The sequence below is a fragment of the Chenopodium album genome, chromosome 6 (genome assembly GCF_948465745.1).
Source record: "Chenopodium album chromosome 6, dcCheAlbu1.1, whole genome shotgun sequence".
Classification (NCBI taxonomy): Eukaryota; Viridiplantae; Streptophyta; class Magnoliopsida; order Caryophyllales; family Amaranthaceae; genus Chenopodium; species Chenopodium album.
Window position 1 is genome coordinate 28,861,110 of NC_137839.1, and position 72,089 is coordinate 28,933,198.

At 38.1% G+C, this 72,089-nt stretch overlaps 1 protein-coding gene and 1 long non-coding RNA gene across 3 annotated transcripts; one reads left to right on the forward strand and one right to left on the reverse strand.

Moving 5' to 3' along the window:
• The first annotated feature begins 32,288 nt into the window (after positions 1 to 32,288).
• Positions 32,289 to 58,755, forward strand: LOC145635992 (putative zinc finger CCHC domain-containing protein At4g19190). Of its 2 annotated transcripts, XM_081687421.1 has the most exons (6): positions 32,289 to 32,706; positions 33,293 to 33,432; positions 33,528 to 33,641; positions 43,430 to 43,631; positions 57,210 to 57,327; positions 57,421 to 58,751. In XM_081687421.1, exons 1-6 carry the CDS (start codon positions 32,425 to 32,427, stop codon positions 57,984 to 57,986), a joined length of 1,422 nt encoding a protein of 473 aa, XP_081543547.1. In that variant the 5' UTR covers positions 32,289 to 32,424; the 3' UTR covers positions 57,987 to 58,751. The 2 variants fall into 2 exon arrangements, with proteins under 2 accessions (XP_081543547.1, XP_081543548.1); XM_081687422.1 differs by lacking the exon at positions 33,293 to 33,432 and having other exon boundaries at positions 32,312 to 32,706; positions 57,421 to 58,755.
• Positions 58,756 to 70,228: 11,473 nt separating this feature from the next.
• LOC145634786 (uncharacterized) lies at positions 70,229 to 70,634 on the reverse strand. The gene is made up of 3 exons (XR_014113559.1): positions 70,516 to 70,634; positions 70,373 to 70,430; positions 70,229 to 70,273 (listed from the first exon to the last, which is right to left on the reverse strand). It is a non-coding gene; the product is annotated as an uncharacterized LOC145634786 (long non-coding RNA).
• Between the last annotated feature and the right edge of the window lie 1,455 nt (positions 70,635 to 72,089).

Here is a 72,089-nt window from a genome sequence, read left to right on the forward strand (position 1 = left end):
TGTATGGAAATTAAATCCACCAACAAAAATCTGCCTCCAAGTTCGAACACGCTTGAAAGGACGCATGCACAATGCTTGCAGGACATCTGAATTTGGTTTCTCTTCAACCACCTATTTATGTAACAATTCAATAATTAATTAAAGTGAATTGCAAGATCTAAAAAGCATATTTAAAGAGCTAGAACATTTCTATCACCTTATGGTGAAACCAGTCAGAGAATTCGGTGTCACATTTCTCCATAACTTCTTCTCTACGCAAAAACGGTCGGGAACTAAGAACGTAGTCCTCAAAATTCCTATTAGGTCAATGATACAAGAGAAATAAGTAATTCAACCATTTTAATTCTTCAGAACTATGAATAAAATTCATTCTTTAACACATATACCTTTCGTATTCACCAAGAATGCCGCAGTTTTGTAAAATGAACAAATGAGCACACTCGAGTTCTTTTTCATCTAAATACCGAGTTTTACCCTCAGTTGAGACACGACTGGTATCCACCAAGAACAACTCTGGTAAGTCAGCGTTGTCCATTGTTGATTCCACGTCTACATTTACATTTCGACCGAGATGCCGAGTTTTTGTGTCAACTGACGGCTGAAAGTAATTTGAGCAAAAGTTTGCTATCTCTTCGGTGAGATAAGCATTACATATGGAACCTTCAACTCGAGCCTTGTTCCCAATTTTACGTTTCAAGTGATTAAGGAACCTGCAATTAAATTAGTATAAATAATTGTGTAAATAGGTCATGACTATGAAGGTTTTGTATGAAAGAGGAAGTGAAGGGGACTTTGATTTACCTTTCGAAGGGATACATCCATCTATATTGAACAGGACCACATAACTTGCCCTCATATGGCAAATGAATAGGTAAATGCTCCATGGAGTTGAAGAATGCCGGAGGGAACACCTTCTCAAGCTTGCAAAGGATTTCAGCTATGTTTTTCTCTAATCGCTCCATGTCACTAACGGTGATTGTGTAACAACACAAATCACGGAAGAATTGACTGATCTCTGTAACCGCATTCCAAATATGGGTAGGGAGCAATTCCCTCAAAGCAGTAGGCAACAACCTCTCCATGAACACATGGCAGTCGTGGCTTTTCATACCATGAAGCTTACAACCTTGTAAATCTACGCATCTGCTCAAATTAGAGGCATATCCATCTGGAAAACGCAACTGTTTAACCCAGTCACACAACACTTTTCTTTGAGCCTTATCAAGAGCAAATGGGGCTTTCGGCATGTACTCTTTTCCCCTACCGTCCTCCTGCAGATGAAGTTGTGGCCTTTTACAATATTTAGCTATGTCATTTCAAGCCGATGGCGTGTCACATGTCTGTTTTTTCACATCCATAATGGTGTGGATTAACTGATCAAAGAAGTTCTTTTCAATGTGCATGACATCCAAGTTATGACGGATGAGCAGATGCTTCCAATAAGAAAGCTCCCACAACGAGGATTGCTTGAACCACCCTTTTTTTGCTCTTTTGAGATGTTCCAATGCCTCCGGCCCATCAGTTGCCTTTGGAAGGTGTCTCACAAATTCCCACAATTCCTCACCTGACATGATGTGTGGCGGTGAACCTTTTTCGACTTTGTTTTTACAAAATGCAGTTTTACTATTTCGAAAAGGGTGATTTGTTGGAAGGAATTGGCGATGGCAATCAAACCAAGAAACTTTGCCACCGTGTTCAAGCCAGAATGTTTTGCTTTTATCCATACAATAAGGACAAGCCTTCTTACCCGCTGTGGTCTAACCAGACAACATACCGTAAGTTGGGAAGTCACTAACAGTCCAAAGGATGGCTGCTCGAAGATTGAAATTTTGTTTCCTCAAAATGTCATAAGTATTTGCGCCTACTTCCCATAATTGTTTCAACTCTTGTACCAACGGTTGCATATACACATCCAAATTGCCCTTAGGGTTCTTAGGACCAGGAACGAGCAACGAAAGGAACATGAATTGTCTTTTCATACACATTGAAGGAGGCAAGTTATAAGGGGTCAAAATGACAGGCCAACAGGAATATTGTCCCCCAAACTTACCACGAGGAGCAAAACCATCTGTACACAAGCCAAGTCGAACATTACGAGGCTCATTGGAAAATTCTGGAAAGCATCTATCGAGGTGTTTCCAAGCTTCACTATCACTAGGTGCGCCATTGTGCCTTGAACTCGAGGATTTTTCGAATGCCATGTCATTTCCTCCGATATGTTCTTGGTTGCATAGAGCCTTTGCAATCTCGGTGTGATCGGAAAATAAATTAAAACATTCAAAGGCACTAAACTACCTTTAGAAGTCTTTTTGTATCGGTCGCTACCACACACCCTACATGTAGATAGCTGAACATCATCCTTCCAAAACAGCATACATCCTTTCGGGCATGCATGAATCTTTTCATGAGGCAACTCCAACCCCTTCACAATCTTCTTCACCTCATAGAATGTGTCGGCCATATTGTTATTGTTAGGAATCGCCTCATTGACCAAAGAAGCAAACCCGTCAACCCATCTATGGGGCAAATTATACTCACACTTAAGACTAGTAATTCGAGCAGCCATCTCTAACACAGACAATGAACTTCCTTTGTATAATGGTCTTTCGGAAGCCTTTAACAAATCTAGGAAATGCTTAGCTTGTGCATTAGGCTCCTCCTCTGCCTCTTCTGAATGCCCTTGATCTTCATTATGACCAAAAGCATCGAAAACCATTTCACGGTATTCATTTGACGGTCCTTCAGGAGCTCCCGGAAAGCCTTCCCCATGACACATCCACTCATAGTAATTAGGTATGAAACCCTTGCGGTACAAATGAATTTTAACAATTTCCGCATCCCAAAGTCGTTTGTTCTTACATTTAAAACATGGACACCTAACTTCATTCGGGTTGCTACTCTCGGGATGGTCTTCCACGTATTTAAGGAATTCATCTACCCCTTTCACAAATTCCGGATTAATAGAATGCCCAACCTTCCTTTCATACATCCAGCTACGTTCTGTTCGTTTCATGATTACAACTTCTACACAAACTCATGAATATGTATAATCACATTAGTCACAACGCGTATTGAATATTCATTAACCATCTAAATGTTAAAAATATGATAATAAGATTGTACATGATGTCCAAAGGTCCTTATCACTCCAACCTAACACATCCTTGGACATTTAATCTCACTAGGGAATGTATGTCAGGTTATCAATTCTATGGAAAATCCGGCAGCATTTCCCTTATGTTCTCCAAGTACACGATGTAGGCTATTAGATAACCCGTCATATGTACCCAGAGAACATTGTAGAAATATGATAAGCCAGGATATTCCCTAGAACAATAACAAGGCATACATTCACCACCTAAGTGAGAATAAACGTCCAAGGACAGTCCCAACCGGGGACTATCCAAGACATACTCCTAATGAGTATGCCTTGAACGGGTATCTAGGAAAATGATGATGCAAATGATTCATTCATAAATATATCAAGTAAATATAACACGCTCATTTAAAAATATGCCAAGAAAATTACATAACACAATCATTATAAATAAACCAAATATATCATAATCATAATTAAATTGATATAAACAATCATATATAAACAACTAATATTCGTAATTAAATTAATATAAACAATTATATAGTAATCATTACATTTAAAATTATATAAAACAAATATTTTTTACTAAATTAACTAACATGCATTAAATTAAACTAACATACATTATATTAAACTAAACAAAACTAACATAATTATTAAATAATAATAAATTAAACTAAACTAACATACATTATTATAATAAACTAAATCAATGTAAACTAACATATCATGCGGTACATTTTTATAATAAAATATCAACCTAAACTAACATATCATGTCATACATTATAATACTAAACCAAACAAAATTTACATGTCATGTCTTACATTATTATAAAAATGCCAAACCAAATTAAACTTAACTAACATATCAACCATTATTATTTATTATAATAAAACCAAAGCAAACCAAACTAACATTTATCTAAGTCACTAACATGCCAAGTATAAACTAAAATAACAATTTTAGAAATTAGAATGTCACGAACCTATAGATCTGCACTTTTTATTGAGATTCAAAGCAAGGCAAAGATACAAATCCTACAAATAATAACAATTAAACATTATTTAAGGTGTAAAATGTCAATTTTTATTTAAAAAAAAAGAAAAAAAAAAAGGTAAAATTATGTTCAATAATTTACCAGCGGGAGGATGAAGGTGGTGGTGGTTCTGGTAGGAGGCGGAACGGTGGAGGAACCTGAAACAAAAGGGGTGTTAGGGTTAAATAAAAAAAATTAAAATATAAAAAAAAATTATAAAAATACCTCACCGGCGCTGCAGCCGGAATTCTTGGAATGTCGCCGGCCGGGTAGGTGTGACGGCGGCTGCTACAAGCCGGTGGTGGCTGTTCACAAGCCCCGGTGGTTAGTGCGGCCTTTTGCGAATTTAAAAAAAAATACAAAAACCTAACAGCGGCTTACCGTCGGGGTGAACAGCGGCAGCGGGATCCGGTGGTCGCTCAGGCGGAGGCGCGCTCAGGCGGAGGCGGCGGCGACGGCGCGTCCTCTCCTCTTTCTCTTTCTTTCTCTCTCTTTCTCCCTTTCTTTCTTTCTTTCTTTCTTTCTCTCTCTTCCCCCGTGTTTTTTTCCTTGGTTCTTTCTGGTTTACAACCTAATATCTAGTTCAAATATTTGCGACGGAATTTATTTCTGTCGGTAAATATTTTCTGACGGAAAATTCCGTCGCAATTAATTTTGCTACGGAATTTTCCGTCGCAAAATTAATTTTCCGACAGAAATAAATTCCGTCGCAAATTTTGCGAGGGAATTTCCGTCGCAATTCACATTTTCCGACGCATTTTAGCAACAAACTTAATTCCGTCGCTGAAATTAGGGTTTGCGACGGAAAAATAGGTCCGTCGTAAAAATTCCGTCGGTATTAAGCCATTTTCTAGTAGTGCATAACCTCAAATGAGTCCAAAGACTCATGGATAGAAGGGTCACCAACATGCAAGGTGGACTTATCAAGATGGGGAAGGGGGTTGGAATCCTCAAAATCGACATTTTCTTCATTCACAACTCTTCCACCATCACTCAAGGGACTCTCAATCTCTCTTGATTTCTCAAACTCACCATAATCATCCTCATGAACTCCCTCATTCAAGCATGAAGGTGGCTCACTCACATCCTCACCAAGGGAAGCTCTCAAAGGGGGTGAATAAGGGGAAGGATGACATTCAAGCTCAAATGGGGAATGTAAAGGATCAAAATCCTCAAAAATCCTCTCATCACAAGAAAATCTCCCCTCACTTTCACACCCTTGGCCTACATCATCCTCAACAACACTCTCACACTCCCAGTGAGGTGCCTCACGTCCATCTAAATCAAACATAGCACTCATCACTTGGGCAATCCTCACTTCTCTCAATTTTTGTTCCTCTTGAAGCTCTTGGAGTTGTTGGGTGAGATATTGCATTTGAGAGAGAATTTGGGCATCAATGTTATTGGGTTGAGGTTCATGATCGAAGTCAAATTGCACATCATCAAAATTAGCATAAACCTCATCAAAATGAGCATAAGGGGGAAAGGTGTCAATTTGCATACTTGGATCATCACAAGGCACATAAGAAGTATCAAGAGAATTCATGCAAAAATTAAAAGAATCTTGGCATTGAGAATCAAAACATGAAACATGAGATTCTCTATCTAAAGAATCCCTAGCAAGCCATGTGAAGAAATCCCAAGCATCATGCATAGACAAATGACAAAATCTACCATTATTCATGTCCTCAACCATTCCTCTAGTATACTCATTCATGCCCCAATAAGCTATGCCACAAGCATCACTAAGAGAACACCCATGGTAACTAAGAAAACCATCTAGTCTTTCAAAGTAAGCATAGAAGGGTTCACCATCAAATTGAGGAAAAGATAAGCATGCCATTTTTATACAAAGAACAAAGAAAAGCAAACAAAATCAAATAATATACAAGAACCTAGCTAATCTAATCAACACAAACTAATGAACGCCTTAGTCCCCGGCAACGACGCCAAAATTTGATCGAGGGTGGAAGTAGGTCTTTGGGACTACTAACCCTAACCAAATTAATCATTTATAATACCTAAACCTACACTAAACTAGTTAGTGGCAAGTAAAGGGTCGAACCCAAAAGGACTAAGTGTATTAATTTGTGCCAACTAGACTACTAGGAAAGGTTGTGAGATATAGAGAGATTAAACCAAATACTACTAAGAGCAAATAACTAAAACTAGGGAAAGTGGAATCCAATTACATCAATGCATTCAACAACATCATACAATTAGATGAAAATGACCTCGATTAGGAACATCAACACATTTAACTCACTCTCGCACAATTAAGCATGTTAATTATCCTACTAAACTAATTCACTCTCGTGCAACTAGCCTAGCAAAGGTATGGAAGAATTTAGGGCTCTCAACCAACTCACTCTCGCACAATTGATCGAAAGCACAATTAAGAGCATAGAATCGATTAGCTAGAAAGATTCTAATCCATAAAGGCATCACCATACACAATAATCAAGAAACAATTTCATACTAATCACAATTAATCATTCAATTCATTAATATAACCTTCATCCAATCCCTAGAACAAAACCTAAGCAAACATAATGAAGAAAGACAGAGAAAACAAGGTAAAATAAGAATAAAAACAAGATTAAACAAACAAACTAATTAATCTACTCAAATCAACAAACAAAAAGCAAAAACTAAGAATTAAGCAAAGAAATAAAGATGAGAGAAAGTTAGAAAATGCTCATTGAATAGATGAGAAGAAGTTCCACAAAGTTGCTTCTTCAACCTCTCAAAAACTCCATGGAAATCCAAGTTTTCTCTCTCTACACTACTCCTAAACTAACCCTAAGAGAGAGAAAATAAAGGCTAAACTAATCTAATCTATCTAAAATAAAATGTTAATTGAAAGTTTTTAGAAAATAACCCCAAAGGGGTATTTATAATACAAGTTAAATAAAAAATAATATAAAAGAAAGAAACTAAAAAGAAATAAAACTAAATAAAACAACTAAAAAAACTAAACTAAAAAACCAATAAAAACAAAACTACCATAAAATAAAATAAAAGAAAATGAAAAGAAAAAAGAAAACCCCAAAACCCCCAAAATTCCCCCCAAAACCACGAAAACCAACAGACCCCAAATCCCCTTCTCTTCGTGGCTGCTCTGAACTTTCATCACCATTACGCATCATCTTCACCCTTCATCGAAAATCATCATCAAGCATCATCACATCGCAGCCGTTCGGTTTTCATTAAAAGTCACGCGCGAAGCTCGTGAAATGGTTCGGTCGAACCATGGGTTGGTGCGGCCGAACTACGGGGTTGGTTCGGTCGAACCATGGGTGTGTTTGACCACACCTCTCAAAATTACAAAACCTCAAAAGTTTCTGACTCGAACTTCGACCGAACTCCTTTGGTTTGCTCGAACCATGATAATTCGTAATTTGCTCTGATTTTGCTCTATTTCTTGCGCAAATTGGTATGATGGTGGCCGGAATTTGCTGTTGTGTTGGCCGATTTTGGTGTAGCGGAGATTGCAGGGTGATGGAGGAGTGGAGGAGCTGCGGTTGATTGCGGATTTGAGGCGTATTGCGTGATGATGCAGGTGTTGCTGCTTTGGTTGGTGTAGCTGTTGCGTCTGCTAGGTATGGGGGTCTGGTTGTGGTCGTGTGAGGTGCGGCTGGGTTGGTAGTTCAGGTGGTTTGGTGAATTGAGGTTGGTGGTTGATTGGTGGCTGACGGAGGTGTTTTGGTGGTGTATTGGTTGTTGGATAAGCGTGGGTGAGTTGGTCGATGTGGGCTGGTAACGGGGCTGATTGGAGTTGCGTGGTGGAGCAGGGGAGTTGTTAGGTGGGTGCGTGGCTGGAGATTGGTGTGATTCGAGGTGGTTTGGTGGTGATTGATGGCGGTTTTGGCGGTGGCTGCTGTGGCAGTTGGTGTTGGTGGGCAGCAGTGGTGGAGCTTGGTTCAATTTTGTGCCTCGAACCTCGGACCTTGAACCCGATCGACCAAGGACCCGAAAACACCTACAACCAAAAACAACACGAGGGATTTTTAAAAGATAAAATAAAATAAAATAAAATAAAATAAGATAAATAAAGTAAAATAAGATAAATAAAGTAAAATAAAATGCTAAAATTAAATAAATAATAAAATTAAATGAAAAAAAAACATAAAATAAAGAAAACAAACTAGAAACTAAAAGAAAAATAAATAAAAGGAGAGAAACTAGGAATTATTAACTAAAAATACGAAAATAAACAAAAAACTATTAAAAACTACTAAAATACTCAAAATAAAGATAAAAGGCGAGAATAAGCAAATAATAGAAATAAAGGATAAAAAAGGGTTAAATTATTGGAAAATAAGCCGGAAAACGACTCAATAAACACCCTAAAAGTGACATAAAAGTCACTTATCAGCTCTCCAATTTTATTACATGTAGAAAAATAGTATTTTTAATTACAAAAATCAAAAACATATATTTTTGTATAGTAATACTAATTATTTGCATTGAATTTTTGCAGATGTGGCTAATGGAGAGATTAGAATTAATTAGTCCTCCTGAGAACATTGACAAATATACTACAAGCTTCTTTGTGAGGCGAAAGAAGCGCTTTTCCATAAAGATGGGTCGCCGGGAGTGGAGAAAAATATTCGCCTCTCGTGATTTTTCTATCAAATGGATCATCCCATGGTGGAAAATTGAGAAGATGGTTGGTGTCAACAAGCAACCCTTCTGCCGTCTTCCAAGCCTATCCAAGTTAACTCTTTATTACCCATTCAGGGTAAAAAGATAGTATGGCCTTGCTCAAACCATTTCTTCTGGAGATCTTCGTCGTCCTTATGAATTCCCCGTTTCACAAGAAGTAGAGAGATTTGATACTTATTGGAGTGCTAGGCCTTTATGGGAAGTTGTTACCCAAAAGTTTCTTCCTTCTTTGTCCAAGGATGTGAAGCATTGGCTACTTGATAAGCCTAAAAAGGACAAGAAGAAAGACCAAAGTAGAACCAATCTGAAGAATCGTCTGGGAGACAAGATAGCTCCTGTTAAGGAACGCTTAGGTGAAAGAGTTGAGTTCAAAACACCTATGATGCCTAAGAAGAAAGACGCTACTAAAGGCAAAGAAAAAAGGGAAACTGACTCTACAGATTAGAAAATATGGGTAGAGAAGAAACATGGTGTACTGACTAAAGAAGAAACTATTAACACCAAAATTGAATGCTGATACACTAAAGGATGCTTACTAGCAAAAGTAATGGGCGATGAAGAAGACGCTGACGAGAATTGGAAGAGAGCAAAGAAGGAGAAGAAAGATTAACACATTGTTTAACTTTCAACTTATTAGACAAATTTAATTTTTAAGTCAATTTATTTTATTTTAAGCTTTTATTTAAATTCCATCAATAATGTAATTTTTTCTTATTTTATTAATGCAATTTCCAACTTTTAAAATTAAATCAACATTTACATTACACTCTTTATTAAAGCAATGAAAATACTTAATTATTTTTTTGAAAATATTCGAGCACGAAAGTCAAAAATTTCCGAAATACACCGAAATTTGCCCAGTTTAATTCGGAAAAATTGGCGTCGAAATTTAAGTCCATTGCTAGACGCTGGTCTCCGTCTCCTGGCGCTGTCCTTGTTGCCAGACGCTGCTGCTCGTCGCCCGGTGTTGCCTTCGTCGCCAGACGCTACTGTTGTCGACCGACGCTGACTTCTGTCGTCAGGCGACAACTTTTTTGGGATGCGTTTGCAGATTTTCGCGCTAATTTCTCTGAGTTAATTTGCTGGAATGCGAGGTTTATAAAAATTGAAGTGGTCGCACCCTATAAGGGTTGCCTACGTATCCTTTCCTAAGGAATCAGGCCAAACATAGCTTTCTTGAGTGTCCTACTCAAGTAATTATGGGTAGTACTTCTTAAGTTAGTCAAGATTTGTCATGTTCGAGAATTCATTGCCATCCATATCAGTTAGTTTTGCAACACCTCCTGATAGGATAGTCTTGACAATATACGGCCCAGACCAATTTGGTCTAAACTTGCCTCTTGGTTCTAAAACATTTTTCCTTAATGCTTTTAACACCAAGTCTCCAACTTTTATATTCCTTGTCTTGACTTTCTTGTTGAAGTGTCTAGACATACGAGTTTGATAACATTGAGTATGATGTAGAGCCTCTAGTCGTTTTTCATTAAGTAGAATTAGCTCTTCATATCTCGCTCTAGTTTATTCTACTTCACCCTCACAAAAATGACGGTGGTGAAATAGCAAAAATCACCTTTAAAGCTTCAATTAGCTAGAGAGCGCCAACCATCTTACCAAAAACCAAGTGAGCTAAGTTATCATAGCCCTTAAGTTTTACTACCTTGGCAATGTTATATGTGTGAACCAACCCCAACATCCAAGTGCACGAAAACCTCTAACAACTAGGAAAGAGAGTATTCTAGGTGCTAAAGCCCAATTATGTCTAAGTTTGGAACCAAACATTTTGAAACTTTGCCTTGAATGCCATGGAAAGACACTATACACAAAAATATTCACAAAAACAACAATACTCATGAATGCATATACAATTGTGCAAGATGAAAGCATGATCAATCAAAACTACAAATACCAAAAGTCAACTCAATAAGGCGCTCATGGCCATCCAAACATAGAAAACCAATCTCCATAATAGACTTTGGCAAGTATGGGAGAAATAAATCAAGCAATCAAGAGACTATGGATTAAGAAACCACCAGGAGATATAGACAATACTCAATCAACGCCGCTCATTATCATCAAGAATCGGCATCAAGCAAACACCACCTTTCGATCTTCATTAACAACCACGTGAGAAGCTCGTGATTCGATTCAAATTGAACCCCAATTTGCGCGCCCGCGAGGACATCGCGCAGAGGTCGCGCAAATCTTACTGTCTCGACTCTGATTTTGGACTCCAATGTGTGCGCCTTCTGACAGGGATGTGCGCTCGCAAACAGCCTTAATCAAATTGAGGCTGAATTAAGGTTCAATTGTGGTTGCTCGGAGAGGGAATTGATGAAGAGTGGTGGTCGGTATTCGCTACTGTGTTGGTTGAGCTGGTATAGAGGCCGGTGAAGTGCGACTAGGATTAATGGTGGAAAGTGGAGTTTGTTCGGCTATTTTTGGTGCGGGTTGACGGTGGTGCATGTGGCGTGTTTGGGTGGCTGGAGATTGAGGGTGGCTGTGGTGAAGAATGTTGTAGAGTTTCTGTGTAGTGGAGCGGGTGCTGAGACGCTAGTGGTTATTGCGGTGGTGGTAAGGTGGTTCATGATTGATGCGGAGTGTGGGTTGGTGTTAACTATGGTCAGGTGGCTATTTTCGGGGGGGGGGGGCTGAAATGGTGGTCTGGCTTGCAATTGTGGGCTAAGATGCAATGGGTTCGTGTTGTGAGGATGGCGTAGTAGCTCGGTGAATAGGAGCAGGGGGTTAAGCAGATGGTCGTTTGGTTTGAGAGAGGGAGCAGGGGTGTTTTGTGAGGAGAATCTAGTGGGGTGTAGGATAAGTTGGCATCGGAGGCATTGTTTCCTTGCTTAAATTTTGTGCCTCAAGCTAGGGGCTTCGGACACGACCTCAAATTAAAACACTTGCCTCAGCCCGAACACTCTTTGTGATGCTCTTATCTCGAACCCAATCACAGGACGCAAACCTACACAAGCAACCAAACTGAGGGAGAACTAAAATAAAATAAAATGAAAATAAATAAAGCAAAATGGAAAAAGGATAAATAAAACTAAAAATAAAAATAAAATAAAACAACAAAATAAACTAAAAACTAATAAAAACTAAGAATTAAACAAAAGCACACTTAAAGTACCAAATAAACTAAAAACATTATTTAAAAGAAAACAAGATAATAAAGGGAAAATAAGATAAAATAAACATGAAAAAGGACCTAAACACTATCACTAAGAGTGACATAAATGTCACTCATCATCCGCTATGATATGGAATCGTCACACGACTTACTTGCTTAGAGCATGTGAAGTATGTATATAGTACCAATCAACCTGAATCTATAAAATAGATTGTTAGATTATGGCCAAGAACATCCAAAGTACTTGGATAAGTATGAGGATGAGTTCTTGACACATAGAAACAAATATGATTTGAGTATTGATGTTGCAAGAACAAATCTTAACATGGATCAGATCCTTAACAAGGATGTCATTTGTAAGCACGAGCTAAGAAGCGTCGTGGCTTTAGAATGGTAACATGGATGTGCATCCATGTGTAATGTGCGAAATTTAAGGTAAATTTCCACGATCACAAGTGATTAGGGTATCCCAAAAGCATCATCGAGATGTCTACTAAAATATATGTTGAGACTATTGTTCCTTTAAAGGCAATAATAAGGAAGATGTTAAATGGAAAGTTCGTTGTTGAACATTAATGATTGTAGGTTGTCAAGTAGAAGATCACAATCATGAAGATGAGTGGGAGCCATCACTTGGGCAATAAATCCTAAATCATGTATAATCCAAGACATTCTCAAATTGTATCATCTTATTACGAAAGTAATCAATAATGAAGATGCTAAGATTAGCAAAGTAATAATAACTAAACCTATGCAATAAGTGAACGACAACATTCACAATTGCACGAAAGAAATCAAGCATATTAAATATGGGTGTGATTTCTATAAATGTTTTATAAAGAGTGTTACTCTTAAAACATTTGGAAAAAACCATTTATCATTCAGGTTTTAGAGTAATTTAATTTCATGCAATTTTATCACTCCAGTTCTATTTAATTGTGGTTTAGAATTAAAATATGAGTCCATTAGATTTTGAGAATATTCAAAATAGGGTTTCAAGACCAGTATTGGATAAAGAAACACATATTAAGTGAACATTGAATATTTTAATCAAAAAGTATCCCTAATCAAGGTCATTTAAATGATGGACGATTAATGACCACTTGAGATTAGTGTGTAGTTGTAGGGAATATTTCAAGCATTATCCCTAGCTTGAACCCCACTGTGATCATACACTAAAGTACGGTGGCGTCCAAAGGGAAAGAAGATAAAGCAAAAGAGTCGCCAACAAGTTTTAGGAACTTGTAAATCGTTCACAGGGTGAAGGTTATACCCCTTAACGATCCAGGAGATCGTTAACTCCAATAGGTCTTGAACCATTACTGGTAGTTTGGGGATGAAGGTACAAATCAAACCTAAAAGAGATTGAACCTGCCCTAATAATAGGCCTCTACTTTATTCTGATCGTATTCATGTGCGCTTTCTGACTAACATACAATCAATAGGATTAACCCTAAACAAGATTATTAATGTTGGTTGAATATTAATGTACAAATAAACTATTATTGGCGATCACTTGAATTATAATCAAATTAACCCTAAACAAGATTATTAATTATCTTATTAAGCGTGATTACAAGTACCAATTCCCTATAAACATGTATAAAAGGTGAGATCAAGCAATAACAATAAATATCAAGCAACATAATAATCATAATAATTATAACAACTATAAAAATCATCATAAATTATAACAATTATAATTATAATCATATTCATGTTAATATTAAAGCATAATAATAGTAAGATCCTAGGCATGATACTAACAAGATTAGTAACAAACCTTAGCATGTCACCAAACAATAAAAATCAAATCTTTAACCCTAACATGATACTAACATGATATTAAGAAATAAAATAAAAGGCATACTTTTAATCATACTTGATATTAGGAATTTTTAGTTGTTACCCTAAACATGATACTAGGAAGATCAAAACACCCTAACATGACATTAGGAATCAAATAACAACTTAGACATGATTTCTAAATCATAATATCAATAAAACAATTAAAGCACTTACTTGTATGCCTCGTACCTCTTTCTAATAACAAAATACACACGTTAGTAGCTTCAAGGAAAATAATAAACAACAATTAAATTAAATAATTGAAATAAAGATTTGGGACCAAACCCTCAGAAATTAAAACCTTTCACGTCTAGAGCGAAGGCAACTTCGAACAATGCTAGGTGTGTCTAGTGCTAATGTATGAGGAATTGTGTTTGTAAAAAGCTAGGCTTAGAAAAGAGGGAGAGAATAAAGAAATTCTTAATGAGAGTTGGTTATCGTAGATAATTGAAAATGGAGTTTTGAGGAAACTATTTATATAGAAAATCAGCCAAAAAGATAGAAAAACAAATCAGAGTTCTGACGTTTAAAAAAAAAAGTTAGCGCCAGGCGCTAATGACTGGCGTTAGGCGCTAACCTATTTTTTTACGCGTTTTCTAAATTCAGATAAAATTTGGCCATACAGGAGGATAAAATCGTATTTTCCTTAAAAACACTCTTTTATTCTGACTAAAACTCTAAAAAAAAGTCAACAAAAGTCAATTTATCAATGCTAATTGAATTAGGAATGAAAAGAACCTTCTAGAAGAATCTAGAAGACTAAAACCATTCCTAATTGCATTAGGAATGATAAATCCATATTAGGCCCTCCTCTAGATCATTGGGCCGCATATAAGGCTCAAACCGGGCCCAGTTTAGTAATTTGGCCATAACTTCCTCAATATTTCATCGGAATTGGGCTTATAATATATCGTTGGAAAGGTTTTTTTCAAGGCCCATCCAACTTCACCATTATTGGACCTATATCATGGACCAAACTAAATTGAATTGGCTGCTTTCTTAAAATAGATTTTCAAAATCAGAGAGAAGAGAAAAAAAATTAAAACTATCCGCAACACTAGACTTTCCACACTTTCACTTTCATTCGATTATGATTCGACGTGAAAAGTACTCATCACCGGGTTTGGTTTTGGGGAGACACAAATGGGTGTCTACAGTAGTTTGATTTCTAGCACCGTTTCTTGTACTACAAGGACATGATTATCATAAATCATTTGCACATGTATTGGTTTAAAACCATACTGGATCGACCTATGAGAATACTTTAAGAGGTTTAAAAATAGTCATAAGAATACTTTAAGAACCACTTTCCTCGACCATGAGTAATATGAGTTCTCTTGTTTGATTACTAGTCCGTTTTGATGTTAGTTTAACGTCTGTCGTACATGGAGATTATAACGGCAACACTCAGGCGGCTAGGTCCTCTGAGTAAGAGAAGCTACATTACAAGACTAGGAATGTCCCCATACTAAAAATAGGGAAGTTGTCTTTCCGGAAGGACAAGTGGGAGATTGATAGGAATAGCATCCTTCGAACAAGTGTATTATTCCGGTAGAGGGTTCGGAATTATTAGAAAGCTAATTATTCAGTAAGGTCAAGTGATCGGAATGCCTAGGTGGATGCCACTTCCGATCGGTAATATTAATGCATAATTAATATTACATCTTTATCTTGACTGAACCCTTCGAGTCACACTCAAGCAACTAACAATTCGACGCGACGAATTAATCCGAAAGGAATTAATAAGTCAATCGAGTATTGTGAATAAAGACGTCGAATTCCGAGCTTAGAGTGTTGGAACCGAATCTTAAAAGTCAAGCAAAATTTAGGAATTGGCGAGACTGGAAAATGCTTCAAGTAACAAGTAAAAACCCTAGCTAGGCGAAGTCTAGGGAAGCGCGCTAGATAGAAGTGTGCCACGTGGCAGCGCCATGTGGCAGAACATCGTGGCAGCGCGCCACATGGCAGCCACCAAGTGTAAGCGCCATGAGGCAGCGCCATGAGGCAATGCCATGTGGCAAGGGGGCGCGGGCGCGGGCCCGAATGACGGGTCATGGACCCGGACCAAAAGGTGGAGGGCCAATCGAGCCCAACTTGGGGCTCAAGGTTAGGTGCCACATGGTTAGCTCTAAGTTGCCTTGGGGAGCAAGTGAGGAAGGGGTCCTCACCTAACCATGTAACACTTGTTACTTTGTTATTCCTTGGTTTATTTAACTATGGATTTAATTCAACATTCCTTCTATGTGAAATGTTTTTGTGAAAAAGTCCCACATTGAAAGATGAGTGGAATTCACAAGGAAGCACTCTTTATAAATAGCCAAGATATACCTTGGGATTGCTCACTTGAGTAAGAGTTAGAAAAGACATCTCCACTTGAGAGAAAATCTTTAAACTCATAATTAATCGAGTAGCTTGGTCGGACTTGGATAACCTCCAAGTAATAGACCTAGTCGGGGTTGAGTTGCGGGTGGATACCGTAGGAGGTTATCGCCCGTTGCGAGACTTAACCTTCAAGTAATAGAATTTTCCAGTTTTTGCATTATTTTTTCGATTCTAGTTGTGAAAGATATTTTCCAAATATCATATGTGTAAAAAGGCCTATGTTTTTTACGCATTACGGATGGTTTATTCAATGCGGACCTTTTTTATGCTTATGTCAATAATGTCAATCAAAATTACGCACATGAATAATTAGAACTTTTCGAGTCTCATCCACTCATTCTAAATTATTGCCAAAATAAATTTTAGGAATTAAAATAGAAATCCTCCCCAATGGAGTCACCAAAAACCATAGGGAATATTTCGAGCATCCCATACTACAGCCCCACTATGCTCATAAACTTAAGCATGGTGGCGTCCAAAGGGAAGGAAGCTAAAGCAAAAGAGTCGCCAACAAGTTTTAGGAACTTGTAAACTGTTACAGGGTGAAGGTTACACCCCTTCACGATCCATGAGATCGCTATAATGGTCCGAAACCATGACTAGATATTCGGGGATGAAGGTACAAATCCAGCCTAAAAGAGATCGAACCTACCCTAAAAATAGGCTTCTACTTTATTCTTCTTATATTCATATGCGCTTTCTGACTAACGTACAATCATTAAGTTAACCCTAAACCTGTTTAATCTATGTTAGTTGAATATTAATGCACAAACAAGTTTATTATTGACGATCACTTGAATTAAAATTATATTAGCCAAATAAAATTATTAATTATCTTATTAAGCGCGCGTGATTTCAAGTATAAATTTCCTTTAAACCTACAAGAGAGGACGTAATCTAGCAATAACAATAATATCAAGCAACATATAATTATTATTAAACTGTATATAAACTATTTGTAAATTAACAAATAATATGAAAATATTCGTAAATTAACAAATTACATAAAACACTTCATTATTTAACAAAATGTAAAACGATTCATTACCAACAAATAACGTTAAATTATATTTATAATTTGACACAACAAATAATCATCATAATATCAATCTCATCAAAACATAATAATGTTAGCAAAATCCTAGGCATGATATTAATATGATTAATAACAAAACCTAGCATGTCACTAATCAATAAAGATCAAAACTTTAGTCCTAATATGAAACTAACATGATATAAGAAAATAGGAAGCAACCTAAGCATGATATTAGAAAGCAATAAATAACATCTTAATATGATATTAGGAATTAATATAATCTAAACATGCTTTTTAAAGAAATAGAGCAATAAAATTACTCACTTTTTTGCCTCGTATTTCTTTCGATTAAAACAATACACACGTTAATAATTTCAAGGGAAATATTAAATCAAACAATTAATTTAAATAATTAAAATAGGGATTTGAGGCCAAACCCTTAGAAATTATCAACCTTTTATGTTTAAGACGAAGATAACTTCGAGCTTGACTATGTTTAAGACGAAGATAACCATCCCTTTGAATTATGCTTATTGATTTGCAAATGTCATCCACCTACTTAACATCTTTGCTGATCTCATAAGAAATCTTGATGTAGAAAGGACATGCATTGGCTTTGGTTTTAGTGTCCTTATATATCGCGTTTACCAAATCCCTCGCTTTGCTCTATCGAGCGGAGTCACATTTCAAATATAAATACGGCCGACCATCACTGATTTTATTGTTTGTTGTAAGAATAATTAACTAAAATAAATCCAAGTGATTTGAAAATATCATCCGCCCATTGAACAACATCATTAAATATTGGAAATTTAGTGTTCGTTGCAAAATTAACACTATAATTCACGCCATCTTCTGATTTCGATTCTTATAAAAAAAAAAACCACACATACACACACACACACTCACACTCACACTCACATACACACACAAAACATTAAAACCAATAAAAAATTTACAATGACAACAACAACAACAACAGTAGTAATACAAAAATAAAATCATGAAAAAATGACAAATGTGTGAAATGCCTGGAAATTTTGGAACTCCAAGGGAAAAACGCATAAATTTTCTAAATCCCCTTGGAAGATCCGAAAAAACCAGGCGTCGCTTGGAATTTTCGGAGCTTCCAAGAGGATACAGAAAATCTAGGCATTTCCCCCTTGGATTTCAAAATTTCCAAGTATTTCTAAAAAATAATAAAAATAAAATTACACCGTTATGTTCGTTCAATATGCTCCGACGAATTTTCATGTGGTGTTGCAAATTCGTTGTCATTCATTGTGGTGTTTGTGGTGGGGTCAGGACAGTATGATCTTAATCTTGACTGAACCCATCGGGTCACACCCAAGCAAACAGACGATCCCTCACGACGAATTAATCCGAAAGGAATTAATGAGTCACTCGAGTATTATGAGCGCTGACGTCGGATATCGAGCTAGAAGCGTCAAGACCGAGCGTCACGTACAAGTCGAGTCGGATTAATAAGACGACGAGACAATAAATCAAGCAATCAACAAGTCAAGTTGATCGAGCATGCCTAACAAGTATCGCAACGTTAGGCGGGATGGCCAAGGATGCTAGGCAAGCCACGGAACTAGCTGCACCATTGCAAGGCCAGCAACACACATGTGCGTGCTGAGCCTTGCGTATGGCAGTGCAGGCTTGCTAGCAATGCTAGCAGCACCAGCCGCAGCAGCCCGCATTGTGTGTGTGGCTTGATGCGCGCATGTGCGGGCTGGTGCATGGACAGCACGCCTTTGTTGGCGCACTAAGAAAGCAGTGCCCAACAGTAGCCCGCTAGCAAGCGTGGCATGCTTGCGCCCAACCAAGAGGCCAGGTGCCAGCAAGGCAGCCTAGGCGCCCAAGGCTAAGCGCGCCAGTTTGCGCGAGTTGATTGGGGCCGAGAGATGTAATCCCCCATATTTTCAACCTAATTAAAGTATATTTATTTATTATTTATATAAATATTTTAATTTATATTTTATAGTATGAATTATTTAAATGTAAAAGAAATAAGATGTTATTACTAGTAAGCTAAATTATTAAGTTTTAGTCTAAATTATAATCCCCTTTTAAGTTTATATTAGTCCAATATTTATATCTTACTCAAGCCAAAACTAATCCTACCTACTTGGATTAGGAAAGTGAAGCCCACAAATATATAAAACCTCAGAAACCCTTATTTCCCCCTCACTTCTCTTCCTCCTCTTCACGTATTCACAAGAAAAAAAAAAAGAAAAAAAAAGAGACAAAGCTTCGAACTTCAAGCTGCTGCCCAGCCGAAGACCAACACCCAACCACCTACTCGTCGCCCCATCACCGACCACCGCCGCTCAACCAGCCACCCTGCAGTAGTTCGCCCCCCTTCTTCCTCTCTTCCTTTTTTTTAAAAAAAATTTTATTAAATTGATTTAAAGTTCTAATATTTGCTTAATTTTGATACTAAGTTTTTATTAATGGTTTGATATTATACATGGGTTATAAAATATTATGAATTTATGAGTTTTGACATGTTTAATATAGAAAATTTCAGATTAGTATAATTGAGAAAATAAGGGTTAAAGTATTGATTTTTCATGTTTTAGGGCTTGAAAACGTGTTAACCAAGTTATCTAATCATATTATGTTTAAATTACACTAAAGTATAATTATTTTGATTATGAATAAAATTTCAAATTATTAAAGTTTCAATTTTTATGAACAAGTTGTGTTAATTTCATATTTTTATGCTTCTAATCCTATAAAATAATTATGGGAAGTTCCCATTGGTACACCCGTGGTTTTGACTTTTCCCATTGATACACTCCTAAATTTTTGCCTTCCCATCGGTACACCCATGGTTTGGTCTTTTCCTAACCGTGACTAACACTGTTAAAAACTATTTCACTAAATTAAAATAATTAAGAAAAAGACTATAATACCCCTTTTAAACATATAATGTCTCGATTTGCGTGTCGAAAATTGTTCGGTTAAAGTTTTGGGAGTCAAGTTAGTCCATAAGGATCCAAATTAACCTCGAAATTAGCAAAAAAATAACGCAAATATCTCATATGCGTGTCAAAAAATGTCTCAATTTGCGTGCCGTATGTTTTTGTGATAATAATTGTTCGGTTTAGGTTATAGGGGTCATTTTGACCCTTTATGGATCTAAATCGAACTCGAAATTGTCAAAAAAATTAACAAAAATATCTCATTTTGCACGTCATGATATTTCTTTTTTTGTCATGACACGCAAAACGAGACATTTTGTTAAGTTTTTGACAATTTCGAGTTCGATTTAGTCCCTTAAAGAATCAAAATGACCCCTAAAACCTTAACCGAACAATTACTATCACAAAAAAAGTAATGGCACGCAAATCGAGATATTTTTTGACACGCATATAAAACATTTGCGTTATTTTTTTTTTTGCTAATTTTGGGGTTTGGATCCTTAAGGACTAACATGACTTTCAAAACTTTAACCGAACAATTTTCGACACGCAACTCGAAACATTAAATGTTGAAAGGGGGTATTATAATCTTTTCCTTAATTATTTTAACTTAGTGAAATAGTTTTTAACGGTGTTAGTCACGGTTGGGAAAAAGACCAAACCACGGGTGTACCGTTGGGAAGGCAAAAATTTACGAATGTATTAATGGGAAAAGTCAAAACCACGGGTGTACCAATGAGAATTTCCCAATAATTATTGTGGGTATTTTATGATTAAAAAGCTTTGAACTTTAAATTATAACCTCAAGAATAAATTTTCAGATTTTATACTTTTTATTTTGAAGCCTCTAATTGCATTGAATTGGTATATTTTTAGGTTTTTTAACACACTAACTTACTATATAATGATTATTTCAAGTAATTATGTTTAAGGGGTTATTTTATATATTTAAACCAAATTTTTAGATTATTCACTTACTTTAAAGTTGCTGTAATTTTGTATTAAACGCTATATTTTCATGATTTTAGCATATAAACTTATAGTTGGAATGTTATATTATTAATTTTGATTGATGGGAACAATTTAAAAGCTTTATTTTGATGGTTTAAGAGGTTTTAAAGTAGTTTGGTATTGCTGTAAATTTATTTGCTTGGGTGTTGATTTAATTCTTGTTGTTTGGTTCAGGAGAGGACTTTGTAGAAGGTGACTTCTAGTTCCTAAAGTGGTCAACCAAATCGTTTACATAAGGTACGCACGAGTTACGAAACCTTGCTTTTAGATGCATGTTTAGGGACAGATCGAGAACTTAGTATCATGTATAGACAAGACTGAGCTAAATTGTTTGGTTATACATTGTGATTTCCGTATGTTGTGCACTATTCTATATTGCAAGTATTGTTTATTAACAAGGGAATAAACGCGTCGTCAATTGTCTATCCCTAGATCAAATACAATTTATACAACCTAAACAAACCTAATACGAGTATAAGGCAAGCATAGGGGTCGAACCACAGAGAACGGTAAACACCACCAAATGTTATCGACAATTAAGCTAGTCCGGAATAGGGGATAAATAAACTAAAGTCTAAAAATGCTAAAACAAGAAATAAAACATTAAGGCACCAAGGGAAATGGGTAGGCGAAGTTGACGCTTGACCATACAATAACAAAGTAGCATATCAATGGTAAACTAAACATGCATGAATACCGAAGTAAAGGGTCCAATCTAGCCGCCTTCCGGGGTCAATTGGCTTCTCCTAACATAGCCTCTATGTTTCCACATTAGAACCATATACTAGGAGGTACTATTAAATAACAATCGATAGTAATGAATCTCAACTAAGTCAACTTCCGTTACTTGTTAGTAAAGACTCATCTTTGATCAACTAACAATGTGCACTTGCAAGAAAGACCAAAGAATATCAAGCATGCAAAGACTTTAATCACCATTAACATAACCCCAACATTAAAAGCATGAACAATTAGCAACTACACCATCCCCACACCCTTGGCTAGATGACTACTCACAAATCATGTTGAAAACAATATCAATCATCAAATCAATAAGCATCAACATGATTAATGAGCAAGGAAGAAAAATAAAAGCAAATAAACAAAATCAAGAACAAAGGTAAAGAGAAAGAGTAAGAAATTGCTCATTAATTGAAGATGAAGGTCTACAAAGGACTGAACAAGCTCCTTCTTCAAAATCCAAGTTCATTAATGAAGAAAACTTCACTTTCTCTCTCTACCAATGAAGACTAACCCTAACCTAACCTAACCTAAAACTAATTAGAGAGAGGAATAGATAGTTATTGAATCCCCTTAATTACCCCAAAAAAAAAAAATGGGTATTTATACTAACTTAATAAAACTAGGAAAAATAGAAAAAGAAAATAAAATAAAATAAAATGAATTAAAAAGGAAAAGTAAAAATAGAAAACTAAAATAAGAATAAAAAATAAAAGAAAGAAATAAGAAAAGGAAAAGGAAAAAAAATAAAAATAAAAGAAAAAGAAAAATAAAACCAAAACCCATCAATTCCCCACCCAAAACAATCAGCAAGCCTTTCGAAAATGGCTGCTTCAAGCCTTCAACTATCATCTTCACCATTCATCAAAATCCATCATCACCGCACATCATCACCGCAAATCAAAGATCAACGGCCATCACCAAGCTTCAATCGTTCGATCCTCATTAAAAATCATGTGCGAGGCTCGTGAAGCGGTTCGGTCGAACCACGGGTTGGTGCGGCCGAACTACGGGGTTGGTTCGGTCGAACCATGAGTATGTTCGACCACTCCTCTTCGATTAACAAAACCCACAAAGTCTCTGACTCGAAATTCGACCGAACCACCAACGGTTTGCCCGAACCCGATCAATTTGTGATTTACTCTAATTTTGCTCTATTTTTAGCTGATGCTTGTGTGAATTGGTGGTTTGATGTGGCGCAAATTGCTGCTGCTGGTGTTGCGAAGTGGGGAGGCAGCGTTGCTGCTGTAATTGGAGTTGTTGTGGGGATGCGCTGTGGGTGTATGGCGTGGCAATTGTGGTGGTTTTGGCGGTGGTTGGTGCTGGTGTGTGTGGTGTTGCTGCTGATTGTTGTTGTTGTTGCGAGTGGAAACAGAGGAAGGTGGCGGAGGTTGGTTGCGCAATGTTGCTGCTGTTGGTGCTAATGGAGGTGCGCTGGTGGTTTGCGATGTTGGGGTTTGGCAGGCTGCTGTGTGCGTGAGGGAGCAGGGGAGTTAATTGGTGGCTGTTGCGAGGTGAGGGTGACTGTAAATTGGTGGTTGAAGGTTGGGCTGGTGGCGGAAAGGTAAGGTGATGTGAGAGATGATTAAGGGCAGTAGGGGTTGCTCCTGTTGTTTGGCTTGCGACAAAGATTGATGTGGGCTGGTTTAGGTGGCTGCTGTGGTTTCGGTGGTGAGGTGCAGGGAATTTGGTTGCTTAGGAGTGGTGTAAGATAAGGACAGATGGGGTGAAGGATAAGTGGGCAGCATGCTTGTGAAATGGGCATTTGGCGTTTGACTCAAATTGGAACCCGAACTCACTTGACATGAATCCCGAACCCCTACACACAAAACCGAAGGAAGGAATTGGGATAAATAAAATAAAAATAAATAAAATGGAAATAAATAAAATGAAATAGAAAATAAGAGACACAAAACTAAAACTAAAAATAATTAAATCTACGCAAGCAAATAAAATAAAATACGAAAATAGACTAAAACTAATAAAATTAAATAAAACTATACAAGCAAATAAAGTAAAATAAAATAACAAAATAAACATAAAGGTTATTAAAACTATGGAAGTAACACATAAAAGGAACGAAATAAAATAAATTTAAAGCAGATAAAATACGAAAATAAACTAGAAACCAATTAAATAAAGAAAATAAACTAAAACACTCCAAAATTACCAAAATAAACTAGAAATTTTATTAAAGAGAGAACAAGAGAATAAAAGGAAAATAAGGGAAAATAAACACGGAAAAGACTCTAAAACTACTCCTTAAGAGTGATATAAATGTCACTCATCAAATTCCCCCAAGCTAAACCTTTGCTCGTCCTCGAGCAAAGCTAAGGCAAAAGAGAACAAGAAGGAATTATTTAAAGCAAAAGAAACAAAAATAGAAACAAAGAGAAAGAATGTACACTAACTCACTGTCGTAGGAATCACGGTTGTTTTTAGCTACAACAAGCCCTTAAAACCCCAAAGTCGCCTATGAGGACGAGTGAGGTCTCGTGAGGGTTTCCTAAGAGCTTACCCCACAACTCTTGACAAAAACCAAGGCAAGGCAACGAAAGGAAAAGGAAAAGAAACACGAAGAGAAAAAGCAAAACACAAGCTCATATACGGACAAGAGATAAGGACAAGTACTAATGAATGCAAACCTTTCTAAATGGACAAATGTATGCACGTTCCAAGATGTCGATGGTTGATTGAAACATAAAACATGCTAAGCATAGAGAACTACTTAGGACTCACTCCACCCTAGCCCCAACCAATCGGGCCACGTTCTCTCCACTAGCTTCAAATCAACCCTTAAGCTAGCTTCTCAGGATTCCACGAAGGAACCGGAAAAAGATAAAGAAATGAAAAACTTTGAGAAGATAATCCCGACGTCTCAACTATGCATACTCTTTCCATAGGTTTGAAGTCTATCTCCCTCCACCGTTCTTTTGACCTAACCCACTAGAGTCTAAGGGTCTTTTTATTGGTTGTAACGTAAGGCTAAAGGTTAAGGCGGGGTAAAAATTTTAAATTTGGTGATAATTCCTAAGTGAAGCAAAAAGTGCGGCCGACACTCAAAAACAACTCAAGAAGTCTCTAAATATCAAGCAAAAATACCACTAATGCCATTCCCCCAAGCTTATTCAACACAAACACACAATATTCCCCCCAAGCTTGAACAAAGCATTGTCCTCAATGCTTAGACTAAGGAAGAAAATGAAACCATCTAAAATATTTTTGTTGTTTTTGTTTCTTTTCCAATTTTTTCTCTATTTTTTTTTTAACTTTATTTATTGTCCTTGCCTTTTTTAATTTTGGACGGCTTTTTCTTGAAACTTCACTTGATTTTCATAAATTTGCATATTTCTTTACAAGCTCAACTCTAACCAAATCTCAAAATGCATCTTGTTTATGATCAACAACTCAAAACTCAAACCTCACATGCCAATGCTTCACTAACTAAAAGGGTTGGTAAACATAGGCCATTAGGTTTGTAACATGGTTTAAACAAGAGCGGGAAACATAAGCTCAAATTGGTTATCAAGTAGGTTTATGCACAATAGAAAATCAAATATGTAACAAAACAAAAAGAAGATAAAGAAAAAAAATGAGAAAGAAGTGCCCTTTTCCTCCCCTAGAGTGCTTCGGTCACGATCTTGGGAGCTATAAGTCAAAACAAGGATCAAGACATGCATAGCTAAGGATCCAAATGTGCCACACAACAAAGTGATGAAGGCTAGAACAATGTTACCTCACACGGGATTATAACTAAGCAAATACCAACTAAGGGTGCCAAATCCACTATAGAGAGCAACACCATCTTACCACATACCACGTGAACTAGGGCTTCATGGATTCCTAAAAGTTCTTAACCCGGCTACCTTAGCATGTAATATCCTAGAGTCAACCAATGACACTCTCAAACCGTGCACACATTAACCACTTAGGAAGAAAGGCATTCAAGAGTAAACAAATCCAAAAGATATAATGTCCAATTAAGAACAAACAAAACACAATTTTGCTAAACTTGCCTAGAAGTAAACAAAAATCTTTTTGGATTTTCCAAAAGCATGAAAAACATGGAAATGCATATACTCACGTGCGTGGCATATATGAATCAACATCCCACCAAACATGATAGAATACCCTCCCCCAAGCTTGAATGAAACCAAGCTTTCAAATCATAAACAATGAAACCAAGGAGGGGAATACAAGGAAAAAATTAATCCAACATTACCAACACATGATCTTCAAGTCACAATAAGTAAGAGAGAGAGGGAAAAGAAGGATATTACCGGATATGGGATAAATGCAAAATCACACAAAAAAACCCGAAATAACCTCATATGAGCCATAATCTCTACAAATAAGGCTTGAATTCCACATGATAGGTAAGTTGAGGCACATTTCCTTGATTCTTGATCATCACCAATGCGCAAGAGTATATCAAGTTGTGTACCTAGCAAGGAACACAAACACGTCCATGTGAGAAAATCTAATCTAAAAACAAAAGAAAATGAAAGCAATAAAACACGGGTTACTTCCCGCAAAGGCTTGTTTAACGTCCAAGCAAGACCACTCTAGGAAATAATAATTCAACGCACGCAAGAGCTTGTCAAATGCACTACTACACATTTCATGGGGGTGCAAATAGGCAAATGACGGAATAAGAACGTGCAACAAAATCATTGCACGCAAGTGAAGAGGGAGATGCCAAAAGAAAGAAGAAGAAGGATCGAAAGGAAACTCAAGAAAGTAAGAAGTAGAAGAAGGAAAAGAATAGTGGAAAGAAAAGGAAAAAGGCAAATCCTCATCACATAATTTTTGGTTGACAAAATTCCTCTCTTCCTCAATGATGATGGAATGAGGGACATGAAAATCATCCATAGAGGGCGACTTCCCAATAGGTTGTTTTAGATAGGAAGGGAGAGAAGTAGGGTAAGGAAGGATGTGGTCGAACCTTAGAGAAAAAGGGGTATGAGAAACGGGAAAAGGGGTAGCTACTCCCTCACCACAAGGTCTCACATCGCCAATGAGGGCATGAAAATCAATCATAGCATCCTCAAATGAAGGGCACTCACGATCTACACCTCCCTCAAGCTCAAAAACTCCAAGGGAGTCAACCTTATCCTCCTTTTCACCACAATAGACAACCTTTCCTTCAACTATCTCAAAACCCAAGGTCCCAAAATCGTGCATGAATGGAGGTAGATTCATCTCAAACTCATCTAAGTCCCAAGAAGCGTTCTCGATGAAATCATCCAATAATCTATAAGTCCTCATATGACTCTCGAAAAATATGTGGGACATTACCTCAAAAGAGTCTATATACTCATAGATTGAAGGGTCACAACCATACACTTGAGACTCATCAAGATGGGAAGAAGGATTAGGATTTTTAAAATCAACACTCTTTTCATTTTCAACTCCTTCACCATCACTTGAATGCTCTCTAATGGGATCCTCACTCATATGGGGAAGAAAAGAAGAAGGAAGGGCATTTTCTTGAGAGTTGGCTAGTTGGAGAATTTGGCTCTCAAGCATCTTCATTCTAGCTTCCGTCTCCCTATTCTCAACTTCCCTCATCTCGTTATACTTCTCCATCATCTCCATAATCCTCATTATCTTCTCTTCCTTCAAACTTTCCATAGAATTACCCTCATAAAAGGACTCATTAGAAGCATAAGGGAAATCATTTGAAGCCATGTAAGAACAAGAAGATGAGGAGGAAGGATCATTCACATTATAAACATGAGCATCATCATATTGGGGAGAGGGGGTATAATCAAGCAAACGAGATTCATCATCAACAATAGGAGATAGAGAGTTGAAATCACTTGTACTAGATTCACAAATAGGATCACAAGACAAATCATGGGGATGCATGCCACTAATAAAACTATTATCACATTGAGAATCAAAATTAGCAATATTACATGCCCTATTGCGTACTTCCTTAGCAAACCGTACAAAAAAGCTCCAAGCACTATGAACCGATAATGCTTGAAATTCGCCATTAAACCTACTTTCAACTTCATATCTCGTTTGTTCATTCATGCCATAGTAACAAATCTCACAAGCTTCACAAGGATTACAACCATTATAGTTCAAAAACCCCACAAGTCTATGGAAGTAGACACAAAAAGGCTCATCATCATATTGAGGAAAAGAAAAATGTGCCATTTTTCAAAAACAAAACAAAGAGAACAAAAATAAATCAAAAGAAATATATACAATGGACTAGTCTCAATAAGATAACATTACGGTAATGGAAGCCGTTCCCCGGCAACGGCGCCAATTTGACAAGGGAATAAACGCGTCGTCAATTGTCTATCCCTAGATCAAATACAATTTATACAACCTAAACAAACCTAATACGAGTATAAGGCAAGCATAGGGGTCGAACCACAGAGAACGGTAAACACCACCAAATGTTATCGACAATTAAGCTAGTCCGGAATAGGGGATAAATAAACTAAAGTCTAAAAATGCTAAAACAAGAAATAAAACATTAAGGCACCAAGGGAAATGGGTAGGCGAAGTTGACGCTTGACCATACAATAACAAAGTAGCATATCAATGGTAAACTAAACATGCATGAATACCGAAGTAAAGGGTCCAATCTAGCCGCCTTCCGGGGTCAATTGGCTTCTCCTAACATAGCCTCTATGTTTCCACATTAGAACCATATACTAGGAGGTACTATTAAATAACAATCGATAGTAATGAATCTCAACTAAGTCAACTTCCGTTACTTGTTAGTAAAGACTCATCTTTGATCAACTAACAATGTGCACTTGCAAGAAAGACCAAAGAATATCAAGCATGCAAAGACTTTAATCACCATTAACATAACCTCAACATTAAAAGCATGAACAATTAGCAACTACACCATCCCCACACCCTTGGCTAGATGACTACTCACAAATCATGTTGAAAACAATATCAATCATCAAATCAATAAGCATCAACATGATTAATGAGCAAGGAAGAAAAATAAAAGCAAATAAACAAAATCAAGAACAAAGGTAAAGAGAAAGAGTAAGAAATTGCTCATTAATTGAAGATGAAGGTCTACAAAGGATTGAACAAGCTCCTTCTTCAAAATCCAAGTTCATTAATGGAGAAAACCTCACTTTCTCTCTCTACCAATGAAGACTAACCCTAACCTAAAACTAATTAGAGAGAGGAATAGATAGTTATTGAATCCCCTTAATTACCCCAAAAAAAAATGGGTATTTATACTAACTTAATAAAACTAGGAAAAATAGAAAAAGAAAATAAAATAAAATAAAATGAATTAAAAAGGAAAAGTAAAAATAGAAAACTAAAATAAGAATAAAAAATAAAAGAAAGAAATAAGAAAAGGAAAAGGAAAAAAAAATAAAAATAAAAGAAAAAGAAAAATAAAACCAAAACCCATCAATTCCCCACCCAAAACAATCAGCAAGCCTTTCGAAAATGGCTGCTTCAAGCCTTCAACTATCATCTTCACCATTCATCAAAATCCATCATCACCGCACATCATCACCGCAAATCAAAGATCAACGTCCATCACCAAGCTTCAATCGTTCGATCCTCATTAAAAATCATGTGCGAGGCTCGTGAAGCGGTTCGGTCGAACCATGGGTTGGTGCGGCCGAACTACGGGGTTGGTTCGGTCGAACCATGGGTATGTTCGACCACTCCTCTTCGATTAACAAAACCCACAAAGTCTCTGACTCGAACTTCGACCGAACCACTAACGGTTTGCCCGAACCCGATCAATTTGTGATTTACTCTAATTTTGCTCTATTTTTAGCTGATGCTTGTGTGAATTGGTGGTTTGATGTGGCGCAAATTGCTGCTGCTGGTGTTGCGAAGTGGGGAGGCAGCGTTGCTGCTGTAATTGGAGTTGTTGTGGGGATGCGCTGTGGGTGTATGGCGTGGCAATTGTGGTGGTTTTGGCGGTGGTTGGTGCTGGTGTGTGTGGTGTTGCTGCTGATTGTTGTTGTTGTTGCGAGTGGAAACAGAGGAAGGTGGCGGAGGTTGGTTGCGCAATGTTGCTGCTGTTGGTGCTAATGGAGGTGCGCTGGTGGTTTGCGATGTTGGGGTTTGGCAGGCTGCTGTGTGCGTGAGGGAGCAGGGGAGTTAATTGGTGGCTGTTGCGAGGTGAGGGTGACTGTAAATTGGTGGTTGAAGGTTGGGCTGGTGGCGGAAAGGTAAGGTGATGTGAGAGATGATTAAGGGCAGTAGGGGTTGCTCCTGTTGTTTGGCTTGCGACAAAGATTGATGTGGGCTGGTTTAGGTGGCTGCTGTGGTTTCGGTGGTGAGGTGCAGGGAATTTGGTTGCTTAGGAGTGGTGTAAGATAAGGACAGATGGGGTGAAGGATAAGTGGGCAGCATGCTTGTGAAATGGGCATTTGGCGTTTGACTCAAATTGGAACCCGAACTCACTTGACATGAATCCCGAACCCCTACACACAAAACCGAAGGAAGGAATTGGGATAAATAAAATAAAAATAAATAAAATGGAAATAAATAAAATGAAATAGAAAATAAGAGACACAAAACTAAAACTAAAAATAATTAAATCTACGCAAGCAAATAAAATAAAATACGAAAATAGACTAAAACTAATAAAATTAAATAAAACTATACAAGCAAATAAAGTAAAATAAAATAACAAAATAAACATAAAGGTTATTAAAACTATGGAAGTAACACATAAAAGGAACGAAATAAAATAAATTGAAAGCAAATAAAATACGAAAATAAACTAGAAACCAATTAAATAAAGAAAATAAACTAAAACACTCCAAAATTACCAAAATAAACTAGAAACTTTATTAAAGAGAGAATAAGAGAATAAAAGGAAAATAAGGGAAAATAAACACGGAAAAGACTCTAAAACTACTCCGTAAGAGTGACATAAATGTCACTCATCATTTATGCTCTGATACCACTTTGTAACACCCCAATAATTCTCTCTTTAAATTTGTGACGATCTAGTTTTTACACTTGTAATATTGGGGAGCAGTTAACGACAGGTTTTTACACATGCAACATTCGTATCTAAGTGGTAGGATCTTGAGTGGAGTGTTGGTTGCTTTTCTCATTTTATTTGCTATTTACTTTTGAAGTTACTTAAACTCGATTTCATTTTTATACTACTTCTATTGGTTTGAGTTTTGAATAAGGGCCTTAATGGTTCCAAGTTGTAAGACTTAATTTGGTTTTGTTTGTTAGTTTTGAAACTTATTTATAACTGATTTAGTTTATTCGCTGCTAAATTCTAATATAGCCTTAATGTCTGAACACATGGCGGTAGCACGCCAGTAATTCTCTTGGATATTGTTCAAGGTAGTCACAGTTTAAAGAGAGAATTATTGGGGGTGTTACAAGAGATGTGAAGGGCGGGTGTGAGGAAGCTTGGGGATGAAGGAAATGTTCCCCTCCCCTTGTGGTCCTCACCTACTCTATTTCTCTTGGTTTGCCACTTGTAGATTCTTAATTGCATTGCCTTTTTCTTTTAGTTTTAGATTTAAATTAAAATGAAAAAAGGGGATTTTACCAACTCTCCCACATTGATGGGAGAGAGAAATGTTCATGGGATTTCTCTATAATACCAAGCTTTGGGATTTGAGAAATCCCACTTTAGTTGAGCTTGAAAGGATCATCCATAAGGCTGAACACTTTTGCTCACATACTCGAGTAATCTTATTGTGGCCAAGCTTGGCTAAGCTTTGGGTAAAGGCCAGACGGGTCGTGTTTGCGAGTGGACTCTGTTGGAGGTCGTTGCACTTGCGTGACTCAAAGTAGCTTTCGAAGTAAGAGCTCTCTAAGGAGCGAAACACTCTACAAGGGTAAAATAGTCTTTCTCTCTCCTTGTTATTTATGTTGTTAATTATGCATTAATTATATTAATTGTGAGCAGATCTTGGGGTCGGCGCGGGAAGTCGGACTTTTCGAAACCCAACAGACCATAGGGGAACATTTTATAAGGAGAGCAAGTTCGTACGCACATGTCAAAAAGGGCGTTACCTAGTAAAAGAGGAGCGTGGTTTAGCTATTTACTTAAAGGTATAATATTCAGTTTAGTAAAAATAAGTCAAGTTTAGTAAAAAACCATTTACTTTAAGGAAAAAATAAAACGGAAAATCAATAAAAATAATTTCAATTTAGCAAAACTAAGTTCAGTTTAGTAAAAATAAGTTCAGTTTAGTAAAAAATCATTAACTTTAAGGAAAAAATAAAACAGAAAATTAGTAAAAATAATTTCATTAGCAAAAATAAGTTCAGTTTAATAAAAATAATTTCATTTCAATAAAAATCATTGAAAAAAATAAAATAAAATATCAGTAAATATAATTTTAGTTTATCAAAAATAGTTTCAAATTAGCAAAAACAATTACAATTTATTAAAGTGAATTGAACTAAGCCTTGAAGAAATTGGGGCAAGCTAGATGCCATGGTGGCATGGTGTAACGGTGGCCCAACTAAAGAATAACATTCAAAGAGAGAGATAGACGACATAGGAATAGAGGCAGTGGGGAAATAAACACAACAACAATGGAGGACGATGAAGGAAGACCAAGGTTGAACAAGAGATTTTCAGACAAAGATGGTGGTGAGGTTGATTTCAAGACAAAAGCAGGCACTGCTTGGAGTCATAACTTTCTCAATCAGAAACCTTGGCATCCTCTCTCTTATCCTAATCAACGCCGCAAATGGATCGCCGAACAAACTCATTCTCAGCGCCAACGCCGCGCCGAAGATATCGCCCGCGAGTATTCTCAAGAACAGGAGTACCTCCGCCAGACCTCCCTCCTTTCTCAAAAAGAGAAAAAAAAGGTCTATTTTCTATTGTTTCATGTTTTGATGTGAATTTTTTGTTTATTTATTTGTATTTATTATGATAGAGGAAGGACATTATATTGATTTCTTTCATGTTTTGATTTGATTTTGAGGTGAATTGTTTAGTTTTAGTAAGTTTTATGAACTGGGTATTTTGACAAAGGATGATTTTTTTACTATAAATTCACAATATTGGAATTGGTTTTCCATTTTTTTTTGGTGTTTTTTTATGATTTGATTATGGTTTTGAGTTGAATTTTTTGTTCATTTATCTATAATTGTTATGGTAGAGGAAGGACATTAGGTTGAATTCATAGCTCATGATTTCCTCTAATCTGGGTTTCTTTCAGGTTTTGATTTGATTTTGAGGTGAATTGTTTATTTATACTAAGTTTTTTTAAGTGGGTATTTTGACAAAGGATGCTTTTTTATTTATTTATTTATTTTTTAAACTATAAATGCACAATTTTGGAATTGGGTTTTCCTTGTATCTGGGTGATTTGTGCAACTTTGAGCTTTTGGTTATGGGGGTGTTGAGAATTCGAGATTGTTTTTTTTTTTTTTTTTTCATACATATATATAGGTGGATATTATGCAAGCTGTTAGCTTTATGTATGTGCGTCCACCCGGTTACAATGCTGAGAGTGCAAAAGCAGCTGAAATTGCTGATGAGAGAAGGAAGATTGGTGAGAGTGACCCAACTACTGCTTCTGCCTCTTCAGTGTATCTATCTTACCCTACTTTGGTTTTATCGTGAGCTGGTTTGATTGTGTATTGCATGACAAAATCCTTGTTCTGAAATTTGATGTATGTTGTAGGCCGCAAGAAGCTGTTGCTGTGAAGGAAGAGAAAAAGAAAGCAAGACCTAAGGATGTTTTTGGCCGGACTTTACCTACTGAAGAAGAATTTGCTGTTCTCAAGAATGCTCCGAGGTAAAATTGTAAGAAACTATCTTGTTCTGTATCTATACTATCATAGTTGTGGTTTTGGTCAACATCTTAATTACTCAATCAAAGCAATTCTAAAGTTTAATCTAATCTTCCAGTTATGATTTTAGAATGTAATTATATAAGAAACCTTCTAATAACATGATCTAGCTGAATTTGAGAAACAGCCTGTAATTTCCACAAGTTTGCTCTCTGTAAATTACTTTCATTGCTTTGCCAATCCTCTCTCCTTTGCTAATGGTCTCTTGAAGCATAATTGTGCATATCAAAGGACCAATCATTGGAGAAAGTGAATGGTGGCTTTGTTTGATTTGCCATTCTTTCTTTTTAAAGACTGCATTGACTGAATTTTCATGACTTGTGATTCTGAATATAAGAAGCTACGACAAAAAGTTGTCATTTTCTATTTTTTTGTACACTTGCTTAGTTTATCCTAGATCTAATTTAGGCATAGCTGGGTAACTCCTCTACTATGTTATTCTTGTGAGGGGTATATTGGCTTGTTCTAAATGGAAGGATTCAATGTTGGTTCACTTGTAGCGAAGCGTTAGGAGTGATTCTTTGATGCCTTTGTTGGATATTGCTTTATATACATGACAATTGCTGGCTGTTTCTACCTTTCATGACCCATTCAAAATTTGACCAACTAGCTATTAAGATACGGTGGTAAACTGTAGTCAACCAAGGGCCAGGGCTTATGAGAATTCGCGTTAATTTTTGGTTGCTAGGGTTTGAAGAGGTTAATCTGCCGCTTCACACTCACACCTCACCCCCACCCTCACCCACACACCTCTTTGATAGAAGCATTAAATTACATTCTCTGATACACATGTAGGTGTGTGCTAATGTTGATTGTTTCATATATTAATCACATCATATCTCTTTGCAAACATCTTAAAGGAAGATAGTAGAGAAGGTAAACATGTAATTTAATAAAATAATTTAAGCACCAGTAATTTGACCCTTTCATTTTTATCTGTGTTCTAGGTATTTAGTTAATTTGTCCATTTTTTCTGTAACATTTTACATGAAATACATGTAAGAGGACATGCTGCGATTAGATAAAAAAAAACAGAGCAAGCACGTCAAGTTTGGTTGGTATAGTTGTTTCACTTGTTTGTGTCTCATGTAGGCTAAGGTATCGTTCATGGAAGAGTTAAGGTTTGCTATGTGTTAAACTGAAATTATCCATTTATGTTTCTTCCTGTACCGATTTTTGCGTAGATCCATATGTATCACGTTGAATCTATGATGGACCATTATTTTTGTGGCATGATTGTCAAACACTATAAGTATGGTCAACTCTCTTTAATCTTAAGAGTAACACTAATATTGTTTTATAAGATAAGTATGGATGATTATGTTTCATGGGTTTTTGCTAATTGCTATAAGATATAGAGAAAAGCCCTGTACTCCTTACCCGATTTTCGTTGTATAACATGGTTCGAAAACTCGGCCGTTACGTCGCGAATCGGGCGAGACGTAAAGGATTTCCAAGTTGCCGTTACGATATTTACCGATTCGGCACGCCGCTTTTCAAAACGCCGCGATAACGGCCGTTTTTTAAAGGAACTTGACCGCATCAAGCGTTACCGGCAGAATTCGAAGAAAAAAATCCAGGATTTAAGCGTGTTGACCACTGTTCGGCGAGGGTTTATGCTTCTCCATGAAAACCGATCAGTTTCTCAGTATCCACAGTTTGAATAAAAAGGTTTTTGTAAAAAAAGCAATTAATGGGGTAGTTGGGTATGACTTTATGACAGCTGGAAGTTACCACTTTAATTTTTAATTGCTGAATTTTCTACCTGACCCGATGACCCCACCATCTTTTCTATTCCCCTCTTCTCTCTTTTTTTTTTCTTTTTCTTTTTCTTTTTTCATATCTCACGTGACCACTAGTCCCCATTCCCCACCCCTTATTTCCACCTTTTCAATTAACCTTTTTTTTTTTATTTTATTTTTATTTTTTTAATTAACCCCCCCTTTTTCAATTTTATACTACTTGAATTCTTAGAGAGCATATAACCATACAAGATACAATTACGAAATAAGCATGAGTAAGATTTTTAAAAATTACGAGAAAAAAACATCAAAACTTAAATTTTTAAAAAATTCTAGCGCGACAACCGCGATGCGGTCTGTGATCAACGCATCAATTCCGTTACAGAATCATCGCGTCCGTTTCTGCGATCGCGACCGAAACCGCATTTTCGAACCATGTTGTATAATATAAACTTATTTTTTTAACTGATAGCAACAGATTTATACCTGATTTCCTATCGTTTTTCTGATACGTAGATAAAGGTTTTTCACTTATCGAAAGTTTTTTCATCTGTTAATTTTTATTGAATATTTGTATTGCTAAGTTGATGGATAATAGGGAATTAATTACATGACATATGTTAGGACACTTTATTCGGCTAGTCTATAATTAGGGTATCTAGCGTAAAAGATAAACCAAGAGAATGTTGTAGTGCTTACAATTTAATTTTATATTAAACCCCAACAGCTGCTTAACATGTTTAACAGCTTAGCTCCTTTTCATTTAGGGTTATGAAGTCTATGATCGTGCTTACAATCCCTTCAAAAGGTTGATTTTGTCCTTCCAAAAAGTATTAGGCGGTTGGGGATTTAAAAGGATATGTTAAAATTGACACTTATTGTAAAACCTAACTAGTACCTCTCCGAAGGGGAGGGGGGAGGGGGGGGGGGGGGGAGCGCATTTGGAATGGCAAAGGTAGAACCTCTAAGGCTTACCTAAGAGTTGACTTGGAATCAATCTGAATATAAATCTCCCCACTTTAAACTCTAAAGCAATTATAAGAACATTTCTAACTTTAGTTTTTGACTTTCAATCCAGTTATGTGGTAGTAATATACATAACTTACTACCTAGCAAAACTAGACACTTTGTCAAATATTACATTTTAAAAAATCGTTAACTACTACCTTTTAAACCAGTTCATGATTACTGTTGCTATCCTATATTTTTTTTCAGTGACTTTGGCCTGTGAATAACATTGCCATTTCGATTTTTTTTCATTTTTAATCAAATTTACAATAATCACATGTAATTAACCCCATTGCTTCTTTTGTCAACCCTCAATCAATTCTATTTCCTCTCTTTGAATGTTCATCTTCATCAAATACCTTTGAACCTTTTGCTCATCTCTTAAAAAACTCAAAATAATTTAAAATTACTTTATAATTCAATTTACATATAAAAACCTCTTAATTGTATATGACAGATATGAACGGAATAAACCCCTTTATTTAGCCCCAATTAGGTTTATTTGGTTGTAAGATTTTGATTTCACATGCTAAATTGTCAAATTAATTATAATATGTTTGAAATCAAATGTCTAATACTAGATTATATGCCTAAATTCTAGCAAAAGTCGCTTGAAAACATACAATTTACACTCAAAAAAACTAAATATAAAATTGAGTTGGTGTATGTTTCATAATGGGTCACAATGCTTTGCTTTGGCAATGAGCAATTTTTGAACTGTCCAATTTTGTGCAGAATATATCTTGGATAATCTGGTTTAATGAGTTGGCTCAGGTTATAATACCACTATGCTCGTATTTATTATTTTATTTTATTTTTAAATTTATTTTCTCCAGTTGTTTTCTGTAAGACAAAAACTAATTGAATTAGTACTTTTGACCCATGTGGGCTCATTGGGCTTTAAACTTGTGAGTTCCTTGTTGAACCTGTATACATGCTCGGTTTGGTATGACTTTCAAAACCCTTGATCGTAGAGATATCTCATTAATATCTCAATTCATAAATTCATACACTTATAGCATTTTATAGTTTCTGTGATGTCTTGTTTAATACAAAATTTTCATTATCTTCTTTGCATCCGTTGGAGAAAGATTGGCTGCCTAAATTATTGACCTATCCAGCTACTTATACTTAAATTGATAGATTGGCTGCCTTACGTTACTCACTCTTCTTCCATTGTTTACTGTGGTAAGATTGTACGACTGTACTGTTTTCATCTAATACATTGCAAATGGTAGATTTCTTTGTTCATTGACATCCAGATTCACAACTCACAAGCGTACAATGAAAATTCGTGACTTATTATGGTTGCTTTTCAATCTTGCATTTTATGCATATTAAGCCTTTGGATCTTGTTAATTATCTCCTAATGCTATTGCAACGAATGCCGTGGGTAGCAAGCACAACAAGGATTGGCTCACCTATGAGCGCAAAAGGAAGAAGGGGCAGCAGCTGCAAGGCCCATCAGAGGAGCCACCAAATCAAGCTAATGATTGCTGGCAGAGCCCTCTCTAAGAACGACAGCTGCTACTTATTTTGTCCTCTTTCTTTTTTGGCTGATTGTGTACATATAAGTAAAGGGGGAGTGGGAGTGTGCTAGGTAGCTGGTAATTTGTAAACCTTAGAGTGGAGAGCATTGTGCCCTAAAGGTGCTAGTAGAGAGTAGTGGCCTCAAGCCACCTTGTTGCAAGATTCAATCTTTATTCAATGAAATAGCTGCCTTTCTTCCCTAAAAATATCATCTTTATTGCTTTCAAATTCCAATATTACAGTAAAGCACAAGTAAAACGTTACAAGTGGTATCAGAGCAGGCGGTCCTGCGACCTCCGGCACCGGCAACCACCGTCCTTCCGGACTCTGTCGATTAAAAAAAAAAAAAAAATTTAATTAAAAAATGGTGACCTCCGCAACTCAGAGGTGCGAAGCCCTGGAAGACCAAATGACGGGGGTTCAAACCCAACTGGAGACCTTGGAGACAGCAATGAAGACTCAGGAGGAGACTCTCAAGAAGTCGATGGAGGAGGCTGTTCAACGACTCGATAATCGATTCGAGTTATTTCGGCAGCAGCAAGAAGCTCAGATGACGGTGAATACCACCACTCAAGCTCAGTTCTTCGAGGAGCTGCGAACCTTGGTGAATCAAAGAAATCATGAACAAGGGCAGGGTGGAACCTTTATGATGCGCAACTGGAATGAGTCGAACGGCGGCGGCGACAACCGGTGGAAGCCAAGGAAGCTAGACATGCCGCTCTTTGAAGGCGTAGATCCCGACGGATGGATACTCAAGGGGGAGAAGTACTTCCAATACTACAACCTCACGGAGGAACAGAAGTTGCAAGCCGCCGTCTCCGCTTTAGAGGGTGATGCCCTGAGGTGGTTTCAATGGGAAAATCGAAGGCGACCTATTCCGAACTGGGATAGCTTGAAAGCGAGGGTTTTGCGACAATTTTGACCGACTCATGCCGGAAGCCTCCACGAGCAGTGGTTGGCTGCAAGCCAAGAAACCACCGTGTTCGAGTATCGTAAGCGATTTATTGAACTCCCAGCTCCGTTGGAAGATATACCCGAGACTATTATGATGGGCCATTTTATAAATGGGCTCAAGGATGAAATTAAGGCTGATGTGAGACTAATGAATCCCTTCAACCTAGAACAGGCCATGGAAATTGCGGGTCGGGTTGAAGAGAGGAATCGGGTAGGCGGGCAAAAGAAGGCACCCAACTATTTCGGGTCGGGTAAATCAATTGCAAGTGGATCTGGAGCGTCTGGATCCAAACCCGCATCTGGATCGGGTCTCATTAATACCTACGGAACTCCAACCCAGCAGGCCTCTTCATTTAAAGGGTGGCCCAAGGCCCCATCTGAATCCCAAGCCTCGGTTAACTTTCCGAGGGCCACCGGCACCGTCTCAGCCAGATCTAACGAGCCGCGGCGGTTGACTGACGCTGAGCACCAAGAAAGAAAGGCGAAAGGGCTGTGCTTTCGCTGTGATGAGCGCTGGAGCGTCGGACATAGGTGTAAGAATAGAGAGATGAGCGTCTTGTTGCTCGGCGGTGGAGGCGATGAAGGCGATGGACCTTCAAAAACGCCGGAAACTGACTCCAGCGAAGACGAGATAGCACCAGGGGCGTCTCTTTGCTCCGTGGTGGGGCTCTCGACGCCGCGAACCATGAAACTCGAAGGTAGGGTGGGACCAACTCCGGTGGTAATATTGGTAGATCCGGGGGCAACCCATAATTTTATCTCCGATGACTTGGTGGTAGAAGCAGGGGTGCCGGTGGAGGGCGACCGTGAGTTCAGCGTTTCTCTGGGGAACAGCGACATCATTGTGGGAAGGGGCAGGTGTAAAGGGGTGAGGGTCGTTCTTAAGGAGGGGTTCGTGGTGGTGGATAACTTCCTTCCACTCCGCCTGGCAACGCCGACTTGATCTTAGGGATCGAGTGGCTGGAGAAACTAGGACCCGTGGTTCATAATTGGAAGACTCACCTCATGAGTTTTCGAGTGGGTGAAGAGAAGGTTACATTGAGGGGAAATCCTGCCTTGGAACGCACCAAGATCACTCTCAAAGCAATGCTCCGCACCTTGCGCCACGAAGGTGGGGGATTATGGCTGGAAATTAACCGCGTAGAGGCGGTGGGAAAAAAGACAGAAGGAGAAACCGCCGTGCCAGGGTGGTTAGCCAGTATTCTAGAGCAGTTTCGAGGGGTTTTTTCACCACCAAATGGACTACCACCAAAGCGGGGGCATGAACATGCCATTGTGTTGAGGGAGGGGAGTAACCCGGTAAGCGTAAGGCCATACCGATACCCTCAGTTCCAGAAAGATGAAATTGAGAGATTGATTAAGGAGATGCTTGAAGCGGGTATCATCAAGCCGTCGGTCAGCCCATTCTCTAGCCCGGTTTTGTTGGTCAAGAAGAAGGACGGGTCTTGGAGGTTCTGCGTGGACTATCGGGCCTTGAATCGGGAAACAATTCCCGATAAATATCCTATCCCGATCATCGATGAATTACTCGACGAACTCCATGGGGCAGCAATATTCTCTAAACTCGACCTTAAGTCGGGTTATCATCAGATTTTGGTACGAGAGGAGGACACGCACAAAACAGCCTTTCGTACTCACGAAGGCCATTATGAATTTTTAGTCATGCCCTTCGGCCTCACGAACGCACCGGCCACCTTCCAAGCTCTCATGAATGAGGTGTTCCGACCGTTCTTGAGAAAGTTTGTGCTAGTGTTCTTCGATGACATACTCATCTATAGCCCCGATAGAGAGAGTCACTTGGAACACATGAGAGTAGTGCTGTCCAAATTACAAGAGCATTGCTTGGTGGCTAATTTCAAGAAATGCGAGTTTGGTCAGTCTAAGGTGGCATATTTGGGGCATGTGGTGTCGCAAGAAGGGGTGGCAGTGGATTCGGAGAAGGTGAAGGCTATGGTTGATTGGCCAATTCCACAAAACCTGAAGGAGTTGCGCGGATTTCTTGGATTGACCGGCTATTACCGGAAGTTTATTAAGGGATACGCTCAAATTGCAAGACCACTAACGGAGCAGCTGCGTAAGGACAGTTTTGGGTGGTCATCGGAGGCTACGGCCGCCTTTGAACGGCTGAAGGGGGCAATGACTTCAGCCCCTGTTTTGGTGATGCCAAATTTCAGCAAGAAATTTGTAATTGAAGCAGATGCCTCGGGCTTTGGGTTGGGGGCTGTCTTGATGCAAGAATCGAGGCCAATAGCTTTCTTTAGCAAGTTACTAGGCCCGAGGTCGCAAGCCAAGGCTATATATGAGAAGGAATTGATGGCAATTTGCTTGGCCGTGGTTAAATGGCGGCATTATTTACTTGGACGTCACTTTGTGGTAAGAACGGACCAACAAAGTCTAAAGTATGTGATGGAGCAAAGGGAAGTGAATGGAGAGTACCAAAAATGGGTTCGGAAATTATTGGGCTTCGACTTCGAGATCCAATTCAAGCCCGGTGCGAGTAATAGAGTGGCGGATGCTTTGTCCCGCAAGGGTGGGAGTGTTGGAGAGCTGACAGCCTTGGTTTCAGTTTCAAAGGTTGATTGGGAAGGGCTAGAGAAGGAGGTGAGAGCTGATGAAGACCTTGGCAAAATTATGGGAGACTTGGCAGCAGGGCAGGGGGCTCGTGTTGGGTTCACACTCGAAGGAGATAAGCTGCTCTTTAAGGGAAGAGTGGTAATTCCGAGAGAGTCACCATTAATTTCTAAGCTTTTGATCGAATATCACGATAGTCCGGTGGGGGGACACCAAGGTGAAACAAAAACTTACCTAAGATTGGCTGCCGAATGGTATTGGTTTGGGATGCGTAAGGATGTGGGAATGTATGTCAAGCAATGTGCTACTTGCCAACAAGCCAAACACTCTCAATTGCAACCGGCGGGATTGTTACAACCCTTACCTATTCCCGAGAGTATTTGGGAGGACATCTCAATGGACTTTGTAGAAGGGCTGCCCAATTCTAAGGGGATAGACTCGGTGTTAGTGGTAGTTGATAGGTTGTCCAAGTATGCGCACTTCATTGGGTTGAAGCATCCATATAGTGCCTTAACTATTGCGGAGGTGTTCACTAAAGAAGTTGTGAGGCTACATGGGATGCCTATCTCAATTGTGTCGGATAGGGATCGAATCTTCATGAGTGTGTTCTGGAAAGAGCTGTTTAGGTTGCAAGGGACGGACCTCAAGAGAAGTACCGCATACCACCCTCAAACCGACGGCCAAACCGAGGTTGGGAAACATACCTACGTTGCTTTGTCAATGGTAAGCCTAAGTCTTGGAGTAAGTGGCTGCATTGGGCTGAATATGCCTACAACACAGCCTATCATGCCTCTACTGGGTTTACACCTTTTCGGGTAGTGTATGGGAGGGATCCGCCTAGACTAATCAAGGTGGGAAGGGGACAAACGCCTGTGGATAGGCTGGAGGAGTGGCTGCAGGAGAGAGATTGGGTTTTAGATGACTTGCACATGAATTTGGTTCGGGCACAACAAAGAATGAAGCACAATGCAGATTTGCGAAGGAGGGAGGAGGAATTTCAGGTAGGGGACTTTGTTTACCTGAAATTGCAACCTTATCGACAAAAATCATTAGCAAAGAGACCAAATGAGAAACTAGCTCCTCGTTTCTATGGTCCTTTCAAGGTGCTCCAACGCATTGGTCAAGTGGCTTACAAGCTGGAGCTGCCAGCAACTTGCAAAATCCACCCTGCGTTCCATGTCTCTCAGCTCAAGCGCGCAGTAGGAGACCAAACAGCAAACCCTACCATACCCACCCAACTGACTGAAGAGCTGGAGCTCAGAGCAGAACCTGAAAGTGTGCTGGGTTTAAGGACTGCTAAGAACAACCCAGACATCTTGGAAGTCTTAATTAAGTGGCAGGGACTGCCCTTAATTGAGGCAACTTGGGAAGTGGCTGCCATCATACAAGAGAGATTTCCATCCTTTCACCTTGAGGACAAGGTGACTCTTGTAGGGGGGAAAGATGCAACGAATGCCGTGGGTAGCAAGCACAACAAGGATTGGATCACCTATGAGCGCAAAAGGAAGAAGGGGCAGCAGCTGCAAGGCCCATCAGAGGAGCCACCAAATCAAGCTAATGATTGCTGGCAGAGCCCTCTCTAAGAACGACAGCTGCTACTTATTTTGTCCTCTTTCTTTTTTGGCTGATTGTGTACATATAAGTAAAGGGGGAGTGGGAGTGTGCTAGGTAGCTGGTAATTTGTAAACCTTAGAGTGGAGAGCATTGTGCCCTAAAGGTGCTAGTAGAGAGTAGTGGCCTCAAGCCACCTTGTTGCAAGATTCAATCTTTATTCAATGAAATAGCTGCCTTTCTTCCCTAAAAATATCATCTTTATTGCTTTCAAATTCCAATATTACAGTAAAGCACAAGTAAAACGTTACAGCTATTGCTTGTTTTTTGGTGTTTATTTTATGTGATGTGGCTTCTAAATATTTTATTAATTGCAGGTTAGAGACTGGAGTTACTGGTAGGGTTAAACCCTTTGCTGTAGAAGTTCGCAATGTTAAATGTGTAAGATGTACAAATTACGGGCATCAAAGTGGAGACCGTGAATGTCCACTGAAGGATGCTATAATGCCAAATGATGAGAGTAGGCTGAAGAGAGATGACCCCTTGACTGCTATTATGGCGCAGATGGATACAAGTGAGGTGTGTGTGGTTATTACTGTTTTTCATGCTAAATGCCTAAATTATATGGATTGTAATGTGCTTAAGCCAAACTGTGATGCTGGCACATGAGTAAACCTGAATTTTCTAATGGTATAATTTTGAATTGCTCATGGTGTACAGATTCTTTTAACTTAGACGACTAAATGTTTATATTTAGCTATTATGAATCCATATTCCTCTAGTTGCCCCAAATATGCTGGTTGTACTAGCACTTTTCAGTTCGTTACATGTCTAGACTGTGTTTTACTTTAAATATCTTGACTTTGTGGTGTAAATGTGTAATGGTTGGGGGTTACACCATTCAACCTGCAATGTTTGGGATCCTCTGCTACTGATCATGCTTGTTTGTGGTAGTTTGTTATGTTGTACTTAACTCATTTTAGCACAAATTTGTAGAATGGTGTAGTTTGTGTTTTTGCTCTTCTCAATGGAAGTGTATGGCTTATACAGGCAAAATAAAGCTACTATAGATCTGGTAGATGTTTGGTCTGATCTTCGGGTAGATTATTGTTGTTCAATTATTTTGTATGTAGGGAATTCTCCTGCCACCACGGCCAGAATATTAACAGGGTAACTCATGCATCAAAACTAGAGCTGTCAAAAACTGACCCGACCGACCCGAACCCGATTATTAACCGACCTGTCTGAACTCGAAAAAATGGTGACCCGAACTTGACCTGATACCAACCCTAAATCCGAGTTGACCCAAGTATTTGAGACTCAAACCCGAACATGAACTGACCTGAAGATAACCTGACTCGATTGTAACCCGTATATTATTGACCTGATTCGAAATTGACCCAAACCCGTTTTAACCCATCAAAACCCGAATTTAACCCGACCTGAATTCAACCCAACCCGTCCCTAACCCGACCCGAATTTAACTCGCCCTGTTACAAACCCGACCTGTTACAAACTCGACCCGAAATCAACCCGACCCGAATTTTACCGGACCTATTATTAACCAGATCAAAAATTCAACCCGATATGTTACTAACCCGACCCGAAATCAACACGACTTGTTATTGACCCGACCTAAATTCAATCCCAATTGTTCCAGCCCGATTTCAAATCACCTTAAATTCAATTTAGACCACCTTATTATTATTGATTAAAGCATTTTGTCCAGGGAGACCAAGTCAGCAAAAGAAAGAAGCATCATCCCCAAATTTAAGAGTTAAATATAGTATATATTTGTTGTATGCTCAAAGGAGATAATTATCTTCCTAAATTATAGGCTGTAGTTCCCTAATATGTTGCCAATACATATTGTTATATAGTCAAAGGACGAAAATTATTAGCTTGATAAAAATGATAATTTTCTGTTTATAGTTAGTTAGAGTTTAGCCTATAATGATTGATAAAGGCATGTACGACTTATAGGTATAGGAGAATCTCTGAATCTTAGTATATTTAGGAAGGTTTCACTCTAATGGCAAGATTGACGACATTATTGATTATTTTCCCAAAAAATCTCTATTGTGATTGATTTTTTTCCCCTTATTATCTTAAACTTCCTATATGAGATATATGAGGCGATTGAGTACAAGTGTCAATTTTTTTTTACATGTATTTGACTATTCGATACTTAGTTCGCTAAGCAAATCAGCCAAACGTAAATTTTTTTCCTAAATTTATCTTCAACTTCTATATAACTATTTAAGCTCCCTTTATTTGTCTATTTTTTCAAATTTTATTCACTTGCCTATTTAATCTTTTTTAAACGTTTTGAATCATGCAATTTTTTTTTTTTTGAAAAATGTTCCAAAAATAAAATAAAAAATATAAATGCCATTAAAAAAAACGTTAACTCGGATATGAACTTATAAAAAAAATAAAATAAAAACTTTAGATAATTTCATACTTCCTCCGTTTCTATTTAGTTGACGCGTTTGATTTAGGCACATATATTAAGGAGAGGAAAGAGAGTGAGAGAGAATGAAAAAGCAAGTGGGGTACCTTGTAAATACAAGGTAAAAAAGTTACCCCAAAAAGAAACGTGTCAACTAAAAAAAACTTCCCAAAAAGGAATACGTGTCAACTAAAAAGAAACGGAGGTAGTATAAAATAAGTTTAGATAATTTCAAATAAAGTAACTTATTTGAATTTATATGAGCTTATTGTGTTTTATTCAAACTTATTTGAACATGAACTTGTCTGAAATTGTTGTCCCTAAAATGAGTTGAAACAATGTGAATAGATCATAATATGTTTTGAACTTATCTTCTAAAAATCTAAACTAAACCTATCTTACTTGAAATAATATGAACTTATAATGTATATACTTCCTCCGTTTTTATTTAGTTGACGCGTTTGATTTAGACACATATATTAAGGAGAGGAGAGAGAGAGATAGAATGATAAAGCAAGTGGGGTAGCTTGTAAATGCAAGGTAAAAAAGTTACCCTAAAAGGAAACGTGTGAACTAAAAAAAAACTTCCTAAAAAGGAATACGTGTCAACTAAAAAGAAACGGAGGTAGTATATCTTATCTAAACTTACTTGAACTTAATAACTCGAATTTAAACTTTTCTAAAATTATTTCTCCTACAATAAATGAAGAAATTGATAATGATTAAACGTGAGCGTCATTACATGAACGGTTAACAAACCAACCTAAAAAATGTAACGGAACGTGATGTGACCCGACGTGATATCAACCTTAAACTCAGATTAACCCAATATTTGATACCCGAACCCGAACCTGAACCCGAACCGAAACATGACCCGACTTGGAAATGACCAGACTTGATTATTATAACCCGCAAATTATTGACTTGCCGACTTAAACCCGAGAATGACAAGACTTGGAAAGGACCGCTTGATTATACCCCGAAAATTATTGACTTGAACCGAACTCGACTTGGAAATGACCCGACTTGATTATAACTTTCAAATTATTGACTTGAACTGAACCTGACATGAACTCGAGAATGACCTGACCTGATTATAACCCGCAAATAATTGACTTAAACCAAACCCGACTTGAACTCTTGAATGACCTGACAACCCGCAAATTATTGACTTGAACCGAATCCGACTCGACTCGAGAATGACCCTAACTCGTTTTAACCCGTGAAAACCCGAGTTTAACCCGACCTATTATTCACCCGACCTTTTATTGACCCAACCTAAACCCGATAAGATGTATGACTTGATGTGACCCGTCTCAAGCATGACCAAACCCGCATAGGTTACGACATCAACCTGTATTAACCCGACCTAAGTTGACCTGACCCACCCAAACCCGACCCGTTTACCCGAATTGATAGCTCTAAATTCAAAACTAATATACAACTAATTAAATCAAAACCTAAATTTGAAACTCAGGTCACTAACCTTTTGTGGCAACTCACATTTTCTTAAGAGTCGGGTATAGTTCTATAGGAAATCTTGGTTAGTGAAATTTGTAGCAGATTAGAAGATTGACTATTCTAAACTACGCATCTTTATAGACGTAAAGTGATTGGTTACTACAAACATTATAGATGTTTTTTTATTACTTCCTCCGTTTCTATTTAGTCTTTAGGCACATATATTAAGGAGTTGAGAGAGAGTGATAGAGAATGGAAAAGCAAGTGGGGTAGCTTGTAAATGCAAGGTAAAAAATTTACCCCAAAAGGAAACGTGTCAACTATAAAAAAACTTAAAGGAATACGTGTCAACTAAAAAGAAATAGAGATAGTATTATTTTTAGGGCCACCATGTCTTTCTTTCTCCACTTGAAATCGAGTATGATGGATTAATATTTTTAATACCTTCCTCCATTTGTGCCCATAAAATGATAAAAATGATATATTCTTACTATTTATTTTGTGGCTCCTTGATGGTGGTGCCATCTTTGTACATTACCAAATATCTCTCGTGTGCTTAGACGGTTGATGGTTCATCTTCTGGTTTGTAGTTCTAATGATTGTATACTCTCTAATGTATGACTAATTTTGCAATTTGGAATCTCTAATGATGGTAGGCATGGTAGGTGTGGAAAGAACAAAAGGCAAGTGAATCATAAGACACAATGGCCTTTATGAAGATTATTGGAGTTTAGTACTTTAGTTGGCACTTGTTAGTTTTAGAGGTTGTTGCCTTTCTTTGGGAATTCTTTTTTTGAAACTTTTAGTTTAAAGTTGCCATTGTGAAACTTCATAGTGACATGCCCATTTAGACGGTATTTCTTCTGTAGTCTAACTTAAATTAATGGTTATTTTTCTTTATTTCAGTTTTGCAGATTATTAAGATGTTAGAGCTTCATTGGATGAACTATGTTCTCTTAAGGGTTCATCACTTTATTATGCTATCTTTTAATAAGTTGTTAAACCTGCTGAATATAGTCTAAAATCCTAAACTTCGATATGTTCTTTTAAAGTTTAATTCTTACATTTGGCACCTAAAAAAGTGGTTTAATTATGTGGAGATATGTCATGCTTCCCTAAAAGAATTTGGTTATGCTTTATAATTAGATAATTTTATATACCTCAATACCTTAACTAAATGTATGATATGTCTGCTATTTGTTTTTTAAGACTAGATCATCAAACCCATGGATTGAATATGGATTTATGACATAAATCTAAATTTGTGGCATTTGCCTTTCAAACTACTATTAGGATTGGCTCATACAAGCTAATGTTGTGGAATAAAGACTTTTTGGAAGCTTAAGAAATATTGAGGAAGAAGAGCATGAGGAACAAAGTTAGGTGTGCCACATCTACTCTAATAGTGTGCCCCCACCAATTCAGTGAGTTGCGCCCATACCTTTAGAGGAAAATTATATTCCTTGCTGTAATAGATCAAGCTAACGCTCCTATTTACACACCTAAACCACCCATTAAGTGGTACTATCAAAGGAAGGGGAAGGCAGCCAACATTTAACAAGGCCACCACAAGAAGACAAAGTTAGTTAAGGTCTGCAATTTTAGAAGAGGAAGGGAGCAACACCTATTAGTGGGAGCAATACACTAATAGAGCAGCAAATCGCAGTAGAAGGAGACAACTAATTAAAGAGCAATGTAGCCTTAGTTGTATATATAAGAATGTTTTGTGTTAAGAGTAGGGTATGTGATGAGACTTGTTGAATGAGCTTTGTATCCTAAAGATACTATTTTGGAGAGTAGTAGGCTAAACTTACCGTTTATCCCTTATTTTAAATTAATGAATCACCATTGCTTGCTGCCTTATTTGCTCTATTTGCTCTGTTTTGAACTGTTTCGTGAGTCTTAGTGTAGGTGAGGGTTGAGTCTCTCACAAGTGGTATTAGAGCGGTGGTCCTGTGAGTGCCAATGTCGGAATAAACCTTTAAAAAAAAAAAATACTGGAAGGAGAAACGATGACTCGAACTGCATCCCAGCGTTGCAATGCGGCGAAAGAGGGGCTGGAAGTGGTTGAGCAACGGGTAACATGGCGGAACGGTTGAAATCACATGAAGAAACTGAGGTGGTGCAAAAACTGGAAGGAAGGTTGGACCGATTTCGTAACCAACACGAGACCGAGCGAAACATGGAATGTAGCGATCAACTCAAGTTTCAACAAGAGCTGACATCCAACCCAAGTCGCCTAGGCGACCGCCTTTTGAAGAGGCGGAGGGGTCAGGTAAGGAACATGAATTAATGGAATTGGAATGGGAACGAGGATGAAGGGGACAATCGCTTTGACAAAGGGCGGTGGAAACATCGGAAGTTAGAGATGCCGGTGTTTGAAAGGATTAGATCCGGACAATTGGCTTTTAAGGGCTCGGATGTTCTTCGGGTTTTACGGGTTGACAGAGTAGGAGAGAGTGGAGGCTGCGGTGGTCGCCATGGACGGAGCCACCCTCAAATGGTTTCAATGGGAGAAAAAGAGGAAGCAAATCAATTCATGGGGCGACTTAAAACAGAGGGTGCTGCTCGAGTTCCGACCAACCAACAAAGGGACACTGCACGAACAGTGGTTGACCACCACCGTTTCAGAGTACCGCCGAAACTTCATTAAGTTGGCCGCTCCTCTAGAAGACATCTCCGAGAACATTATGTTAGGCCAATTTATCAGTGGTTGAGGGAAGATATTAAAGCGGAGGTCCGCTTGTTAGACCGGGCTGACTTGGAGCATGTAATGGACCTTACGGGTTGGGTGGAGGAAAGGAACCGGGTTAGCCAACTCAAGAAAGTTGGAGGCGGGTTTTGGAAGAGTGGGCCAACCCACTAGAGCACAATGTCTAGCCCATCTAACTCGAAGCCCGCAAGTGGAGGGTTGGTGTGGTGAGTACTTATGGTACTCTTGGCGGCCCACACTGTTAAAAATTGGCCAAAGGCCCCAGATTTGCAGTCCTCACAAGGGTCAGTGGGTTTAAATAAACCTTCTTCCAGCTCTTGCGTTTAACGGAGGCCGAACTTCAAGAGAAGAGGGCTAAAAGACTTGTGTTTCCGGTGTGATGAACGGTGGGGAGTGAATCATAGGTGTAAGAAGAGAGAGATGAGCTTGCTGTCGGTGGCTGATGATGATTTGGGGGTAGAAATCGATGGCGGTGATGAAGCGGAGACTCCAGAAGAAGAAGCGTCTGTAGGAGTATCCTGTGCTCGGTGGTAGGCATAACCAACCCGAAAACCATGAAATTGCAGGGTAAAATTAAGGGCGAAGAGGTGGTTGTGATGGTGGATCCCGGTGCCACCCATATTTTAATTTCGAGGTGGTGGAAAAAACTCAAATACCCACCACCAACAGCGGGCCGTTTGGGGTGGCTCTTGGAAATGGATAAATGGTCGGGGGTAGTGGAGTAGACAGTGAAGGTCAACTTGGGAGGGGGAGTGACAATTGTTGAAGACTTTTCATCCTTTGAACTTGGTAATGCCGATGTCATTTAGGGCATCCAATGGTTGGAAAAATATCGGTTCCGTCACCATCATTGGAAAACGCACATCATGAAATTAACCGTTGGTAGGATGTTGGTAGTTCTCACGGCCTCATGGGTGATCCGACCTTAGAGAGGACCCAAATCTCCCTGAAAGCAATGGTTTGAAATCTAGTCAGATAGAAGCAGGGGTTACTCATTGAATTAGCACAAATGGAGAAGGCTAGTGATAGTGAAGGAGTAGAGGTTCCAGAATTTTTGGCAGCCACCATAGAAAGATTTCAGGAGGTATTTAATTTGCCCACCACACAGTGGGCACGAGCACCAAATTGTGCTTAAGGGTGGTAGTGATTCGGTGAGTGTGCGCTCGTATCGCTACCCCCAAATACAAAAGGATGAAATAGAAAGACTCATCCGTGATATGCAGGCAGCGGGTATCATTAAGCCTTCGAGCAACCCGTTTTCTAGTCCGACTCTTTTCGTAAAAAAGGATGGCTCTTGGAGGTTTTGTGTCGATTATAGAGCTCTCAACAAGGAAACCGTCCCGAATAAGTACCCCATTTCGGCCATTGATGAATTACTCGATGAGCTTTACGGTTTCTCGGTGTTTACTAAGTTGGACCTCAAATCCGGCTACCACCAAATTCTCATGAAGGAAGGTGATACACACAAAACCGCCTTCCGAATGCACGAAGGCCATTATGAATTTTTGGTGATGCCTTTTGGGCTCACCAATGCTCCTGCTACCTTCAACCCGTTGATGAACGATGTTTCCCGACCATATTTGAGGCAAAGTTTTCAAGTCTTTTTGGATGACATTTTAATTTATAGTCGGAGTATGGAGGAGCATGTTGAGCATATTCGAATGGTGATGGAGAAACTCATATAGCAAAGGTTGTTTGCTAATTTCAAGAAATGCGAGTTTGGGAAATCAAAGGTGGCTTACTTGGGACACGTCATCTCCAATGAAGGTGTGGCTATGGATGAGGACAAAATCAAAGCAATTCTTGATTGGGAATTACCAAAGAGCTTGAAAGAGTTGCGTGGGTTCTTGGGACTAACGGGGTAATATCGTAAGTTTATTGCGAAATATGCTCAAATAGCGGCCTCACTTACTGACGGTTGCGGAAGGACGCCTTCCAATGGACGGAGGAGGCCACCCTGGCTTTCCGACAGCTCAAGGAAGCAATGACTACGACTCATGATGCTCGTGATGCCAAACTTTGAGAAAGACTTCGTGGTTGAGACAGATGTAAGCAATTTCGGAGTTGGGGTAATGATGATGTAATTGGGCCGACCCATAGCATTTTACAGCAAGTTGTTAGGAGTCCAAGCCTAAGACAAATCCATTTATGAAAAAGAGTTAATGGCAATTTGTTTTGCTGTGACTAATTGGAAACATTTTTTAATGGGAAGGCATTTTATAATTAGGACCGATAAACAAAGCTTAAAAATCATCACCGAGCAACGAGAAGTGGGTAATGATTATCAAAAGTGGATTAGAAAGCTTATCGGGTTTGACTTTGAAATCCAATATAAGCCAAGGGAGTCCAACAAAGTAGCTGATGCTTTATCTAGGAAGGGGGAGCCCAAGGTTAGTTTTAGGGCCTTAGTCCATAGCTAGATGGTGGATTGGGTCGGGTTAGAGGTAAAGCTAGAACGAGATGGCTGGATAATTGAATTGAAGCAAAGGATCGAGAAAGGGGTAGATACTCCAGGGGATCACTATACAGGGAGGGAAATTGTTGTACAAGGGGCGAATGGTGTTGCCAAAAATTCGTCTTTCATTACCTCCATCCTTAAGGAATATCACGATACTCCGGTGGGGGGTCACGAGGGGGAGGTAAAAACCTACAATCGTGTGGCTGCAGATTGGTTTTGGACGGGAATGTGATGTGAAGTGGGAAATTATGTTCGTGAGTGCGAGGTGTGTCAGAGGAACAAGGTGACGCAGCGCCCCCCCTCCCTAGGGTTGCTACAACCGCTGCCGGTGCCGGCGGCCATATGGGAGGACTTTTTGATGGATTTCATCAAAGGTCTTTCGAGTTCTAAAGGGGTTGATTCCATTTTGGTGGTGGTAGACCGATTGTCCAAATACGCCCACTTCATAGGTCTTCGCCACCCTTTTAACGCGCTCAAGGTGGCAGAGTTATTTGTTAGTCACATAGTCAAGTTGCATGGGTTTCATACCTCCATTGTTTTGGATGGAGACCGAGTTTTCATGAGTAATTTCTGGCCGAAACTATTTCGCCTACAGGGTACTCACTTGAAGCGTAGCACTTCGTGTCACCCGACCGACAGGCAATCAAGCCTACAAAGGGTTGGAAACTTATTTGCAGTGTTTCGCCAACGATAAACCCAAGTCGTGGGCTCAGTGGTTAGTTTGGGTTGAGTATTCTTGCAACACGTCACCCTACACATCTACCCAAATGATACTATTAAAGGTGGTTTATGGGCATGAATCACTCTGTGTGAGAGCTGAGAGCAGAGAGGGATCTCATATTGGACGAATTGAAGGTTAATTTACTTCGAGCTCAGCAAATTATGAAGGCGAATGCTGTTGCCAAGCACAGAGAGGAAGAGTTCAAAATTGGGGATCGGGTCTTCCTCAAATTACAACCGTACATGCAGCGTTCCTTGGCTCGTAGACCTAACGAGAAGCTAGCAGCAAGGTTTTATGGTCCATACCGAGTACTCCTGAAAATTGGGAAAGTGGCGTATAGGCCCTGTTTGGTTGTTTGGTAATTAGCTGGTAGCTGATTGTATTAGCTGGTTATAATAGCTGGTTTGACTAGCTGGTTATAGTAGCTGGTTTGACTAGCTGGTTTTGATTAGCTGATTGTATAAAAATGTTTAGTAAATAGCTGTTAATTGTTAGCTGTTTTAATGTATTTAAGAAACAAAAAACTAATTGTACAATAAACTAATTTTAAAAAGCTCTTATAATGAGTTTTTTCTAAAAGAGCTTTTTGAGCCCAAAAAGCTCTTTTAATAAGTTATATACCAAACACCCAAATTAGCTTTTTTAATTGGTTAAACATCTAATTGGACAAAATAAGCTAAAAGCTCTTTAAAAAGCTTTTTACCAAACACACCCATAAACTCTTACTTTCAGTTACGTGCAAGATACTTCTTGTGATTCACATTTCGCAACTTAAGAGGCCGTTTGGTGAGCAGCTAGTTAATCCAACTGTTCCCGAAAAACTCAAAGTTAGTATTGCTGCCAACTGGAAGAGCTGCTAGGGGTTAGGTATGGCAAGCATGGACCTGAGGTTCTCATTAAATGGAAGGGATTGCCACTTTTTTAGGCAACGTAGGATGATGGGAGTGCTATTGATCGGAGGTTTCCGACCTTCCAACTTGAGGACAAGGTGAAAGTTCACCCAGGGGGTGATGTAATAGATCAAGATAACGGTCCTATTTCCACACCTAAACCACCCATTAAGTGGTACTATCAAAGGAAGGGGAAGGCAGCCAACATTTAACAAGGCCTCTACAAGAAGACAAAGTTAGTTAAGGTCTGCAATTTCAGAAGAGGAAGGGAGCAACACCTAGTAGTGGGAGCAACACACCAATAGAGCATCAAATCGCAGTAGAAGGAGACAAAACTAATTAAAGAGCAATGTAGCCTTAGTTGTATATATAAGAATGTTTTGTGTTAAGAGTAGGGTATGTGATGAGACTTGTTTAATGAGCTTTGTATACTAAAGATACTATCTTGGAGAGTAGTAGGCTAAACCTACTGTTTATCCCTTATTTTCAATTAATGAATCACCATTGCTTGCTTCCTTATTTGCTCTGTCTTCATTGAATTCTCTCTATTTCGTGAGTCTTAGTGTAGGTGAGGGTTCAGTCTCACACACTTGCTTAGGTGCGCTTGCTTCTTGTGATGTGTCCTCACGAATGCTACACCACCACATTAAAGTTGATCTTGATTCTTGAATTGAATTCTATAGCTAATTTTAATAATGGTTATACTGTCTAATTGTAGAAAGGGTGAGAAACTCTTTGTATTGAATATTTAATGATTTATGATTTGAAGAGAAATATCTCTTATATTGCCTCTTTGTAAACATCCCAATCTTTGTGTTTAGGGAATCAAAATTTTTTCTTCAATTTGAATTCATAAATATTTGTGATTAGTGAATCAAATTTTGTTCATTCTATTTGTATTTCTTTTTGTTTCCTCTAAAATTCCAAAAATAAAGTTCCGTTGAAATTGAGCCCTTCATAAGTCTTGAATGATTTAGTGATAGTTTCACATCAAACTGGTATCAAGAGACTGGAACATTAGCTAGAATGATCTTTAATTTCAATCTTTGAATTTCTCTCTTTTCTCTAATTTACCTGGGCATTTTACGTTTTAATTTGATGAAAATTTTCTTAATAACCTTGAAGTTTACTCAAATCTGCAATTGTACATGCATCTCTATAGATGGTGACCTAAGAGCATCACCAAAGGTGTTATGTGGCGCACTCCTTGCCTTGCCATTAGAATTCCCCATGCTTTTGACTTCTTATGTGATTTTTTGTTACGCCCTGTCTCACATTGCGCCCTTGCCTTGTGCCTTTGATGTGCTTTTTAATACTCCTCCGTTCCCCTAATATTGCAACGATTACCATTTTCAAAAGTTTCTCAAATATTGCAACATTACCTTATATGTGCATGCTTTGTCTGTTTCTCCCTCCCTCCATCTCTCTCCTTATCACATGGTCGCTATCTTTATATCTCTCTATCTCTCTCCTTATCTTAAATTTCGTGTCTTCTCCCCTTGTTGCAATACTAGGGGAACGGAGAAAGTATAAGCTTAGCAACATGGATAATAGATTCATACATGGCTGTGAGTATAGAAGAGGAAATGAGTATTGCCTTTCTAGATGCAAAACCTAGAGAGCATTGTTGATAGAATATTTCAAAATATCATGGACTTGTAATATGTCCTAGAATAAGGGATACAAGTCGGAAGAACAAGGTTGTTCTATGTTCATAGCAAAGAACTAAAAAGCAGTCTTTGAGATGATGAGATCTACATTTTGGTTCCTCAATTTTTTTTGTGATGATTTCAAGGTTAATTTTGGTGCGTCATTCTATGACTAGGAAGCCACGCCTCCAATATCTCACCTCACTATATAGTGTAGCTCATCTGTTTTTTATTTTTTATTTTTTTTACTTACATATTTAATTTTCTTTATTCTTCATGTCATTAGGAATTTAAATTTCGTACTAGTATGAATGAACTACCTTATTACTCTTAGAGTTTTACACCTATTTGAATTTGAATATTAGAAGGATTACAGGTGGACTATGATCATTATTAAGATCTTAATATGGTTATACTACATGTTTGATGAACTCGGGATTTGTATTGGACCTGCACTTGTTGAATGTGTTTTTGATGAAGCGTCTCTTATGCTTAGTTCTTGTTTACTGTATGTTACCATACTGTAAGAGAAATGTTTGAATGTGACATCTTCTTTTATGATGCTTAATTTGTCTTTGATTCACGTAACCTTGAAGTTAGAAGTTAAAATTGCTTTCTCTCTACTGAAGTTGTATTATAAGATTTTTAATAAGCTTTCTTGGTCAATGATGGGTTTACTCTTATTGGCAAACCGCCATGGTTGTCATATTGTTCTCACATGGGATGCTTGTGATTACGGATTGACAATAATTGGTGTTGGATTTGGGCCGATGCAATGGTTCAAGATGTTTTATTTTGATTAGGCTTAATAGTTTTTAACGAGGCATCATCATCCATTTGGCTGTGTTAGTTCTGTTATTACCTTTAGAAAAATGAGGTCAATTCGTTTTTAACAAATAAGATCTAGTGTGGGAGCATCTAAGAAGCCCATGAGTTGAATATGGATGTATCACCCAAGTCTAAATTGCTAGCGTTTTGGCTTTGAAACAACTATTTGGATGTGCTCTTTAGTCTTTAAGCTAATTATGTGACGTTGAATAACTGCAATAAGGACTCTTTAGAAGGTTAGGATTTCCTTGGGTAAGAAAGCTATTAGGTGTGGCTGTGTGCCTAAACCATATCATCCTGAGGTACTCTCCCACTTTAAGTTGATTGATGGAAACGATTTTTAGCTTTAGTTCGTTCAGACCTATGTTTGTGTTTTGCCCATACCTACAACTTTTGGTGCACCTCCCACAATACATAAGAATGCAGATTTAAACTTTCTTTTGTATATACTGAAGTCCTTGATTTTTTTATTTAATCTCAGATCTATCAGTATAAGTTAACTAGGATTATGTTGGCTATAGCAAAAAACAGCTTTATGTTGACAGCATTTGATGAATTATGAATTGATGAGATTTTCTCACTCCTATTGCCTTTTTGAATAAAGTTTTATCCCTTTTATTTTTCTTCCAAAAATTCGGAAACCCCAAGAAGCCTCTTGGAAGTTAAGATATTTATTAATTTTAAATGATTGGGTGGTAATTTCACATCAGCTTCCATCAATAAAATGAATTGATTATGGAAGTGTGAACTGAAGACCCTTTTTTAGGTGTTTATATGTAGTATCTTTTTATTGATTAATTCACATTTTTTTTACCTTGTATAATTGTTGTGTTAATTGTAGGTTGTCAATTTCGCAGTGCATTTGTTTTAACAGTCAAATAATATTTTGTTAATCCCTAGTTCTGATGTCGTGCTTGTTCAAGTTATAATTTTTTTTTTTTCGTTTTCTATTTTTTTTTTTAATTTTATTTTGTTACATTGTTAGCCTTTAAAGTGGGAGTTGAAGCAGAAACCAGGCATCAGCCCTCCACGTGGTGGATTTCACCTAGATGATCCTAACCAGCAGATAGTTGCTGATGAGGATATATTTGATGAGTATGGAGGTAAAGTACAGTTTAGTTCATGCGCACCCTGTTACTATTTGGCTTCATACTATTTAGAATGATGCGTATTTTGTTGCTCATAATCTTGTGCAGGATTTCTCAATGGGGGAAATATACCGGAGTTGCTGACTAATTTCAACTCTATAACTCATAAAAAGAAGTCTAAAGGTAAAAACTATAAGAAGAATATATCACGTAGAAAAGATCATGATGAAGACAGCAGTTCTTCAGATAGGGACAATGACCGAAGAAGCTCAAAAATGAAACATAGCAGCAAAAGAAAACAGAAGTGGGCTTCACACAGACAAAGTCATGAAGGCAATAGTCCTGTGTCTCATGTTGACAGTGGTAAATTAAAGGGTAAAAGTAGTAGTAAGCATAAGCAACGGAGATTACATTTGGATACTGATCAAGAGAGCAGCTTTAGCTCTGATAGCTATGAGCACAAAAGAAGGTCAAGAAAAAGGCGCATACATAACAAGACGAATAGAAAGGATTTATCTCATTCTAGCATGTCAGAGGATTCAGTTGATGAAAGGTATCATGGAAGAAGTAAGCACAAGGATTTACGTAGACATAAAAAGTCGAAATCTTTGCATGAAGGTGGCCCATCAGGTGAAGAGAAATCAAGCAAAAAAGGTAAAAGATGCAGGTCTTAGAAGACCCAAAATGATTCTGAATATAGTTTATCAGAGGATTCAGATTCTGAGAGACACACGAGGAAACACAAACATTATATTAATGGTCGATGACTATGTATTCTCACGGGTGTCTGCACTGTCAATTAACATTTTCATGAAGATCATTCTCAGTCCTTAAGGTAGAATGCAGCGGCTAAAAGATTTGTAATAGATTTTGCAAGCATGCAGTTGGGGATCAAAGGGAGCGTAAAAGGATCAGTACCATTTCTTGTGTGTCTTGAATCTTGAGGCGCAGCAAGAAGTTTTCGATTATGAGCTTTGAATGCACTGCACGGGAACTTTGATTGGATATTCCCTGGGTATAGTGGGTCAACTTTTTCTTAAAGCAATGCTTTCAAGCCCACTTAAGAAAAGCTGGATGTCAATGGGTGATCTGGAGAACATCTCTGGTATTGTTTAGTCAAGCTCAAGGCTGGTTTGAATGCTACTGAACTGTGCTCTGAAGTTTAGGTAATTTGCAGCTAATCACATCTTCTGACTAGGAGAATTTTTAACGTGCAGTGAGTCAGTGACTAGGTTCTTAATATTTCAGGTCCATGATATGTAGGATTCATTGTAATGTATTTCTGAAAGATGTGGATTTTTGCAAGTTTGTGGTGTCCTCTGTTCATAAGTCATGCTTTTAATTAATTAAGTTTGACTTTCACTATCCATACTCTTCATTGACCGTTTTTTGGGATTTGTATGCAAGAATATTTATAATCATATGAAATCTCATTAGATTCAACTTAAATACTATACAAGAGTATATATTTTAATTTTTACTTCTTGGTGCTAAAGTTAGGCTAATGTCATTTGTACATTTGCTGTAAAAAAAACCAAATAATGATTATAGTACGAGTACATGCTGCCTGCTATATTAGATTAACCTAAGGAAGGGCAATATTGGTAGTCTAGTATTATTAGGTTTATAGTCCTTAGTTTTAGTATAAATAGATAGAGGGGAAAGGAGAAGGCAGACAGAATTTTGGAGTATTCCTTAGGAGAGTTGTTGCCTTTAGTCACTATTAGGAGAGTTGTGACATTAAGTCACTAATATGAGCTTTGTATGCTAAACCTACTACCTTTTGTAAGAAATTATCAATTTGTTAATTAAATTTCCAAGCTTTCCCCCTCAAATTTCCTCTTAATCAGTAAATTATACAAGTTGTCTATAACACCAGCCCAATGCCGCTGGTCTCATGGGGTTGGGGAGTGTTGATGTTGGCCTCGTAGTCTGCTGGTTGCTGCGGGCTTGTTGCAGTGGTTGCTGCTGCAGTGGGTCTGGGGTTAGGGAGCAAGGGGGTGGGTCATGTTCATTAAGCTTGTCAAATTTTCTCATGCATGAGAATAAAGATTATAATTCACATAATAATTGCTATTTGAATGGAAAAGGGTGTTAATTCGTTCATGTAATACAACAAAAAGGGGTAAAGAAGGTATCTTTAGCCAAATTTGAGGTTTTGTATTCAAAATAGCAATAAACTTGTCAAATTTGAAAATAATAAGGTAAGGTCAACTGGATTCTATTAGAAGGGTCCATCACATAAGCCTGGCTGGCAATGTCTCGAGAATCGAACCTCGCACCTCAAGGATGCGAGGTGACCTCTGAGCCACTGCTGCATGAGGTCTTTCTCAATAACAAGTGACGTTAAGGCCTAGGCTAACATAATTAACCATATTAGAAATAAATAGGCCTTACTTCCTTCTTTTGGCTATCATATACAAGAATCGGAAAGATAGAAGACATTTTAGGCATTTTGTAACACCCTCGATTTACTAATTAATTATAAACAACAAATAGAGGAAAATTAGATAACCTTTAATTAAAAATTGCGGAAGCATACGCCTAAATCGGAGGTATCACCGTCACACTCAACAACCTGTCAAGTGTTAAGGCTTACAAAATCCCAACTGTACACCTCAATAAACTAGGAGAGCTATTTATACAACTTTTCAAACTCATTATAGCAAACTAATCGAAACACTTGAGCTCCTTTTGTTACAATCATCACTTGATTAACCTGTCACAACCTTGACTGCTCACCATTAAAGACAAATTCCAAAATAGATCGTCGCAGGGCCATCATAAGAAAAAGACATGACCGCAAACACAAGTAACTAAACAAACAAACAAACACTCACATTAGCAAAAGTGAGTAATCACCACATTTCATAATACAAAGAATAATAGAATAATCAACATTACTAGCTCAATTAAATAATGTAGTTTAAAACTACTTTACACATTGTTTTCTGAAAATAGCTTTATCAACTCAACCTCGAAGAATAATACGAACCTTTACTCAACTCATCTGTCCCATAAATGTGCTACGCTCTTTGTTTTATATCTAGCCTTGGACATGAGTAATTCGAATAACAAACCAACAAGTATAAAAACTTGAATACTCTCAATAACCAGAAAAACACCTTAAACCAGACCACATATGGGTCAATTCCCATTGTAGGGGACCATAGAAAAATAAATAATAAAGATTGTACCTCATTCTTAACTCATGATCATTATCTCATTACCAATATGCCAAGGACTAAGGTCTATAACGCCAAGCCTCAAACTAATAACAAAATAATATGTTCAACCTTTTGATCTCATACTCGATCAAATAATCTTTCAGTTGATAATAAATAATATCTCAACAATGGCATGGACTCCCAAATAATATAATAATTCAAACTCTATTCAATCATATTATATCTCAACTCTTATAGGGCAATCATACTAGTAAATCAATCCAAAATAATACTATGCACTAATAACCCTAAAACCTTGATAAAACAATACTCCCTGTATAAACAACATTAAAAACCCTAGAAATAATCAATCATAAACAAAAAAAGTAATACGATACTCATATCCAATCAAATCATATAATACCAATAGTCAATCATATACATAAACAAACTTGATAACATGAATTACAATTATAAAATTTACACATATAATAATACAAAGTACAATTAATAAACAAATTATGACCAAACAGTTCTAATAATTTAATACAATCACATTAGAATCAAGCAACTCCAAAAGATCGATAGTGTGATTACCTTCCGGAAAAAATTAATTAAATATAAGAGCAGGGTTGTTTTGGGTAAAATTACCCTATCCACGTGGACCAATCAGAGAGGGCCACGTGTCAAGCCTAGGCAGGTCCATTTGGGCCAGTTTCCAACTGACACGTGTTAGCCTCAGATGCTTTCCAGAATTACGGCATTCAAGGCCCAATTCCCAAGAACGCCGTAAAACGGCGCAGCCCACCAAATCTAGGTCAAATGACCTAGTAGGGGCACGTTCTCTAATGACCCTATTAATAGGAAGATATTCCCCAAAATTTGGGACAGATTCAATAATTTATTGCACCTACCCTACATTCTCTCACATCAAAGAAACACCCGATCTCTGAATCCGAGAAGATCTCATCTCTTTTTCCGCACTTTCTCCCGTTCATACTCAAGTACTAACTTGATCGTCGGAGGCGGAGCTCCAAACACCCGGAGTCTCCGTTGTTTTATAGGTATAGGCGCAGTCGAATCAATCCTCGAGTTGTAACTCTCCCGAGGGACAAAAATACCCAAAAAATTTGGCGCCGTCTGTGGGGAGAGTACCTCAAGGATGGTTCAAGAGTATGTACCGCCTCTTGACCTCACGATTAATCAGCCGGAGGTCTTTACTGACCATGAGGATGAGGATCCTCAGGTCGAAACTTAAATAGCCAAAGATGGCTCTCTCATTACCAAGCGCATCTGTCCTAGAGACACTCTAGAACGAGGTGCAAGCCAGGCGGGTACAAGCAGGCACACTGGTCAGCCGGAAGGGGAAACCCAAACGGAAAACGGATCTGCCCCAGTCACCTGGGACGAAGTCATGAAATTCATGACTAGTTTCAAGGGTGAAATCAAGGATCTGATCACCAAAAGTAAGGCTGGCCCAAGCAAGGGTCAGTCGGCAAGGAAGACTCCTCTAGAGAGGAGGAAGCCAGTCAGGGACAGGAAACCAACTCCGCATCCAAAGGACAAGGCAGCTGGGACCCTAGACTGGTCCAAGATTTTTCTGCCCCAGAAGAATCAAAGAAATCGCTGCCAAGAGGAACAACCGGTGGGTAATAAAAAATCTAATCCCGATGCTTGGCAAATCATTGAGCGCAGGAGAAGTCAGCAGCTGTCTGAGTCAGCCTCTACTTTGAGCTTTCCATGCATCTTCAAGAATACATCTGCAAGGAATATTCAATCCTTGCATGAGAGCCGTACAGGCTGTAATACCGTCCGTTCTTGCCCTTAGATTATTGGGAATGCACCGTACGTACCCCCTACGGTCTATGGTCCATATTCTCTTCACTTCATGCAGCCGACCCTCTTTAGGGGACAGGCGGCATATAACGTTCAACCTTTGGATTGTCAGCTCTGTTTGCTTAAACTTGGTGAACAAACTTCTGCATTTACCAAGGAGATAACGAGGTTGCATAGCCGGCCAAGGTTAAGAATGTGTTGGTGGGTGCTTATGATGGTATCACAAACCCGGAGGACCACCTCATGGCCTACTCCAACCTCATGCACATGCAGGGGCTGGAGGATGCTATGTGGTGCCGGTGCTTCCCGGCTACATTGAAGGGCATTGCCCAATAATGGTTTGGCAACCTGCCTGCCGGATGCATCGACAACTTTAGGAAGCTTGCCTTTAACTTCTCAATGAACATCCCTACCAAGAAAACAAGTCTCGACTTGAGCACCATCCAACATGGAGATTTAGAAGGACTTCGCTCCTACATCAGGCGGTTCAACCAAGTGAGAATTCAAACTCAAGGGATGTCTGATGAGGTAGCCTATACAAACTTCTTCAAGGGTCTGAAGGATGGATCAACTTTTAAGTTCGACGTTGTTCGAAAGAGGGTTTTCACCCTTCAAGAGGCGTTGATAGAGGCGGAAAGATTTATTCAAACCACCGACCTCTGCTCGTCCAGCCATCAATCGGACTCCAAGAAGTCCGACAAACATAAAGAGAGTCGGTCTGCTCAGCCGGCTCAGAGAGTTGAAGAGAGAAAAAAGAGAAAAAAAGTTTGGGCAGTTGAAGAACCTGACCAGATGTCCAAAAATAAAAAGAAAGAATTCAAACCGTAAGTCTCACGGTATGGATTCAATAAAGACAGCTACACCATCTTTACAAAGGTGAAGGACCGGCTGACTATTGAGAAGCCGAACCCTATGAAGAGTTCCGTTCAGTCGCGGAACAAGAATAAATTCTGCCATTTCCATCAGGAGGTGGGCCATGACACCAACGACTGCTATAGTCTCAAGCGGACGTTGGACCGTCTGGCTGACAAGGGCCTGCTGAAGTCCTATGTCTTGAAGTCTAAAGCAACTTCTAAGACGAATCTGGGGCAGTCGTTAAAAACTGTCCAACCTACTAGTTGCTCGGATACTAAAAAGGACCCGATATACACTATAGCAGGCGAATTCGCAAGCTGTGGCTCGACCATTCGGGGCACCAAGGATCATCTAAAGAGAATGATCCACTCATTTGATGATGGACAATCGTCCTCAAGTGGAACATTCCCAGACGTCCTCATCACTAAGAACGACCGCATGACTACGTAGTCGTTACTGAATGCAAGGTTGCCAAGCAGCTGGTTGGCCGAATCCTCACAGACACGGGTAGCTCCTCTGATCTCAGCAGCTAAAAGTGTTTGTCTAGGCTTAATTACAAGCGGGATAGCCTGTGCGACGTCTCCTATCCATAAGTTGGCTTTGGAGGAGGGGTCGTGAACCCAGTCGAACAAATTGACATACCCATCCGGCTGGGGGAGAAAGGGAAAGGGCGACACATGCTCGTCCGGTTCCTAGTGGTTAAAGAGCTGACCGCTTACAACATCATTCTTGGCCGACTTACTCTGAATGAGTGCAAGGCCTTCATCATCCCAGCTCTCATGCTTCTAAAGTATGACAAGGATGATGGCTCTGTTGGCTCCCTCAACGGGGATCAGAAGACGACAAGGGAGTGTTATCTCTCGGACGTCAAGTCGACTACTGTCGTAGCTGGTCAGTCGAAGGAGCCAATATATTGACCTTGACGACGTCAATGACCTTGATTCACCCCGTCCAGCAGCCGCAAAGAAAAGAAAAACTGAACAGCTGGTGGAGGTGAAGAAGGAGAAGAAATAACAATCACTGATTGGGGAACGGTTAGATGATCTCCGTCCCTAGCCGACTAGTGAGCACATTGATATCCCTCTGGATGATAGCCGACCAGAGCGGACGGTTAAGGTAGGGACGACTTCTTTTGAAAGGCTTGGTGCAGACTTCCACCTTCGGCTAAAAGAATTCAAAGACATTTTTACCTTTGAAGTGGAAGAGAGGCTAGGCATCAACCCGGATCTTGCTGTCCACAAACTCACTGTGGATCAAAAAAATAAGCCCATCCGGAAAAAGAAAAGAAATCAAGGTGAGGAAAGAAGTCAGGCGGCAGCTGCTGGGGTCAAGAAGCCGTTAGACGCCGGGTTCATTCGACCATGTCACTTTTCTGATTGGGTTACGAACGTGGTGCTTGTAAAGAAGTCGAATGGAACTTGGTGCATGTGTGTAGACTATACTGACTTGAACAAGGCATGTCCAAAGGACAGTTACTCGCTTCCAAAGATCGACAACCTTGTCGAATTTACAGTCGGGCATGCCTTGATGATTTTTATGGATGCCTACTCCAGCTTCCATCAGATCCCCCTGTGTAAAAAAGATCAAGAAAAGACGGCCTTCGTAAAAAATCAGGGGTTTTTCTGCTATATGGTGATGCCGTTTAGCTTGAAGAATGCGCCGGCTACTTTCCAACGGATGATTAATACCGTCTTCATTAATCAGATTGGAAGGAATTTAGAGGCATATATTGATGAAATGATAGTCAAATCAATGCTACAGACGGGTCACCTTGCTGATCTCCGAGAAACTTTCACCACACTCAGGCGGCATAAGGTCATGTTAAATCCCAAAAAGTGTGTTTTTGGTATTAAGTTTGGGAAGTTTCTCGGAATCCTGTTTCATCAAAGGGGGATAGAGGCTAACCCCGAGAAAATATAGGCGGTAATTGACATGAAGTCACCCCACTCTGTCAAGGAAGCTCAGAGGCTTACCGGTTGTCTAGTTACGCTTGGGAGATTACTCAGCCGGTCAGGTGACAAATGCCTTTACTTCTTCCAAGAAATTAGGAAGAAGACTAGTTTTGAGTGGGGGGATGATGCTGAGGCGGCCTTTCAAAAACTGAAAGAACATTTACACTCCTTGCCAAGACTTGTTATCCCTTTTCCAAAAGAGACGCTCTACATGTACCTAGCCGTCTCAGATGATGCCCTAAGTGTTGTTCTCATCTCTGAGAGAGACGACAATCAGCTCCTGGTCTATTTCATTAGCCATGTCCTCAGAAATGCTGAACTCCGGTACCCCATGGTTGAAAAATTTGTTCTTGCTCTTTACATGGATGTTAAGAAGTTGAAACCATACTTCTTGGCACATTCGGTGGTGATCTACATAGATCAGCCCCTCAAGTGGTGTAGACACCCATTTGTGTCTCCCCAAAACCAAACCTAGTGATGAATACCTTTCATGTCATTTGATTATCAAACGAAGCGAAAGTGTGAAAAGTCTAGTGATGAAGATGTTTTTATTAAAATATCTCTTCTTTCTGTTTTTGAAAATATTTCTTTTCTTACCCTATTTTTTGAAAAACGTGCATTCCAATTTAGTGTAGTCCATGATATGGGTCCAATAATGGTGTAGTTGGATGGGGCTTGAAAATACCTTTCCAACAATATATTATAAGCCCAATTCCGATGAATAATGAGGAAGTTATGGCCAAAATACTAAACTGAGCTCGAATCGGATCTTACCTATAGCCCAATGATCATGTGGAGGGTCCAAAGGTCTAATCCTATTCCTAAACTAATTAGGATTAATTAGAAGCTTCTATAATTTTCTAAAATATCTTAATTATCCTCTTTGAAAAGATAAGATTAAAGAATTTGAGTTAAATAAAAACTTTCCTTTTATAAAAACTTTCCTTTTTTTTTTTTTTTTTAAAAATCCTAATTCTATTGGAATTTAAAGATGTTTAAAGACATTTAGATATTATTTTCGTGATTCATAATCTGTATCCAAATCTTATATGGTTGGATAGATCTTGAAATTATCTTTCCAATGATATATTATAATATTAAATCCGAGCTATAACAAAAAATATATGAATGAGATACAAAACTCTATCCAAAACTGATACCGTCCTACTATTTCGGTCATATCTTCTTATATACAAAATATTTTAATGTGATTCTAATTGGGTTGGAAAGTAGACTTCAAGAGATTTCGAACGACATATTATGTGTCTTATTTGGACTTCTGGATCAAAAGATATGATAAAAACAAAATCTGCAAAAAACTGCTGTCTATCGAGTTCTATTTCGATTCGAATTCGGATTCTTTTCTTATTCTTCGACTCTTTTTTTTCTCTATAAATAGAGGTCATATCTCCCCTTTTCAATCATCAACTCTCATCAATAATTTCTTGATTCTCTATCTCTTTCTAAACCTATCTTTTTACAAACACAATTCCTCATACATTAGCACTAGACACACCTAGCCAAATTCGAAGTTGCCTTTGCCCTAGACGTGAAAGGTTTTAATTTCTGAGGGTTTGGTCCCAAATCTCTCTTTCAATTATTTAATTTAAATCTTTGATTTTATTTTCCTTGAAGTTACTAACGCGTGTATTTTGTTATTAGAAAGAGGTACGAGGCACCCAAGTAAGTGCTTTAATTGATTTATTGATTTTATGATATAGAAATCATGCTTAGATTGTTATTTTGATTCCTAGTATCATGTTAGGATGTTTTATTGATTCCTAGTATCATGTTTAGGATGTTCCTAGTATCATGTTAGGATGCTTTGTTTAGTATGATATTTAGGGTGATTTGCTTATATCAATTGTGATTCGTGCAATGCTTCCTATTCTCTTCCTAATATCATGTTAGTATCATGTTAGGGATAAAGCTTTGATTTTTATTGTTTAGTGACATGCTAGGGTTTGTTATTAATCTTGTTAGTATCATGCGTAGGATCTTGCTATTATTATACTTTATTTTTTAACATGAACATGATTATGAATATTATTATAATTATAATTATTGTTATTATTATTATTATGTTGCTTGATATATTATTATTGTTATTAATTGATCACACCTTTTATGCATGTTTAAAGGGAATTGGTACTTGTAATCATGCTTAATAAGATAATTAATAATCTTGTTTAGGGTTACTTTGATTATAATTCAAGTGATCGCCAATAATAGTTTGTTTGTGCACTAATATTCAACCAGCATAGATAAACAGGTTTAGGGTAAACCTATTGATTGCATGTTAGTCAAAAAGCACACATGAATACGATCAGAATAAAGTAGAGGCTTATTATTAGGACAGGTTCAATCTCTTTTAGGTTGGATTTGTACCTTCATCCCCGTACTACCAGTCATGGTTCCAGACCTATTGCAGTTGACGATCTCTTGGATCGTTAAGGGGTGTAACCTTCACCTCGTGAACGATTTACAAGTTCCGAAAACTTGTTGGCTACTCTTTTGCTCTATCTTCTTTCCCTTTGGACGCCACCGTATGATCACAGTGGGGTTCAAGTTTGGGATAATGCTTGAAATATCCCCTACAAGCGGCCAATGACAACCCTGGACACATCCGGCAAAATGCTCAAATGGGCTATTGAAATGCAAAGTCTTGAAATCACCTATGAATCAAGAAAGTCAGTGAAGGGTCAAGCGTTTGCCGACTTCATTGTCGAAATGACAAGGCCGGTTGCTCAGGACAACCTTGATCAGGTTTGGAAGGTGCATGTACACGGGAGCTTTACTATGAACGGCTGTGGTGTAGGTAGGGGTGTTCAAAGAAACCCGAACCGGTTGTCCCGACCCGACTACCCAAAGACACGCAAAATACCTGACGGGTATTTTAGCAAATTTTGTCAATTTCATGGGTCGGGTACCCGACCCGCTAAAATTCCAAGTTCATGGGCCGGGTCATGGGCCAGCTTGTTGGGGTTGCGGGTACCCGCTTATACCTGTTTAAAAAAATACCCAGTGATGATGTTTTACTTTATAACGAGTTAAGCGGGTCTCGACTTTGGCTTTGAATTGAGATCCCTGATAACTAATTAGTTCATGTAGAACTCCATATCTAAAAACTATGTTTCGTTCGAGAAACTTTGCAACATGTTTAGAAGTGATATTTACGTAAGAAGCAGCCTCAATCCACTTGGTAAAGTAATCAATGGCTACTAATACGTACTCGTGTCCTCCTGCTCCTGTTGGAGAAATTTTACCAATTATTTCAATTCCCCAAGTTGAAAAAGGATAATGGGAAGTGAGATTGTATAGTTCGGATGGTGGAAGGTGTTGTAACTTAGCGAACATTTGGCACTCTGGACATTTTTTTAACATATTGTATGCAATCATGTTCCATAGTGGACCAATAGTACCCTTGTCGTGAAATTATTTTTGCAAGCATTTTACCATTCATGTGAGTTCCACAAACACCTTTGTAAGTATTCTCCATAAGGCGTGTGGTTCACTAGGCGAAAATATGAATTGGCCACCGGTTCAAACCCCCCCAATGCCACCGGTTTTGAACCGGTGGTCATTTGGGGGGTGGCAATAAACCCAAGCAAGGCCACCGGTTCAAAACCGGTGGCAAAAAGGCTTATTGCCACCGGTTAACCGGTGGTAATATTAATTATGGCCGCCGGTTAACTGGTGGCAATTTAAATGCGCGGTTTTTTTTTGGTGGAAAACTGACTTTTGCCACCGGTTTTGAACCCTTGGCAATAATAGGGATATATATATATATATATATATATATATATATATATATATATATGTATGTATATATATATATATATATATATATATATATATATATATATATATATATATATATATATATATATATATATATATATATATATATATATATATATATATTTTTTTTTTCGTTTTGCCTGCAATTATTCCTGCAACTGATCCTGCTATAATATTCTGCCATATTATTGTTATAAATTCTGCCATAATATAATTATTATTAATAATCATAACAAGAATTATAAATATATATTTAGACATTAATAATTAAAAACCAAATGCAATACAATAAATAAAGTGTGATATAAATAAATACAAACAATACTAACTAGTCAATATTGTAGTCTAAAAGTTAATTAACAAAGTATAAATTCAAAATGATGTGACATTTACAATTGAAGGTGATGAAAGATGCCAGCATGTCTCGAACTTCATTAAGGTCCTTGCTTGTTAACGGATCTCCCTTTTTCACCTTGCAAACTTGGAATATATATAAATTATGTTAGAATTAATTAAATTAGTTAAGTTAAACATGTGTAAATAAATATGTAAAAAATTAAATACTTAGGTCAAAACGGTTTATAAGAAGGCCTAAAAAACTTCTACTTTGCCCATTTTCTACATTTTTTAACTGATGACCATGTTCTTTCTCATAACATGTCAATTATACTTAGTTATAGGTGGCTAAGCCTTGAAATCACAGAAAAAGAGCATTTTACTAAGTTTAAGGACGCATTTTCATCCTAAATAGCCTAAATAAGGCCTAAATGACTTCTACTTTGCCCATTTTCTACATTTTTTAACTAATGACCATGTTCTTTCTCATAACATGTCAATTATACTTAGTTTTAGGTGGCTAAGCCTTGAAATCACAGAAAACAGCATTTTACTAAGTTTAAGGACGCATTTTCATCCTAAATAGCCTAAATAAGGCCTAAATGACTTCTACTTTGCCCATTTTCTACATTTTTTAACTAATGACCATGTTCTTTCTCATAAAATATCAAATATACTTAGTTTTTGGTGGCTAATCCTTGAAATCACCTAAAAAGAGCAACTTACTAAGTTTTAGGACCCATTTTCATCCTAAATAGCCTAAATAAGGCCTAAAAGACTTCTACTTTTCCCATTTTCTACATTTGTTAACTAATGAGCTAGTTATTTCTCATAACATGTCAATTATACTTAGTTTTTGGTGGCTAAGCCTTGAAATCACAGAAAAAGAGCATTTTACTACGTTTTAGGTTGTACCTCATCAAGATGTATGGTGTTGGTACAATGAGTCGCTATGTCAAGCATGAATTTCATCACGTATAATCCACAATCAACTCCATTATCTTGTTGTGGGCACTAGTATAGGAACAAATCAAATGAATCACACATCACATAAAATCCACAAATTGTTTTAGCAATGTTTATTAAGATAATCACAATATGATGTGGCATTACCATAGGTGATTTCCATGTAGGACCCCGTGGAGCACGACCATGTATCTTCTTCATAATACTATAGGAAAGTAAATTCAAATTTGATTAGTTTGACTATTAAATGAGTTAGGTTAAGATAATCAACACTAGGTAACTATATTTACTTTTGTAGTACAGACATCACGAGGTACTTCTTTGTTGATCGAGCTGAATCAAGGTGAAAGATTGTGTTATTAGCAGGACAAATCACCATGAGGAACCAATGAAACCTACATAAATTCACAATACACAAACAAATCAATAATTAGGGTACAACATATAATTCAAATGTAGAAAGAGTTGAATTACACATGGTTAAACGTACTCCTCGTAACATGGGGCGAATATGAACTTGTCTCCCGCATGCATTGATTCCCTAATACTATGATTAACATAATACATCACCTCGGGGGAGTTGTGTAAGATTCTAATCTCGGATGTCTGTTCGGGGCATAACCACCCAACTTTACCAAGGGAATTAGTGTCACTTAAGTGTTCCCGTAGTGCTCTGCGTGCATGGACAATGAAAAATTAATTGACATATGAAGGATAAACAACACTAATATGAATAACATAATTAATTTAAGTGGCATGTGCCCGTACCTCATGAATATTTGAATGAGAGAAATGTTAAGCATTGAACCTCTTAAAAATTCCTTCACATCTTGTTTGTTTAACCATGCACTTGCATCCTCATCATAGTGGAACATTGCCTTAGGAAGTGCAATTTCAATGGGATCGTCACTAGGCAAATGACTAAAACGATTGTGTAGAAAAGTTAAATCCTTAGTGAGCGATTGAAGGACATTGTCACCAACAAGTGGAGTAGGTTGCATGGCTGAACCTTTCAAAGAATTCTTTTTCGACACTTGTTCACTCTTTGACCCTTGTTCACTCATCTTCTTTGTAGGTTGATCAACGCTTTTAGGCTTCTCCACCTTCCTTCTCTTTGATGTTTGGCTTTTTTTCGAAATCTGATCAAACAAAGATAATTAGCGATCAAAAATTTTTGGCCGGGGGTTAAGCTAGTAAGTACGCAGCAGCCAAGGCAGATTTGTTAAGAGAAAAAGATAGTGCATGCAAATTTGTTATTTAGCACAACATAAAATAAATATTACCTCGTTGATCAACCTTACCCATGCATGTGGCCATTGCACATAGCTACCTTTTGCTTCCCAAAGAAGAGTAATCCCATCATCCACTATAGGCACCGGTAGTGGGATGTTTTCGAACCCAGCAATGTAAGAATTGATCCTGACCGAGTAATGTTGTGGCCTAAGCGATTGGAAATGGACCGTATCACCGGTCGTCGCTTGTGCACTACCATACGCCACCAACTGCAGCTCTCCTCCATTTGACAGGCTCGGGGCTAGAAGTGTACACTCGGTCTCTACCTACACCAGTAACGAAATTCACTTGTAAAAACAGAAATTATCAAAAAGGGTCTTTTCCTACACAATTGATCATGTAACGAAATTCACTATGTTAAAACCAAACACGCTCCCTCAATCCTAAATTCACCTCTAAATCTGGAAATTCATGGGGTGTTGGATTATCAACCTCCCTCGAGTCCGCATGTGTGGGAGTAACAACCTGCAATAGTTAATCAATAATGCCACATTAGATCTTACGTAACTCACTATGCCAAAACTAATAGATTGAAAACTACCTCATGTATCTCATCTTCTCCATGTCTCTC

Excerpts from the sequence above, each read along its gene's own strand:
- LOC145635992 (XM_081687421.1), top strand. The coding sequence starts at position 32,425 with ATGGAGGACGATGAAGGAAGACCAAGGTTGAACAAGAGATTTTCAGAC. Across the intron at positions 32,707-33,292 it reads CTCAAAAAGAGAAAAAAAAG|GTGGATATTATGCAAGCTGT; the intron begins GTCTATTTTCTA and ends ACATATATATAG. Across the intron at positions 57,328-57,420 it reads TATATTTGATGAGTATGGAG|GATTTCTCAATGGGGGAAAT; the intron begins GTAAAGTACAGT and ends AATCTTGTGCAG.